The sequence below is a fragment of the Triticum aestivum genome, chromosome 6B (assembly GCF_018294505.1).
Source record: "Triticum aestivum cultivar Chinese Spring chromosome 6B, IWGSC CS RefSeq v2.1, whole genome shotgun sequence".
Lineage (NCBI taxonomy): Eukaryota > Viridiplantae > Streptophyta > Magnoliopsida > Poales > Poaceae > Triticum > Triticum aestivum.
The window spans coordinates 149406758-149478846 of record NC_057810.1 but is presented as its reverse complement, the minus strand read 5'-3'; the positions used below and the strand labels follow the sequence as shown (position 1 = coordinate 149478846).

General features: G+C 45.0%; 4 protein-coding genes across 7 annotated transcripts; 2 read left to right on the top strand and 2 right to left on the bottom strand.

The window, feature by feature from the left end:
• The first annotated feature begins 35667 nt into the window (after positions 1-35667).
• On the top strand, positions 35668-37815 carry LOC123136267 (uncharacterized). Its single transcript, XM_044555612.1, has 3 exons — positions 35668-35873; positions 36057-37007; positions 37150-37815. Exons 1-3 carry the CDS (start codon positions 35838-35840, stop codon positions 37660-37662), a joined length of 1500 nt encoding a protein of 499 aa, XP_044411547.1. The 5' UTR covers positions 35668-35837; the 3' UTR covers positions 37663-37815.
• A 2937-nt stretch (positions 37816-40752) lies between these two features.
• LOC123136266 (glycine-rich cell wall structural protein 1) lies at positions 40753-41789 on the top strand. Its single transcript, XM_044555610.1, has one exon. It carries the CDS (start codon positions 40790-40792, stop codon positions 41435-41437), a length of 648 nt encoding a protein of 215 aa, XP_044411545.1. The 5' UTR covers positions 40753-40789; the 3' UTR covers positions 41438-41789.
• Positions 41790-43232: 1443 nt separating this feature from the next.
• Positions 43233-47683, bottom strand: LOC123136265 (dolichol kinase EVAN). The gene is made up of 14 exons (XM_044555609.1): positions 47309-47683; positions 46508-46620; positions 46161-46349; positions 45939-46043; positions 45554-45624; positions 45398-45472; positions 45100-45326; positions 44755-44944; positions 44608-44673; positions 44319-44407; positions 44121-44235; positions 43930-43981; positions 43746-43846; positions 43233-43639 (listed from the first exon to the last, which is right to left on the bottom strand). The coding sequence occupies exons 1-14, from the start codon at positions 47500-47502 to the stop codon at positions 43526-43528; spliced, it is 1701 nt and encodes a 566-aa protein (XP_044411544.1). The 5' UTR covers positions 47503-47683; the 3' UTR covers positions 43233-43525.
• A 12799-nt stretch (positions 47684-60482) lies between these two features.
• On the bottom strand, positions 60483-66302 carry LOC123136263 (splicing factor 3B subunit 1). 4 transcript variants are annotated; one of them, XM_044555607.1, is made up of 4 exons: positions 62360-66302; positions 61571-61626; positions 61073-61145; positions 60483-60982 (listed from the first exon to the last, which is right to left on the bottom strand). In XM_044555607.1, exon 1 carries the CDS (start codon positions 66211-66213, stop codon positions 62365-62367), a length of 3849 nt encoding a protein of 1282 aa, XP_044411542.1. In that variant the 5' UTR covers positions 66214-66302; the 3' UTR covers positions 60483-60982; positions 61073-61145; positions 61571-61626; positions 62360-62364. The 4 variants fall into 4 exon arrangements, with proteins under 4 accessions (XP_044411542.1, XP_044411543.1, XP_044411541.1 ...); XM_044555608.1 differs by having other exon boundaries at positions 61076-61145; XM_044555606.1 differs by having other exon boundaries at positions 60483-61145.
• Between the last annotated feature and the right edge of the window lie 5787 nt (positions 66303-72089).

Sequence of the window (72089 nt, the reverse complement as noted above, 5' to 3'; positions counted from 1 at the left end):
CACGTCAAGGTATGTGCTCATTTGAAAGTATTATTAAGCATTTTGATCTATCTTATAGATCTTGACGCTTATTGTTCAAGTAGCCTAATCTAGGTTTTCCATTGAAAAACACTTTTCAAATAACCCTATATGCTCTCTAGAAATTCTACATCATTTCTGATCAACAATATGTTTACAACATATACTTATCAGAAACTCTATAGTGCTCCCACTCACTTCTTTGGAAATACAAGTTTCTCATAAACTTTGTATAAACCCAAAATCTTTGATCATCCTATCAAAGTGTATATTCCAACTCCGAGATGCTTACTCCAGTCCATGGAAGGATCGCTGGAGCTAGCATACCTTTTAGCATCCTTAGGATCGACAGAACCTTTCTGATTATATCACATACAACCTTTCCTTACGAAAACTGGTAAGGAAACTCGTTTTGACAGCCATCTGCCAGATTTTATAAATGCAGCTAATGCTAACATGATTCCGATGGACTTAAGCATCGCTACGGATGAGAAAATCTCATCGTAGTCAACTCCTTGAACTTGTGAAAAACTCTTTGCCACAAGTCGAGCTTCATAGACGGTGACATTACCGTCCACGTCTGTCTTCTTCTTAAAGATCCATTTATCTCAATGGCTTGCCGATCATCGGGCAAGTCCACCAAAATCCATGCTTTGTTCTGATACATGGATCCTATCTCGGATTTCATGGCTTCTAACCATTTGTCGGAATATGGGCCCACCATCGCTTCTCCATAGCTCATAGGTTCATTATTGTCTAGCAACATGACCTTCAAGACAGGATAAATGTACCACTCTGAAGTAGTACGCATCCTTGCCACCCTACGAGGTACGGTAGTGACTTGATCCAAAACTTCATGATCACTATCATAAGTTTCTACTTCAATTGGTGTAGGCGCCACATGAACAACTTCCTGTGCCCTGCTACACACTAGTTGAAGTGATGGTTCAATAACCTCATCAAGTCTCCACCATCCTCCCACTCAATTTTCGAGACAAACTTTTCCTCGAGAAAGGACCCGATTCAAGAAACAATCCTTATTGCTTTCGGATCTGAATTAGGAGGTATACCCAACTGTTTTGGGTGTCCTATGAAGATGCATTTTATCCGCTTTGGGTTCGAGCTTATCAACCTGAAACTTTTTCACATAAGCGTCGCAGCCCCAAACTTTTAAGAAACGACAACTTAGGTTTCTCCAAACGGTGTCGTCTCAACGGAATTACGTGGTACCCTATTAAAGTGAGTGCGGTTGTCTCTAATGCCTAACCCATGAACGATAGTGGTAATTCGATAAGAGACATCATGATACGCACCTTATCCAATAGGGTGCAACTATGATGTTCGGACACACCATCACACTATGGTGTTCCAGGCGGTATTAATTGTGAAACAATTTCCACAATGTCTTAATTGCGCGCCAAAGCTCGTAACTCATATACTCATCTCTATGATCATATCATAGACATTTTATCCTCTTGTCACGATGATCTTCAACTTCACTCTGAAATTACTTGAACCATTCAATAATTCAGACTTGTGTTTCATCAAGTAAATATACTTAGTATCTACTCAAATCATCCGTGAAGTAAGAACATAACGATATCCACTGCGTGCCTGAGCACTCATTGACTGCACACATGAAAATGTATTACTTCCAACAAGTTGCTTTCTTGTTCCATCTTACTGAAAACGAGGCTTTTTCAGTCATCTTGCCCATGTGGTATAATTTGCATATCTCAAGTGATTCAAAATCAAAGTGAGTCCAAACGATCCATCTACATGGAGTTTCTTCATGCGTATACACCAATAGACATGGTTCGCATGTCTCAAACCTTTCAAAAACGAGTGAGTCCAAAGATCCATCAACATGGAGCTTCTTCATGCGTTTTATACCAATATGACTTACATGGCAATGCCACAAGTAAGTGGTACTATCATTACTATCTTACATTTTTGGCATGAAAATGTGTATCACTACGATTGAGATTCAATAAACCATTCTTTTAGGTGCAAGACCATTGAAGGTATTATTCAAATAAATAGAGTAACCATTATTCTCCTTAAATGAATAACCGTATTGCGATAGACATAATCCAATCATGTCTATGCTCAACGCAAACACCAAATGACAATTATTCAGGTTTAATACTAATCTTGATGGTAGAGGGAGCGTGCGATGTTTGATCACATCAAACTTGGAAACACTTCCAACACATATCGTCAGCTCACCTTTAGCTAGTCTCCGTTTATTCTGTAGCTCTTTTATTTTGAGTTACTAACACTTAGCAACCGAACCGGTATCTTAATACCTTGGTGCTACTAGGAGTACTAGTAAAGTACACATTAACATAATGTATATCCAATATACTTCTATCGACCTTGTCAGCCTTCTCATCTACCAAGTATCTAGGGTGATTCTACTCCAGTGGTTGTTCCCCTTATTACAGAAGCACTTAGTCTCGGGTTTGGGTTAAACCTTGAGTTTCTTCACTAGAGCAGCAGCTGATTTGCCGTTTCATGAAGTATCCCTTCTTGCCCTTGCCCTTTTTTGAAAACTAGTGGTTTTACTAAGCATCAACAATTGATGCTCCTACTTGACTTCTACTTTCGCAGTGTCAAACATCGCGAATACTTCAAGGATCATCATATCTATCCCTGATATGTTATAGTTCATCACGAAGCTCTAGCAGCTTGGTGGCAATGACTTTGGAGAAACATCACTATCTCATCTGGAAGATCAACTCCCACTCGATTAAAGTGATTGTTGTACTCAGACAATCTGAGCACAAGCTCAACGATTGAGCTTTTCTCCCTTAGTTTGCAGGCTAAGAAAATCGTCGGAGGTCTTATACCTCTAAACGTGGGCACGAGCCTGAAATCCCAATTTCAGCCCTCGAAATATCTCATATGTTCCGCGACGTTTCAAAAACGTCTTTGGTGCCTCAACTCTAAACCGTTTAACTGAACTATCACGTAGTTATCAAAACGTGCATATCCGATGTTCGCAACATCCATAGATGACGTTTGGGGTTCAGCACACTGAGCGGTGCATTAAGGACATAAGCTTTCTACTATCCGCATAATCGCTACTATCAACTTTCAATTATATTTTCTCTAGGAACATATCTAAAATAGTAGAACTAAAGCGCGAGCTATGACATAATTTGCAAAGGGTTTTTGACTATGTTCAGGATAATTAAGTTCATCTTATGAACTCCCACTCAGATAGACATCCCTCTAATCATCTAAGTGATTATATGATCCGAGTCAACTAGGCCGTGTCCGATCATCACGTGAGACGGACTAGTCATCATCGGTGAACATCTTCATGTTGATCGTATCCACCATACGACTCATGCTCGACCTTTCGGTCTCTTGTGTTCCGAGGCCATGTTTGTACATGCTAGGCTCGTCAAGTCAACCTAAGTGTTTCACGTGTGTAAATCTGGCTTACACCCGTTGTATGTGAACATTAGAATCTATCACACCCGATCATCACGTGGTGCTTCGAAACGACGAACTTTCGCAACGGTGCACAGTTAGGGGGAACACTTTCTTGAAATTTTAATGAGGGATCATCTTATTTACTACCGTCGTTCTAAGAAAATAAGATGCATAAACATGATAAACATCACATGCAATCAAATAGTGACATGATATGGCCAATATCATTTTGCTCCTTTTGATCTCCATCTTCGGGGCTCCATGATCATCATCGTCACCGGCATGCCACCATGATCTCCATCATCGTGTCTCCATGAAGTTGTCTCGCCAACTTATTACTTCTATTACTATGGCTACCGGTTAGCAATAAAGTAAAGTAATTACATGGCGTTGTTCATTGACATGCAGGTCATACAATAAATAAAGACAACTCCTATGGCTCCTGCCGGTTGTCATACTCATCGACATGCAAGTCGTGATTCCTATTACAAGAACATGATCAATCTCATACATCACATATCATTCATCACATTCTTCTTGGCCATATCACATCACATAGCATACCCTGCAAAAACAAGTTAGACGTCCTCTAATTGTTGTTTGCATGTTTTACGTGGCTGCTATGGGTTTCTAGCAAGAACGTTTCTTACCTACGCAAAAGCCACAACGTGATATGCCAATTGCTATTTACCCTTCATAAGGACCCTTTTCATCGAATCCGATCCGACTAAAGTGGGAGAGACTGGCACCCGCTAGCCACCTTATGCAACAAGTGCATGTCAGTCGGTGGAATCTGTCTCACGTAAGTGTACGTGTAAGGTCGGTCCGGGCCGCTTCATCCCACAATGCCGCCGAATCAAGATTGGACTAGTAACGGTAAGCATATTGAACAAAATCAACGCCCACAACTACTTTGTGTTCTACTCGTGCATAGAATCTACACAATAGACCTAGCTCATGATGCCACTGTTGGGGAACGTAGCAGAAATTCAAAATTTTCCTACGAGTCACCAAGATCTATCTATGGAGAGACTAGCAACGAGGGGAAGGAGAGTGCATCTACATACCCTTGTAGATCACTAAGCGGAAGCGTTCAAGAGAACGGGGTTGAAGGAGTCATACTCGTCGTGATCCAAATCATCGGAGATCCTAGTGCCAAACGGACAACACCTCCGCGTTCAACACACGTACAGCCCGGTGACATCTCCCATGCCTTGATCCAGCAAGGAGAGAGGGAGAGGTTGAGGAAGACCCCATCTTGCAGCAGCACAACGGCGTGGTGGTGATGGAGGAGCGTGGTAATCCAGCAAGGCTTCGCCAAGCACCGCGAGATATGAGGAGAAAGAGATGTAGGGCTGCGCCAACAGGAGAAGAACTTCATGTGTTGGGCTGCTCCTTTGCCTCCACTATATATAGGGGGAGAGGGGGCTGCGCCCCTACCTAGTTTTCCACCCCTAGGGGCAGCGGCCAGCCCTAGATCCCATTTAGGGGGGCGGCCAAGGGGGGGAGAGGGGGAAACTTGCCCCCCAAGCAAGGTGGGGCCCCCTCCCCAAACCCTAGGCGCCTTGGGCCCTTGTGGGGGGCGCACCAGCCCACCTGGGGCTGGTCCCCTCCCACACTTGGCCCATGCAGCCCTCTGGGGCCGGTGGCCCCACTTGGTGGACCCCCGGGACCCTCCCGGTGGTCCCGGTACATTACCAATAAAACCCAAAACTTTTCCGGTGACCAAAACATGACTTCCCATATATAAATCTTTACCTCCAGACCATTCCGGAACTCCTCATGACGTCCGGGATCTCATCCGGGACTCCGAACAACATTCAGTAACCACATACAAACTTCCTTTATAACCCTAGCGTCATCGAACCTTAAGTGTGTAGATCCTACGGGTTCGGGAACCATGCAGACATGACCGAGATGTTCTCCGACCAATAACCAACAGTTGGATCTAGATACCCATGTTGGCTCCCACATGTTCCACGATGATCTCATCGGATGAACCACGATGTCAAGGACTCAATCGATCCCGTATTCAATTCCCTTTGTCTAGCGGTATTGTACTTGCCCGAGATTCGATCGTCGGTATCCCGATACCTTGTTCAATCTCGTTACCGGCAAGTCTCTTTACTCGTTCCATAACTCATCATCCCGTGATCAACCCCTTGGTCACATTTGTGCACATTATGATGATGTCCTACCGAGTGGGCCCAGAGATACCTCTCCGTCACACGGAGTGACAAATCCCAGTCTCGATTCGTGCCAACCCAACAGACACTTTCGGAGATACCCGTAGTGTACCTTTATAGCCACCCAGTTACGTTGTGACGTTTGGTACACCCAAAGCATTCCTACGGTATACGGGAGTTGCACAATATCATGGTCTAAGGAAAAGATACTTGACATTAGAAAAGCTTTAGCATACGAACTACATGATCTTTGTGCTAGGCTTAGGATTGGGTCTTGTCCATCACATCATTCTCCTAATGATGTGATCCCGTTACAACGACATCCAATGTCCATGGTCAGGAAACCGTAACCATCTATTGATCAATGAGCTAGTCAACTAGAGGCTTACTAGGGACATGGTGTTGTCTATGTACCCACACATGTATCTGAGTTTCCTATCAATACAATTATAGCATGGATAATAAATGATTATCATGAACAAGGAAATATAATAATAACTAATTTATTATTGCCTCTAGGGCATATTTCCAACAGCTGTCTCTAGAGCGTATCCCCAAAATGATAGCGGTAAATCGGTAAGAGACATCATAGATCGCACCATATCCAATAGAGTGCGATTACGATGTTCGGACACACCGTTACGCTGAGGTGTTCCAGGCGGCGTGAGTTGTGAAACGATTCCACATTTCCTTAAGTGCGTAACAAATTCGTGACTTAAATATTCTCCTCCACGATCTGATCGTAAGAACTTTATCTTTCAGTCACGTTGATTCTCTACCTCATTCTGAAATTCCTTGAACTTTTCAAAGGTCTCAGACTTGTGTTTCATCAAGTAGACATACCCATATCTACTTAAGTCATCAGTGAGAGTGAGAACATAACGATATCCTCCGCGAGCCTCAACGCTCATTGGACCACACACATTAGTATGTATGATCTCCAATAAGTTGGTTGTGAAGGAAATATGCCCTAGAGGCAATAATAAAGTTATTATTTATTTCCTTATAATCATGATAAATGTTTATTATTCATGCTAGAATTGTATTTACCGGAAACATAATACATGTGTGAATACATAGACAAACAAAGTGTCACTAGTATGCCTCTACTTGACTAGCTCGTTAATCAAAGATGGTTATGTTTCCTAACCATGAACAATGAGTTGTTATTTGATTAACGAGGTCACATCATTAGTAGAATGATCTGATTGACATGACCCATTCCATTAGCTTAGCACCCGATTGTTTAGTATGTTGCTATTGCTTTCTTCATGACTTATACATGTTCCTATGACTATGAGATTATGCAACTCCCGTTTACCGGAGGAACACTTTGGGTACTACCAAACGTCACAACGTAACCGGGTGATTATAAAGGAGTACTACAGGTGTCTCCAATGGTCGATGTTGAGTTGGCGTATTTCGAGATTAGGATTTGTCACTCCGATTGTCGGAGAGGTATCTCTGGGCCCTCTCGGTAATACACATCACATAAGCCTTGCAAGCATTACAACTAATATGTTAGTTGTGAGATGATGTATTACGGAACGAGTAAAGAGACTTGCCGGTAACGAGATTGAACTAGGTATTGGATACTGACGATCGAATATCAGGCAAGTAACATACCGATGACAAAGGGAACAACGTATATTGTTATGCGGTCTGACCGATAAAGATCTTCGTAGAATATGTAGGAGCCAATATGGGCATCCAGGTCCCGCTATTGGTTATTGACCAGAGACGTGTCTCGGTCATGTCTACATTGTTCTCGAACCCGTAGGGTCCGCACGCTTAAGGTTACGATGACAGTTATATTATGAGTTTATGCATTTTGATGTACCGAAGGTTGTTCGGAGTCCCGGATGTGATCACGGACATGACGAGGAGTCTCGAAATGGTCGACACGTAAAGATTGATATATTGGAAGCCTATGTTTGGACATCGGAAGTGTTCCGGGTGAAATCGGGATTTTACCGGGTTACCGGGAGGTTACCGGAACCCTCCGGGAGCCATATGGGCCTTCATGGGCCTTAGTGGAAAGGAGAAAGGGGCAGCCCAAGGGGGCTGCGCGCCTCCCCCCTTCCCCTAGTCCTATTAGGACTAGGAGAGGTGGCCGGCCACCCCTCTCCCTCTTTCCCCCTTGGGAATCCTAGTTGGAATAGGATTGGGGGGGGGGGAGTCCTACTCCCGGTAGGAGTAGGACTCCTCCTGCGCCCTCCTCCTTGGCCAGCGCCCCTCTCCCCCCTTGGCTCCTTTATATACTGAGGTAGAGGCACCCAAAGACACACAAGTTGACACAAGTTGATCCGCGTGATCTATTCCTTAGCCGTGTGCGGTGCCCCCTGCCACCATATTCCTCGATAATACTGTAGCGGAGTTTAGGCGAAGCCCTGCTGCTGTAGTTCATCAAGATCGTCACCACGCCGTCGTGCTGACGGAACTCTTCCCCGACACTTTGCTGGATCGGAGTCCGGGGATCGTCATCGAGCTGAACGTGTGCTCGAACTCGGAGGTGCCGTAGTTTCGGTGCTTGATCGGCTGGATCGAGAAGACGTACGACTACTTCCTCTACGTCGTGTCATCGCTTCCGCAGTCGGTCTGTGTTGGGTACGTAGACAATACTCTCCCCTCGTTGCTATGCATCACATGATCTTGCGTGTGCGTAGGAATTTTTTTGAAATTACTACGAAACCCAATAGTGGTATCAGAGCCAGGTTATTTATGTTGATGTTATATGCACGAGTAGAACACAAGTGAGTTGTGGACGATACAAGTCATACTGCCTACCAGCATGTCATACTTTGGTTCGGCGGTATTGTTGGACGAGACGACCCGGACCAACCTTACGCGTACGCTTACGCGAGACCGGTTCCCTCGACGTGCTTTGCACAGAGATGGCTTGCGGGCGACTGTCTCTCCAACTTTAGTTGAACCAAGTATGGCTACGCCCGGTCCTTGCGAAGGTTAAAACGGAGTCTATTTGACAAACTATCGTTGTGGTTTTGATGCGTAGGTGAGATTGGTTCTTACTTAAGCCCGTAGCAGCCACGTAAAACTTGCAACAACAAAGTAGAGGACGTCTAACTTGTTTTTGCAGGGCATGTTGTGATGTGATATGGTCAAGGCATGATGCTGAATTTTATTGTATGAGATGATCAATTTTTGTAACCAAGTTATCGGCAACTGGCAGGAGCCATATGGTTGTCGCTTTATTGTATGCAATGCAATCGCGATGTAATGCTTTACTTTATTACTAAACGGTAGTGATAGTCGTGGAAGCATAAGATTGGCGAGACGACAACGATGCTACGATGGAGATCAAGGTGTCGCGCCGGTGACGATGGTGATCATGACGGTGCTTCGGAGATGGAGATCACAAGCACAAGATGATGATGGCCATATCATATCACTTATATTGATTGCATGTGATGTTTATCTTTTTATGCATCTTATCTTGCTTTGATTGACGGTAGCATTATAAGATGATCTCTCACTAAATTATCAAGAAGTGTTCTCCCTGAGTATGCACCGTTGCGAAAGTTCTTCGTGCTGAGACACCACGTGATGATCGGGTGTGATAGGCTCTACGTTCAAATACAACGGGTGCAAAACAGTTGCGCACGCAGAATACTCAGGTTAAACTTGACGAGCCTAGCATATGCAGATATGGCCTCGGAACACGGAGACCGAAAGGTCGAGCGTGAATCATATAGTAGATATGATCAACATAATGATGTTCACCATTGAAACTACTCCATCTCACGTGATGATCGAACATGGTTTAGTTGATTTGGATCACATGATCACTTAGAGGATTAGAGGGATGTCTGTCTAAGTGGGAGTTCTTAAGTAATATGATTAATTGAACTTAAATTTATCATGAACTTAGTCCTGGTAGTATTTTGCAAATTATTAGATCAATAGCTCGCGTTGTTGCTTCCCTATGTTTATTTTGATATGTTCCTAGAGAAAATTGTGTTGAAAGATGTTAGTAGCAATGATGCGGATTGGATCCGTGATCTGAGGTTTATCCTCATTGCTGCACAGAAGAATTATGTCCTTGATGCACCGCTAGGTGACAGACCTATTGCAGGAGCAGATGCAAACGTTATGAACATTTAGCTAGCTCAATATGATGACTACTTGATAGTTTAAGTGCACCATGCTTAACGGCTTAGAATCGGGACTTCAAAGACGTTTTGAACGTCATGGACCATATGAGATGTTCCAGGAGTTGAAGTTAATATTTCAAGCAAATACCCGAGTTGTGAGATATGAAGTCTCCAACAAGTTCTATAGCTAAAAGATGGAGGAGAATCGCTCAACTAGTGAGCATGTGCTCAGATTGTCTGGGTACTACAATCGCTTGAATCAAGTGGGAGTTAATCTTCCAGATAAGATAGTGATTGACAGAATTCTCTAGTCACCATCACCAAGTTAGTAAAACTTCGTGATGAACTATATTATGCAAGGGATAACGGAAACAACTCCCAAGCTCTTCGTGATGATGAAATCAATAAAGGTAGAAATCAAGAAAAACATCAAGTGTTGATGGTTGATAAGACCACTAGTTTCAAGAAAAGGGCAAAGGGAAGAAGGGGAACTTCAAGAAGAACGGCAAGCAAGTTGCTGCTCAAGTGAAGAAGCCCAAGTCTGGTCCTAAGCCTGAGACTAAGTGCTTCTACTGCAAAGGGACTGGTCACCGGAAACGGAACCACCCCAAGTGATTGGCGGATAAGAAGGATGGCAAAGTGAACATAAGTATATTTGATATACATGTTATTGATGTGTACTTTACTAGTGTTTATAGCAAACCCTAAGTATTTGATACTAGTTCAGTTGCTAAGATTAGTAACTCGAAACGGGAGTTGCAGAATAAACAGAGACTAGTTAAGGGTGAAGTGACGATGTGTGTTGGAAGTGGTTCCAAGATTGATATGATCATCATCGCACACTCCCTATAATTTCGGGATTAGTGTTGAAACTAAATAAGTGTTATTTGGTGTTTGCGTTGAGCATGAATATGATTTGATCATGTTTATTGTAATACGGTTATTCATTTAAGTAAAAGAATAAATTGTTGTTCTGTTTACATGAATAAAACTTTATATGGTTACACACCCAATGAAAATAGTTCATTGGATCTCGATCTTAGTGATACACATATTCATAATATTGAAACCAAAAGATGTAAAGTTAATAATGATAGTGCAACTTATTTATGGCACTGCCGTTTAGGTCATATTGGTGTAAAGCGCATGAAGAAACTCCATGCTGATGGGATTTTGGAATCACTTGATTATGAATCACTTGATGCTTGCGAACCATGCCTTATGGGCAAGATGACTAAAACGCCGTTCTCTGGAACAATGAAGCAAGCAACAGATTTGTTGGAAATCATATATACCGATGTATGTGGTCCGATGAATATTAAGGCTTACAGCAGGTATCATTATTTTCTGACCTTCACAAGATGATTTGAGCAGATATGGGGATATCTACTTGATGAAACATAAGTCTGAAATAATTGAAAGGTTCAAAGAATTTCAGAGTGAAGTGGAAAAATCATCGTAACAAGAAAAATAAAGTTTCTGCGATCTGATCACGGAGACGAATATTTGAGTTACGAGTTTGGTCTGCAATTAAAACAATGTGGAATAGTTTCATAGCTCACGCCACCTGGAACACCACAATGTTATGGTGTGTCCGAACATCATAACCGCGCTTTATTGGATATGGTGCGATCTATGATGTCTCTTATTGATTTACCATTGTCGTTTTGGGGTTATGCATTAGAGACAGCTGCATTCACGTTAAAAGGGCACCATCTAAATCCGTTGAGACGACACTATATGAATTGTGGTTTAGCAAGAAACCCAAGTTGTCGTTTCTTAAAGTTTGGGGCTGCGATGCTTATGTGGAAAAGTTTCATCCTGATAAGCTCGAACCCAAATCGGAGAAGTGCGTCTTCATAGAATACCCAAAGGAAATTGTTGGGTACACCTTCTATCACAGATCCGGAGGCAAGATATTCGTTGCTAAAAATGGATCCTTTCTGGAGAAGGAGTTTCTCTCGAAAGAAGTGAGTGGGAGGAAAGTAGAACTTGATGAGGTAACTGTACCTGCTCCCTTATTGGAAAGTAGTTCATCACAGAAATCAGTTCCTGTGACAAATACACCAATTAGTGAGGAAGCTAATGATATTGATCATAAAACTTCAGATCAAGTTACTACAGAACCTCGTAGGTCTTCCAGAGTAAGATCTGCACCAGAGTGGTGTAGTAATCATGTTCTGGAAGTCATGTTACTAGACCATGATGAACCTACGAACTATGAGGAGGCGATGATGAGCCCAGATTCCGCGAGATGGCTTGAGGCCATAAAATCTGAGATATGATCCATGTATGACAACAAAGTATGGACTTTGATTGACTTGCTCGATGATCAGCAAAGCCATGTTCAATAAATGGATCTTCAAGAGGAAGACGGACACTGATAGTAGTGTTACTATCTACCAAGCTCGACTTGTCGCAAAAGGTTTTCGGCAAGTTCAAGGGATTGACTACGATGAGACCTTCTCACCCGTAGCGATGCTTAAGTCCGTCCGAATCATGTTAGCGATTGCCGCATTTTATGATTATGAAATTTGGCAGATGGATGTCAAAACTGCATTCCTGAATGGATTTCTGGAAGAAGAGTTGTATATGATGCAACCGGAAGGTTTTGTCGATCCAAAGGGAGCTAACAAAGTGTGCAAGCTCCAGCGATCCATTTATGGACTGGTGCAAGCCTCTCGGAGTTGGAATATACGCTTTGATAAGTTGATCAAAGCATATAGTTTTATATGGACTTACGATGAAGCATGTATTTACAATAAAGTGAGTGGGAGCACTACAGCCTTTCCGATTAGTATATGTGAGTGACATATTGTTGATCAGAAATGATGTAGAATTTTTCTGCAAAGCATAAAGGAGTGTTTTAAAGGAGTTCTTTAAAAAGAAAAAAGACCTCAGTAAAAGCTACTTATATATTGAGCATCAAGATCTATTGAGATAGATCAAGATGCTTGATAAGATTTTCAATGAGTACATACCTTGGCAAGATTTTGAAATAGTTCAAAATGGAACAGTTAAAGAAAGAGTTCTTGCCTGTGTTGCAAAGGTATGAAATTGAGTAAGACTCAAATCCCGACCACAGCAGAAAATAGAAAGAGAATGAAAAGTCATTCCCTATGCCTCAGTCATAGGTTCTATAAAGTATGCTATGCTTTGTACCAGACCTATTGTATACCTTGCTCTGTATTTGGCAAGGGAGTAAAATAGTGATCTAGGAGTAGATCACTGGACATTGGTCAAGAATATCCTTAGTAAGGACTAAGGAGATGTTTCTCGATTATGGAAGTGATAAAAGAGTTTGTTGTAAAAGTTACATCAGTGCAAACTTTTACACTGATCCAGATGACTCTAAGTCTCAATCTGGATACATATTGAAAGTGGGAGCAATTAGCTAGAGTAGCTCCGTATAGAGCATTGTAGACATAGAATATTTGCAAAATACATACGGCTCTGAATGTGACAGACCCGTTGACTAAGCTTCTCTCACGAGCAAAACATGATCACACCTTAGTACTCTTTGGATGTTAATCACATAGCGATGTGAACTAGATTATTGACTCTAGTAAACCCTTTGGGTGTTGGTCACATGATGATGTGAACTATGGGTGTTAATCATATACAGATATGAATATTGGTGTTAAATCACATGACGATGTGAACTAGATTATTGACTCTAGTGCAAGTGGGAGACTGAAGGAAATATGCCCTAGAGGCAATAATAAAGTTATTATTTATTTCCTTATAATCATGATAAATGTTTATTATTCATGCTAGAATTGTATTTACCGGAAACATAATACATGTGTGAATACATAGACAAACAAAGTGTCACTAGTATGCCTCTACTTGACTAGCTCGTTAATCAAAGATGGTTATGTTTCCTAACCATGAACAATGAGTTGTTATTTGATTAACGAGGTCACATCATTAGTAGAATGATCTGATTGACATGACCCATTCCATTAGCTTAGCACCCGATCGTTTAGTATGTTGCTATTGCTTTCTTCATGACTTATACATGTTCCTATGACTATGAGATTATGCAACTCCCGTTTACCGGAGGAACACTTTGGGTACTACCAAACGTCACAACGTAACTGGGTGATTATAAAGGAGTACTACAGGTGTCTCCAATGGTCGATGTTGAGTTGGCGTATTTCGAGATTAGGATTTGTCACTCCGATTGTCGGAGAGGTATCTCTGGGCCCTCTCGGTAATACACATCACATAAGCCTTGCAAGCATTACAACTAATATGTTAGTTGTGAGATGATGTATTACGGAACGAGTAAAGAGACTTGCCGGTAACGAGATTGAACTAGGTATTGGATACCGATGATCGAATCTCAGGCAAGTAACATACCGATGACAAAGGGAACAACGTATATTGTTATGCGGTCTGACCGATAAAGATCTTCGTAGAATATGTAGGAGCCAATATGGGCATCCAGGTCCCGCTATTGGTTATTGACCAGAGACGTGTCTCGGTCATGTCTACATTGTTCTCGAACCCGTAGGGTCCGCACGCTTAAGGTTACGATGACAGTTATATTATGAGTTTATGCATTTTGATGTACCGAAGGTTGTTCGGAGTCCCGGATGTGATCACGGACATGACGAGGAGTCTCGAAATGGTCGAGACGTAAAGATTGATATATTGGAAGCCTATGTTTGGACATCGGAAGTGTTCCGGGTGAAATCGGGATTTTACCGGGTTACCGGGAGGTTACCGGAACCCCCCGGGAGCCATATGGGCCTTCATGGGCCTTAGTGGAAAGGAGAAAGGGGCAGCCCAAGGGGGCTGCGCGCCTCCCCTCTTCCCCAAGTCCTATTAGGACTAGGAGAGGTGGCCGGCCACCCCTCTCCCTCTTTCCCCCTTGGGAATCCTAGTTGGAATAGGATTGGGGGGGGGGGAGTCCTACTCCCGGTAGGAGTAGGACTCCTCCTGCGCCCTCCTCCTTGGCCGGCGCCCCTCTCCCCCCTTGGCTCCTTTATATACTGAGGTAGAGGCACCCAAAGACACACAAGTTGACACAAGTTGATCCACGTGATCTATTCCTTAGCCGTGTGCGGTGCCCCCTGCCACCATATTCCTCGATAATACTGTAGCGGAGTTTAGGCGAAGCCCTGCTGCTGTAGTTCATCAAGATCGTCACCACGCCGTCGTGCTAACGGAACTCTTCCCCGACACTTTGCTGGATCGGAGTCCGGGGATCGTCATCGAGCTGAACGTGTGCTCGAACTCGGAGGTGCCGTAGTTTCGGTGCTTGATCGGTTGGATCGAGAAGACATACGACTACGAAACCCAACAGGTTGCTCGCTCCATTGTTCCGGAGAACGGAGTCTTGGTCATTTTTCCCATGAGGCATGGTTCGCATGTGTCAAATGATTCATAATCGAGAGACTCTAAAAGTCCATCAGCATGGAGCTTCTTCATGCGCTTGACACCAATGTGACCAAGGCGGCAGTGCCACAAGTATGTGGGACTATCGTTATCAACTTTACATCTTTTGGTATTCACACTATGAATATGTGTAACATTACGTTCAAGATTCATTAAGAATAAACCATTGACCATCGGGGCATGACCATAAAACATATCTCTCATATAAATAGAACAACCATTATTCTCGGATTTAAATGAGTAGCCATCTCGTATTAAACGAGATCCAGATACAATGTTCATGCTCAAACTTGGCACTAAATAACAATTATTGAGGTTTAAAACTAATCCCGTGGGTAAATGTAGAGGCAGAGTGCCGACGGCGATCACATGGACCTTGGAACCATTCCTGACGCGCATCGTCACCTCGTCCTTCGCCAGTCTCCGCTTATTCCGCAGCTCCTGCTGTGAGTTACAAATATGAGCAACGGCACCGGTATCAAATACCCAGGAGTTACTACGAGTACTGGTAAGGTACACATCAATTACATGTATATCACATATACCTTTAGTGTTGCCGGCCTTCCTGTCCGCTAAGTATTTGGGGCAGTTCCGCTTCCAGTGACCCTTTCCTTTGCAATAAAAGCACTCAGTCTGAGGCTTGGGTCCATTCTTTGACTTCTTCCCGGCAACTGGCTTACCGGGTGCGGCAGCATCCTTGCCGTCCTTCTTGAAGTTCTTCTTACCCTTGCCCTTCTTGAACTTAGTGGTTTTATTGACCATCAACACTTGATGTTCCTTCTTGATTTCTACCTCTGCTGACTTCAGCATTGAAAATACTTCAGGAATAGTTTTCACCATCCCCTGCATATTGTAGTTCATCACAAAGCTTTTTTAGCTCGGTGGGAGCGACTGAAGAATTCTGTCAATGGACCGGCCTTCGTCCAGGAGGTTATGTCCAGCTGGGATAGGCGGTTGTGCAACCCAAACATTTTGGAGTATGTGCTCACTGGACAGAACTATTTTCCTCCATCTTACAACTATAGAACTTGTCGGAGACTTCACATCTCTTCGACCCCGGTCATCGAGCTTGGAAAACCATTTTCAGCTCCTCGACATCTCATATGCTCCATTGCTCAAAATGCTTTTGGAGCCCCGGTTGTAAGCTGTAAAGCATGCCGCACTGCACGAGGGAGTAATCATCAGCACATGACTGCCAAGCGTTCATAACGTCTTGGTGTTGGGTTTCGTAGTAATTTCAAAAAATTTCCTACGCGCACACAGGATCATGTGATGCATAGCAACGAGAGGAGAGTGTTGTCTACGTACCCAACGCAGACCGACTGCGGAAGCGATGACACGACGTAGAGGAAGTAGTCGTACGTCTTCACGATCCAACCGATCAAGCACCAAAACTACGGCACCTCCGAATTCGAGCACACGTTTAGCTCGATGACGATCCCCGGACTCCGATCCAGCAAAGTGTCGGGGAAGAGTTTCGTCAGCACGACGGCGTGGTGACGATCTTGATGAACTACAGCAGCAGGGCTTCGCCTAAACTCCGCTACAGTATTATCGAGGAATATGGTGGCAGGGGGCACCGCACACGGCTAAGGAATCGATCACGTGGATCAACTTGTGTCAACTTGTGTCAACTTGTGTCAACTTGTGTCAACTTGTGTCAACTTGTGTGTCTAGGGTGCCCCCCTGCCCCCGTATATAAAGGAGGGAGGGAGGAGGAGGCCGGCCTAGGGAGGAGGCACGCCATAGGGGAGTCCTACTCCCACTGGGAGTAGGATTCCCCCTTTCCTAGTCCAACTAGGAATCCTTCCATGTAGTAGGAGTAGGAGACTAGGAAGGGGAAGAGAGAAGGGAAGGAAGGAGGGGGTGCGGCCCCTCCCCTTAGTCCAATTCGGACTAGGCCTTGGGGGGGCGCACGGCCTGCTCTAGGCAGCCCCTCTCTCTTTCCCGCAGGGCCCAATAAGGCCCAATACTTCTCCCCGGCGAATTCCCGTAACTCTCCGGTACTCCGATAAATACCCGAATGACTCGGAACCTTTCCGAACTCCGAATATAGTCGTCCAATATATCGATCTTTACGTCTCGACCATTTCGAGACTCCTCGTCATGTCCCCGATCTCATCCGGGACTCCGAACTCCTTCGGTACATCAAAACTCATAAACTCATAATATAACTGTCATCGAAACCTTAAGCGTGCGGACCCTACGGGTTCGAGAACAATGTAGACATGACCAAGACACGTCTCCGGTCAATAACCAATAGCGGGACCTGGATGCCCATATTGGCTCCTACATATTCTACGAAGATCTTTATCGGTCAGACCGCATAACAACATACGTTGTTCCCTTTGTCATCGGTATGTTACTTGCCCGAGATTCGATCGTCGGTATCCAATACCTAGTTCAATCTCGTTACCGGAAAGTCTCTTTACTCGTTCCGTAATACATCATCTCACAACTAACATATTAGTTTTAATGCTTGCAAGGCTTATGTGATGTGCATTACCGAGAGGGCCCAGAGATACCTCTCCGACAATCGGAGTGACAAATCCTAATCTCGAAATACGCCAACCCAACATCGACCATTGGAGACACCTGTAGTACTCCTTTATAATCACCCAGTTACGTTGTGACGTTTGGTAGTACCCAAAGTGTTCCTCCGGTAAACGGGAGTTGCATAATCTCATAGTCATAGGAACATGTATAAGTCATGAAGAAAGCAATAGCAACATACTAAACGATCGGGTGCTAAGCTAATGGAATGGGTCATGTCAATCAGATCATTCTACTAATGATGTGACCTCGTTAATCAAATAACAACTCTTTGTTCATGGTTAGGAAACATAACCATCTTTGATTAACGAGCTAGTCAAGTAGAGGCATACTAGTGACACTTTGTTTGTCTATGTATTCACACATGTATTATGTTTCCGGTTAATACAATTCTAGCATGAATAATAAACATTTATCATGAAATAAGGAAATAAATAATAACTTTATTATTGCCTCTAGGGCATATTTCCTTCAGTCTCCCACTTGCACTAGAGTCAATAATCTAGATCACATCACCATGTGATTAACATCGATAGTTCACATCATCATGTGATTAACACCCATAGTTCACATCGCTATGTGACCAACACCCAAAGGGTTTACTAGATTCAGTAATCTAGTTCACATCGCTATGTAATTAACACCCAAGGAGTACTAAGGTGTGATCATGTTTTGCTTGTGAGAGAATCTTAGTCAACGGTTCTGTCACATTCAGATCCGTAAGTATTTTGCAAATATTTATGTCAACAATGCTCTGCACGGAGCTACTCTAGCTAATTGCTCCTACTTTCAATATGTATCCAAGTTGAGACTTAGTGTAACTTTTACAACAAACTCTTTTATCACCTCCATAATCGAGAAACATCTCCTTAGTCCTTACTAAAGATATTCTTGACCAATGTCCAGTGATCTACTCCTAGATCACTATTGTACTCTCTTGCCAAATTCAGAGTAAGGTATACAATAGGTCTGGTACATAGCATAGCATACTTTATAGAACCTATGACTGAGGCACAGGGAATGACTTTTCATTTTTCTATTTTCTGCTGTGGTCGGGATTTGAGTCTTACTCAATTTCATACCTTTGCAACACAGGCAAGAACTCTTTCTTTGACTGTTCCATTTTGAACTATTTCAAAATCTTGCCAAGGTATGTACTCATTGAAAATCTTATCAAGCGTCTTGATCTATCTCAATAGATCTTGATGCTTAATATGTAAGTAGCTTTTACTGAGGTTTTTTTCCTTTTAAAGAACTCCTTTAAAACACTCCTTTATGCTTTGCAGAAAAATTCTACATCATTTCTGATCAACAATATGTCACTCACATATACTAATCAGAAAGGCTGTAGTGCTCCCACTCACTTTATTGTAAATACAGGCTTCTCAAAAAGTCTATATAAAACCATATGCTTTGATCAACTCATCAAAGCGTATATTCCAACTCCGAGAGGCTTGCACCAGTCCATAGATGGATCGCTGGAGCTTGCACATTTTGTTAGTACCTTTAGGACTGACAAAACCTTCTGGTTGCATCATATACAACTCTTCTTTAATAAATCCATTTAAGGAATGCAGTTTTGTTTATCCATTTGCCAGATTTCATAAAATGCGGCAATTGCTAACATGATTCGGACAGACTAAAGCATAGATACGAGTGAGAAAATCTCATCGTAGTCAACACCTTGAACTTGTCGAAAACCTTTTTGCGACAATTCTAGCTTTGTAGATAGTAACACTACTATCAGCGTCCGTCTTCCTCTTGAAGATCCATTTATTCTCAATTGCTTGCTGATCATCGGGCAAGTCAACCAAAGTCCATACTTTGTTCTCATACATGGATCCCATCTCAGATTTCATGGCTTCAAGCCACTTTACGGAATCTGGGCTCACCATCGCTTCTTCATAGTTCGTAGGTCCATCATGATCTAGTAGCATGACCTCCAGAACAGGATTACCATACCACTCTGGTGCGGATCTTACTCTGGTTGATCTACGCGGTTCAGTAGTATCTTGATCTGAAGTTTCATGATCATTATCATTGGCTTCCTCACTAACTGGTGTAGGTGTCACTGAAACAGTTTTCTGTGATGAACTACTTTCCAGTAAGGGAGCAGGTACAGTTACCTCGTCAAGTTCTACTTTCCTCCCACTCACTTCTTTCGAGAGAAACTCCTTCTCTGGAAAGGATCCATTTTAGCAACGAATGTCTTGCCTTCGGATCTGTGATAGAAGGTGTACCCAACAATTTCCTTTGGGTATGAAGACGCACTTCTCCGATTTGGGTTCGAGCTTATCAGGATGAAACCTTTTTCACATAAGCATCGCAGCCCCAAACTTTAAGAAACAACAGGTTAGGTTTACTGCTAAACCATAGTTCATACAGTGTCGTCTCAACGGATTTAGATGGTGCCCTATTTTAAAACGTGAATGCAGCTGTCTCTAATGCATAACCCCAAAACGATAGTGGTAAAGAGATATCATAGATCGCACCATATCAAATAAAGTGCGGTTACGACGTTCGGACACACCATAACGATGTGGTGTTCCAGGTGGCGTGAGCTGTTGAAACTATTCCATATTTTTTAATTGAAGACCAAACTCGTAACTCAAATATTTGTCTCCGCGATCAGATCGCAGAAACTTTATTTTCTTGTTACGATGATTTTTCCACTTCACTCTGAAATTCTTTGAACCTTTCAACTATTTCAGACTTATGTTTCATCAAGTAGATATACCCATATCTGCTCAAATCATCTTGTGAAGGTCAGAAAACAACGATGCTTGCCACGAGCAACAACACTCATTGGATCGCATACATCGGTATGTATTATTTCCAACAAGTCAGTAACTCGTTTCATTGTTCCGAAGAACGGAGTTTTAGTCATCTTGCCCAAAAGGCACGGTTCGCAAGCATCAAATGATTCATAACCAAGTGATTCCGAAAATCCATCTTTATGGAGTTTCTTCATGCGCTTTACACCGATATGACCCAAACGGCAGTGCCACAAATAAGTTGCACTATCATTATTAACTTTGCATCTTTTGGCATCAATATTATGAATATGTGTATCACTACGATCGAGATCCAATGAACCATTTTCATTGGGTGTGTAACCATATAAGGTTTTATTCATGTAAATAGAACAACAGTTTATTCTCTTACTTAAATGAATAACCGTATTGCAATAAACATGATCAAATCATATTCATGCTCAACGCAAACACCAAATAACATTTATTTAGGTTCAACACTAATCCCGAAAGAATAGGGAGTGTGCGATGATGATCATATCAATCTTGAAACTACTTTCAACACACATCATCACTTCACCCTTAACTAGTTTCTGTTTATTCTGCAACTCCCGTTTCGAGTTACTACTCTTAGCAACTGAACCAGTACCAAATACCGAGGGGTTGCTATAAACACTAGTAAAGCACACATCAAACACCTGTATATCAAATATACCCTTTTTCACTTTGCCATCCTTCTTATCCACCAAATATTTAGGGTAGTTCCGCTTCCAGTGACCATTTCCTTTGCAGTGTAAGCACTCAGTTTCAGGCTTTGGTTCAGCTTTGGGCTTCTTCGTGGGAGTGACAACTTGCTTGTCAATCTACTTGAAGTTCCCCTTTCTTTCCCTTTGCCCTTTTCTTGAAACTAGTGATCTTGTCAAACATCAACACTTGATGCTCTTTCTTGATTTCTACCTTCGTTGATCACGAAGAGCTCGGGAATCATTTTCATCATCCCTTGCATACTATAGTTCATCACGAAGTTCTACTAACTTGGTGATGGTGACTAGAGAATTCTGTCAATCACTATCTTATCTGGAAGATTAACTCCCACTTGATTCAAGCGATTGAAGTACCCAGACAATCTGAGCACATGCTCACTAGTTGAGCGATTCTCCTCCATCTTTTAGCTATAGAACTTGTTGGAGACTTCATATCTCTCAACTCGGGTATTTGCTTGAAATATTAACTTCAATTCCTGGAACATCTCATATGGTCCATGACATTCAAAACGTCTTTGAAGTCCCGATTCTAAGCCGTTAAGCATGGTGCACTAAACTATCAAGTAGTCATCATATTGAGCTAGCCAGACGTTCATAACTTCTGCATCTGCTCCTGCAATAGGTCTGTCACCTAGCGGTGCATTAAGGACATAATTCTTCTGTGCAGCAATGAGGATTTAACCTCAGATCACGGATCAAATCCGCAACATTGCTACTAACATTTTTCAACACAATTTTCTCTAGGAACATATCAAAATAAACACAGGGAAGCAACAACGCGAGCTATTGATCTACAACATGATTTGCAAAATACTACCAGGACTAAGTTCATGATAAATTTAAGTTCAATTTAATCATATTACTTAAGAACTCCCACTTAGATAGACATCCCTCTAATCCTCTAAGTGATTACGTGATCCAAATCAACTAAACCATATCCGATCATCACGTGAGATGGAGTAGTTTCATCGGTGAACATCATTATGTTGATCATATCTACTATATGATTCACGCTCGACCTTTCGGTCTCCGTGTTCCGAGGCCATATCTGCATATGCTAGGCTCGTCAAGTTTAACCTGAGTATTCTGCGTGCGCAACTGTTTTGCACCCGTTGTATTTGAACGTAGAGCCTATCACACCCGATCATCACGTGGTGTCTCAGCACGAAGAACTTTCGCAACGGTGCATACTCAGGGAGAACACTTCTTGATAATTTAGTGAGAGATCATCTTATAATGCTACCGTCAATCAAAGCAAGATAAGATGCATAAAAAGATAAACATCACATGCAATCAATATAAGTGATATGATATGGCCATCATCATCTTGTGCTTGTGATCTCCATCTCCGAAGCACCGTCATGATCACCATCGTCACCGGCGCGACACCTTGATCTCCATCGTAGCATCATTGTCGTCTCGCCAATCTTATGCTTCCACGACTATCACTACCGTTTAGTAATAAAGTAAAGCATTACATCGCGATTGCATTGCATACAATAAAGCGACAACCATATGGCTCCAGCCAGTTGCCGATAACTCGGTTACAAAACATGATCATCTCATACAATAAAATTTAGCATCATGCCTTGACCATATCACATCACAACATGCCCTGCAAAAACAAGTTAGACGTCCTCTACTTTGTTGTTGCATGTTTTACGTGGCTGCTACGGGCTTAAGTAAGAACCAATCTCACCTACGCATCAAAACCACAACGATAGTTTGTCAAATAGACTCCGTTTTAACCTTCGCAAGGACCGGGCGTAGCCATACTTGGTTCAACTAAAGTTGGAGAGGCAGTCGCCCGCAAGCCATCTCTGTGCAAAGCACGTTGAGGGAACCGGTCTCGCGTAAGCGTACGCGTAAGGTTGGTCCGGGTCGTCTCGTCCAACAATACCGCCGAACCAAAGTATGACATGCTGGTAGGCAGTATGACTTGTATCGTCCACAACTCACTTGTGTTCTACTCGTGCATATAACATCAACATCAATAACCAGGCTCGGATACCACTGTTGGGTTTCGTAGTAATTTCAAAAATTTTCCTACGCGCACACAGGATCATGTGATGCATAGCAACGAGAGGAGAGTGTTGTCTACGTACCCAACGCAGACCGACTGCGGAAGCGATGACACGACGTAGAGGAAGTAGTCGTACGTCTTCACGATCCAACCGATCAAGCACCGAAACTACGGCACCTCCGAGTTCGAGCACACGTTCAGCTCGATGACGATCCCCGGACTCCGATCCAGCAAAGTGTCGGGGAAGAGTTTCGTCAGCACGACGGCGTGGTGACGATCTTGATGAACTACAGCAGCAGGGCTTCGCCTAAACTCCGCTACAGTATTATCGAGGAATATGGTGGCAGGGGGCACCGCACACGGCTAAGGAATCGATCACGTGGATCAACTTGTGTCAACTTGTGTCAACTTGTGTCAACTTGTGTCAACTTGTGTCAACTTGTGTGTCTAGGGTGCCCCCCTGCCCCCGTATATAAAGGAGGGAGGGAGGAGGAGGCCGGCCTAGGGAGGAGGCGCGCCATAGGGGAGTCCTACTCCCACTGGGAGTAGGATTCCCCCTTTCCTAGTCCAACTAGGAATCCTTCCATGTAGTAGGAGTAGGAGACTAGGAAGGGGAAGAGAGAAGGGAAGGAAGGAGGGGGTGCGGCCCCTCCCCTTAGTCCAATTCGGACTAGGCCTTGGGGGGGCGCACGGCCTGCTCTAGGCAGCCCCTCTCTCTTTCCCGCAGGGCCCAATAAGGCCCAATACTTCTCCCCGGCGAATTCCCGTAACTCTTCGGTACTCCGATAAATACCCGAATGACTCGGAACCTTTCCGAACTCCGAATATAGTCGTCCAATATATCGATCTTTACGTCTCGACCATTTCGAGACTCCTCGTCATGTCCCCGATCTCATCCGGGACTCCGAACTCCTTCGGTACATCAAAACTCATAAACTCATAATATAACTGTCATCGAAACCTTAAGCGTGCGGACCCTACGGGTTCGAGAACAATGTAGACATGACCGAGACACGTCTCCGGTCAATAACCAATAGCGGGACCTGGATGCCCATATTGGCTCCTACATATTCTACGAAGATCTTTATCGGTCAGACCGCATAACAACATACGTTGTTCCCTTTGTCATCGGTATGTTACTTGCCCGAGATTCGATCGTCGGTATCCAATACCTAGTTCAATCTCGTTACCGGCAAGTCTCTTTACTCGTTCCGTAATACATCATCTCACAACTAACATATTAGTTGTAATGCTTGCAAGGCTTATGTGATGTGTATTACCGAGAGGGCCCAGAGATACCTCTCCGACAATCGGAGTGACAAATCCTAATATCGAAATACGCCAACCCAACATCGACCATTGGAGACACCTGTAGTACTCCTTTATAATCACCCAGTTACGTTGTGACGTTTGGTAGTACCCAAAGTGTTCCTCCGGTAAACGGGAGTTGCATAATCTCATAGTCATAGGAACATGTATAAGTCATGAAGAAAGCAATAGCAACATACTAAACGATCGGGTGCTTAGCTAATGGAATGGGTCATGTCAATCAGATCATTCTACTAATGATGTGACCTCGTTAATCAAATAACAACTCTTTGTTCATGGTTAGGAAACATAACCATCTTTGATTAACGAGCTAGTCAAGTAGAGGCATACTAGTGACACTTTGTTTGTCTATGTATTCACACATGTATTATGTTTCCGGTTAATACAATTCTAGCATGAATAATAAACATTTATCATGAAATAAGGAAATAAATAATAACTTTATTATTGCCTCTAGGGCATATTTCCTTCACTTGGTTCTCTGGGATGGGTGCTTCACCTAGCGGTCCTTCTAGGACATATGCTTTCTTGGCAGCTATGAGGATGATCCTGAGGTTCCGGACCCAGTCCGTATAGTTGCTGCCATCATCTTTCAGCTTGGTTTTCTCTAGGAACGCATTTAGGTTCATGTTGACATGAGCGTTGGCCATTTGATCTACAAGACATTTTTTTGCAAAGATTTTAGACTAAGTTCATGATAATTTAAGTTCATCTAATCAAATTATTTAATGAACTCCCACTCAGATTTGACATCCCTCTAGTCATCTAAGTGTTACATGATCCGAGTCGACTAGGCCGTGTCCGATCATCACGTGAGACGGACTAGTCATCATCGGTGAACATCTCCATGTTGATTGTATCTTCCATACGACTCATGTTCGACCTTTCGGTCTCTGTGTTCCGAGGCCATGTCTGTACATGCTAGGCTCGTTAAGTTAACCTAAGTGTTTTGCATGTGTAAAATTGTCTTACAGCCGTTGTATGTGAACGTAGGAATCAATCACACCCGATCATCACGTGGTGCTTCGAAACGACGAACTTTAGCAACGGCGCACAGTTAGGGGGAACACTTTCTTGAATTTTTTTATGAGGGATCATCTTATTTACTACCGTCGTTCTAAGTAAACAAGATGCATAAACATAATAAACATCACATGCAATTAAATAGTAGTGACATGATATGGCCAATATCATATAGCTCCTTTGATCTCCATCTTTGGGGCTCCATGATCATCTTCGTCACCGGCATGACACCATGATCTCCATCATCATGATCTCCATCATCGTGTCTCCATGAAGTTGCTCGCCAACTATTACTTCTACTACTATAGCTAACGATTTAGAAATAAAGTAAAGTAATTACATGGCGTTAAATCATTGACACGCAGGTCATACAATAATTAAGACAACTCCTATGGCTCCTGCCGGTTGTCATACTCATCGACATGCAAGTCGTGATTTCTATTACAAGAACATGATTTCATACATCACAATATATCATTCATCATTCATCACAACCTTTGGCCATATCACATCACACAGCAATTGATGCAAAAACAAGTTAGACGTCCTCTAATTGTTGTTGCATCTTTTACGTGGCTGCAATAGGGTTCTAGCAAGAACGTTTTCTTACCTACGAACAACCACAACGTGATTTGTCAACTTCTATTTACCCTTCATAAGGACCCTTTTCATCGAATCCGCTCCAACTAAAGTGGGAGAGACAGACACCCGCCAGCCACCTTATGCAACTAGTGCATGTCAGTCGGTGGAACCTGTCTCACGTAAGCGTACGTGTAAGGTCGGTCCGGGCCGCTTCATCCCACAATACCGCTGAAGCAAAATAAGACTAGTAGTGGCAAGAAAGTTGACAACGTCTACGCCCGCAACAGATTTGTGTTCTACTCGTGCAATAGAGAACTACGCATAGACCTAGCTCATGATGCCACTGTTGGGGAACGTTGCATAAAATAAAAAATTTCCTACGTTCACCAAGATCAATCTATGAGTTCATCTAGCAACGAGAGAGGGGAGTGCATCTACATACCCTTGTGGACCACGAGCGGAAGCGTTCAAGAGAACGGGGTTGAGGGAGTCGTACTTGTCGTGATCCAAATCACCGGAGATCCTAGCGCCGAACGGACGGCACCTCCGCGTTCAACACACGTACGATCAGTGTGACGTCTCCTCCTTCTTGATCCAGCAAGGGGGAAGGAGAGGTTGATGAAGATCCAGCAGCACGACGACGTGGTGGTGGATGCAGCAGGGTTCCGGCAGGGCTTCACCAAGCATTTACGGGAGGAGGAGGTGTAGCAAGGGGGGAGGGAGGCGCCAGGTGTCAGGGTGCGGCTGCCCTCCCACCCCTCCTCTTTATATAGGGACCCCAGGGGGGGCTCCGGCCCTAGGAGATGGGATCTCCTAGGGGGGCGGCGGCCAAGGGGGGAAACTTACCCCCCAAGGCAAGTGGAGGCGCCCCCTCCCCTAGGGTTCCCAACCCTAGGCGCAGAGGGGGGCCCAGGGGGGGTGCACCAGCCCACCAGGGGCTGGTTCCCCTCCCACTTCAGCCCATGGGGCCCTCCGGGATGGGTGGCCCCACCCGATGGACCCCCGGGACCCTTTCGGTGGTCCCGGTACAATACCGGTGACCCCCGAAACTTTCCCAATGGCCGAAACTCGACTTCCCATATATGATTCTTTACCTCCGGACCATTCCGGAACTCCTCATGACGTCCGGGATCTCATCCGGGACTCCGAACAACTTTTGGTTTGCTGCATACTAATATCTCTACAACCCTAGCGTCACCGAACCTTAAGTGTGTAGACCCTACGGGTTCGGGAGACACGTAGACATGACCGAGACGGCTCTCCGGTCAATAACCAACAGCGGGATCTGGATACCCATGTTGGCTCCCACATGCTCCTCGATGATCTCATCGGATGAACCACGATGTTGAGGATTCAAGCAACCCCGTATACAATTCCCTTTGTCAATCGGTATGTTACTTGCCCGAGATTCGATCGTCGGTATCCCAATACCTCGTTCAATCTCGTTACCGGCAAGTCACTTTACTCGTACCGTAATGCATGATCCCGTGACCAGACACTTGGTCACTTTGAGCTCATTATGATGATGCATTACCGAGTGGGCCCAGAGATACCTCTCCGTCATACGGAGTGACAAATCCCAGTCTCGATCCGTGTCAATCCAACAGACACTTTCATAGATGCCCGCAGTATACCTTTATAGTCACCCAGTTACGTTGTGACGTTTGATACACCCAAAGCACTCCTACGGTATCCGGGAGATACACGATCTCATGGTCTAAGGAAAAGATACTTGACATTGGAAAAGCTCTAGCAAACGAACTACACGATCTTGTGCTATGCTTAGGATTGGGTCTTGTCCATCACATCATTCTCCTAATGATGTGATCCCGTTATCAATGACATCTAATGTCCATAGTCAGGAAACCATGACTATCTGTTGATCAACGAGCTAGTCAACTAGAGGCTCACTAGGGACATGATGCGGTCTATGTATTCACACGTGTATTACGATTTTCGGATAATACAATTATAGCATGAATAAAGGAGAATTATCATGAACAAGGAAATATAATAATAATCCTTTTATTATTGCCTCTAGGGCATATTTCCAACACGAGCGGCATCACAGAGAGAGCCGAGGAGGTGGTGGTTGGGGGAGCGGTGGCAACGGGGGCAACAAGGCCGGGAGCACCGAGCACGGGAGACGCCGAGGCTGCAGGAGCAGTGGCGGCGAGGCCGGGAGAGGGAGGGATGGGGTTTGTGTCGTCATGTGAGGAGGAGGAACCGCCGGTCTCCATGGAAGGCAGGAAAGAGGCTCTGATAACCAAGATGGAAGGAATCAATCACTGTATATTCATTCCATGTACAGTTTACACATATATAGATACAGATTACAACAGAGGGAGCGCTAGATGAGGGAGTCGTGCGTAACAGACGCACGCCCTGCGAGCGACGTGGGCGCGTGGACGTTGGTGGCGCAGGACCCGGTCAGGCTGGTGTGGCAGGCGTCTTCCAACACTCGGCATGGATGAGGACGGCGCAGGGCCGCGGATCCAGTGGCGCGAGCCTCGTAGAGGCCGGCGGCCGCGTCGATTTGGGGCGGCCATGGCCGGTTCATGTAAAACGGGGGGAAGAAACGAAAAAGGAGAGAAGGCGCGAGAGGTGGTGCTCCGGCGAGGTTGCTGCCGGCGGTGGGGGATGCAGAAGGGGTGCAGCGGGCAGAGGCGGCATGTCCCCAGGGGTGTGAGCCCCTGAGGGAGGGGATGGGATAATTGTTTCTTAATTATTTGGGCTATTGATTTCCTCTAGCTATCAATCGACGCTAGCGCTAGCGTCCACGCAAGTTGAGCGGTTGGATCCTTCATGAACCAGGTACAATATATTTTATTTCTTGGATACAGAATCCACATATGTACAAGTTCGAAACGTGTATTCTCTCAAAAAAAATCTCTACATGCATGCTGCAGAATTAGTGGTTCGTATTTTTTCCCCTGAAATCTGCTTATATAATTTATAAAGTGTATGCATGCTTTAAAAAATGTTGTGCAATTTAAAATGCGTTCATGTTTTTTTAAATACGCGATTTTAAAAAGTGCACTTGCACTTTAAAATGTTTGTATCGTTTTTCAAAAAATAGTTTATGTATTGAAATATTGTGCACATTTAAAAAACCACACTTTTAAAAATGTGTTCATGTAATTCTAAAAGTGTTTGCATGTTAAAAAATGTTTAAAATTTAAAAAAGGTTATGTGATTCATAACTGGAGTTGTCGAATAACCTGTGTTAATTCGTTTCTCGATCCATCCCGTGTGAGATTAATGATTAGAGTGTCTTTTCATGTTTTTTCCTCTTGACATCAAATGTGATATGGATATGTTGGTCTATGGTATTTGCTCACATACCAAACACCTATAATAATTAGAATCCATCCAATGAAAGGGGATTTCAAATCATGCATTTGAATATATATACTGACCGCTGCAAGTCTATGTCACGCTTGTGAGAAATTTTTCAATTGCTTACACCAAAATACTAATCTGGATGCCGTTAACAATCTAGACATTGTCTCTCATCCGATTGTTTTGTTGACCACAAACCAAGATTTGTACCATATGTGGACATGAACCACATGTTGCCAACTCTGGCATCACCTTGATGAGGTTATCGAAATGTTGTTTCTAAGTAAAAGTTTTGTATCATTTTGTTAGCATCGTCGTTTAGAGCAATGAGCCTCGGAAGCTTCATCTTCCACCCTTTCTCTCACCCGTCGTTTCATACAAACCGTATTGCAGCATTACATTTTATTTTTTCTATACTCCCGTTGCAACGCACGGGCATTTGTGCTATAAACCTAGTTATGTCTCGTATGGTCCTTTTATTCTGTTATTGATTATTGAAAAATATTTAATATTTGATCTTCGTGGCAACTGGCACATACGTAGTTTAAATATAAAAAAAATAATCAATGTATCATTGTAGTTTATGTATTGTTGCGAAAAATATCTCGAGTTGTTAAAGAAGTTCATCAGAAGTAAAAGGCACCTCAAACATAATAAAATTACATCAAGGCCGCAAAAAAACATAATAAAATTACATCAAGGCCTCACAGTGTGCGTACATACATCTTTGGTAAACTGAATTGTTTGTCACTATCCTTCTCAACAAATAGAGTTAGTCATCATCAACATGTAACACCCCACCTATGGGCTGCCACTGTATGTTTGTAACCTGGGCCTGGGCTTAGAGATGGGCTGATCATTTGAGGCTAGATCCCACACAACATGGGCTACATAAGCAACCGAGTGAGCACAGGAGGAGGCAGCGATTGAATTAGTCTGATCTTCATCTTCCCGTCTCTGTTCTGTTCCTCACCTCCTGCTACTGCTCTCCCCTGCTTCTTTGCTGATTTCTCACCTCAAACCTTTTTGTATTCCTCAAATTGTATCTTGTTATTGGTACTAATCCAGTTGTTCGTCCCATCCTGAGTTTGGGTCGTGACAATTTGGTATTCGAGCCAAGAAAAAAATCACCACCCACTTCCTGCCTATCAGGTGCTCGACCAAATGTCGAACCACCAAAAGTTGGTAAACGGCGGCGTTCTTCGCATCACCGTGCACCATGTGTACTATCCGGTCACTGAGGAGACACTACAACAAGTGTTTACAGTGTATGGCGTGGTGAAGATCTCCGTGTTCCAAAGAATCAACTATGTGGCGGCAGTAGTTCAACTTCGATCAAGACACGCTGCAGCGCGGGCTCTAGCCATGCATGGTCGGTGGATCTATGAGCGTGCCTGCCTCCTAGACATCCAGGACGTGTCGTCGGAGTACAACCTCCAGTTGTGCTCACTGCTCGAGCAGAAGCAGACCGCAACCGTGGCCGCGTACACGGATGCATTCTGGGAATGCGTACATCGTGTGTTGGATCTCAACCCCAACCTGAGCATCAAGACCTTCGTCCACCATTACATCGAGGGCTTGCAGGAAGATATCCAAGATGTTGTGCGGTCACGATCACCGTTGAGCATCACTGGTGCTTCGTCCCTTGCCCGGATAAGGGAGGATGAAATTGTGCAGGAGGCAGCGATGGTTGCCGAGAAACTTGATGATGGCCATGGAGTTCACATCCTCATGCCTACGGTGATCATCAGAGACGTCTTCCTCGACCCCACTGCCCAACTAGAGTGTGATGCAGACCACAACACCATCACCATTGACAAAAATAACCTTGCTGCACCGACGCCCATCACATGTTCGACAGAGTGCCTGAGTCACGCCGCCGCCGTCGACATCTGCTCTGAGCCTGCAACCTCTGCTCTATGTGAGGAGACCCTCGACATCGAAGCCATCAGTGTTGCTACACCAACCTCTGTTGTGTGCTCTATTGTTGGTCTGACTGATGCCGATCTGAACAGTTATGTGGCGGTGCCCCTCATCGTGTGGAGTGTGAATCCATTCTCTGCAACTCCTCCAAAGGTCCTGTCAACTTTAGCGCATTGGCCGTTTTCCATCCCCAAACTGAACGCCATGGCATCAACAAGGTGTTGGCGCCTCTGCTTCGACCACATTGGCGCATTGACCCCCATGTACATGCTGGATGAGAATGTGAACATGAAGGAACAAGCACACATGCTATGACCAATGCCATGGCCATCATTTAAATGCTATTCGGAAGCAACCAGTCCTCAAGGTCCACGTTCAGCAACTCAACAATGGCGTTCTTCTCATCAAGCAAGTCAGTCGAAGTGCATGAAGGCTGGCGATGCTATATCGAACACGGAATTGAAAGCCCAAGTTTTATTCACTGGCATTCTAGTGGATTTTGTGAGTACGCAAACTGGTAGAGTTTGTGATTTCTTGAGAACCTTTGCCCAAGAGGAGAAGCTTAACTCTATTTCTGAAGCGAGCGCACAAGCTCTGAGGCTGTTTTATGTTGAACTGATACCTTGGGCTTATTCTTCATTACATTTCATCAAGCCTTGCAGTTCTGGGCCAGGGATGCAGAGGTGTGGTGCAACTGGAAGGCTGTCACCTGAAGTGCCATGTTCTACTATCAACATAATGTTTCTTCCATGAGATACAACTCAGTTGCGATCTTGGCCACCACCTCGGGTTGCTACAAAATATAGGGGTACCCTCCTATACAAAACTACAAGAATGCTATGGTTTCCATCCCTCATAAACCAAGTCCACTGGCTTTGGAAGTCACCATGGCCACCTCCCGGACAAGAGCAGACAAGTGAGAGTGTAGAGGTGAACCATGGCAGCAAGAACTTTGTCGACTGCGTCGGCCATGGAGTTCAGGGCCTCACGCCTAAGGAGACCCTCACCGGCGTATCCTCCGAGCTCGCTTCCCCTATGATGCGTGGTGCAGACAACGGAGTTGTCATTATCGACACCAGCAGCCTTGCCGCTCCGGCGCTAACCACATGCTTGAAGGAGCGCCCGAGTCGTGACGCCACCGTCAACATCTTCCCCGAGCTTGCTGCCTCTGATGTATGCTACGAGGCCATCAACACCGACATCGTCAGTATCATGGCACCACCGCCCGCCACCTGTTCTAAGGGTCTGATCCATGACGGCATCAATGATCCCGTGGCGGTGCAGATGCTCAGGCCATCGCCATGGCCTTCGTTCGTCACTGAGCACACAAGTACTGCTTGTAGCAGCAGCATTGAGCCACCACTGAGTGCCGCCACTGCGTCGTGCAGGAAAATGTTTCCAAACTATGGGGAAATCACTCTTGATACAATGGAATCAAGGGTCTTGCGAGTAATGGATTTCCTACAGCATTGCAATCATTTGAACTATGAATATGGCCTACACTGTTTATTGGGTGGAATTCTCATGGAGGCTGCAAATAATTTCAAGGACGGAGTTGTCTGGTTGCCTCTCGATTCTGATCAAGAGGGCAGCTCCTTGCTACTGGTACCATTGTTGTTCAGCCTATGAGGTTGTGTTCGGTTGAAACTGAGAGCTTAGGTTCCTCATGAAGTACTCCGCATGGCACACACAAACAATTGGCAAGGACTTTATTGGTTGGATCTGTTTGCGAGCTCAGTCCAACAGATCTCAATACAACTCCAGGAGGCATACAAGTTACAGGGGACCATCACATGTGCAGAGAGAGTGGACATTGCAGGACAAGTGAATTATCTAGGGGTGTTTCCAGGGCGAATTTAATGAGCTGGCTGCTTCTTATGGGGAACACCTGGAGCTATCTGAGGCTACTGCACCTTCTTGGATTTGAACATCTACAAGAGCAAGACAAGGGAAATTCCGATTTGATTGAGGGGGCTGCAGTGCTTGGCAGTTTTGGTGCTCTCACATACAAGTATACAAGGGCATATTTTTCTGGAAGGCCATGGGACCCTAGTATTCTGCATTTTGGAACTTCAGTATCAATTATTGGCACCATATTACACACACTCGTAGAGTTCACTGCAATTTATTGTGGGCTGGATCGTGTGCAACTGGCGTCATCATCAGCACCAAAGTTGTTTGGAAAGGGTCCAGTTGTGCACTTCTACCTTCAGCTCCTTGCATTTCTTCAATCCAGCAGGTCTGAGATTTATTCTCGGATCCAATGCTCACATATTCTCTGGTTTTATCTGATACATGATCCAGTAATGCGTCAACACCTCGTTTCACAATATCCTCGTATCATATATAAGCATGTGCAGATGTTGATAATAGGGCTGAATTATGAGATGGATCATAAACCTCAAGGCACCTTAGTAACTACAGTCATGTTGCTGCAACATCTCCAACCTATTTACCAGCAGCTTGATTCTTTCTGGTCATGGGCGCAAGCAAAAGAAAGGACGAAGGAAAAGTTGCAGCTCTGCATATGCCAGCATGTTCCTCTTGGTGGTGCAATGGTAAATATTCAGAAAATTGGCATTGAGTTGGGAGGACTGGACACTACCGAGCACATACTACTACCATATGATCCAGGTGGATTAGCTCTTCGGCGTGCCAAGTGTGGCGGCATTCTTGATCCAAGAATGTTCATCGTCGGCTTGAGGGCAAGCCGAGTTTCAAGGGAGGGAGAGTGTAACACCCCACCTATGGGCTGCCACTGTATGTTTGTAACCTGGGCCTGGGCTTAGAGATGGGCTGATCATTTGAGGCTAGATCCCACACAGCATGGGCTACATAAGCAACCGAGTGAGCACAGGAGGAGGCAGCGATTGAATTAGTCTGATCTTCATCTTCCCGTCTCTGTTCTGTTCCTCACCTCCTGCTACTTCTCTCCCCTGCTTCTTTGCTGATTTCTCACCTCAAACCTTTTTGTATCCCTCAAATTGTATCTTGTTATTGGTACTAATCCAGTTGTTCGTCCCATCCTGAGTTTGGGTCGTGACACAACGTTAATCTCTTCCAAATAAGTAAGATATCGACTTATTTTGTATATTAATCTCATTTGCACAAAGGTAACATTACATGTCACATAAGAATTCACCAACGCAATCAACTTGCAAACATTATATATGTGCAAACATATCGTCACATTATGATTTCAAAACAGTTCTAAGTGGTGGTGGAAGCTGATGGCCGTGCAACCCCTTTGGTGGCGCGTCGTCCCCGAGCCGAAGGTAAAACGCCAACATGGTGTACAAGAAGCACGCTGTAGATACGAGGCGTGCCCGCCTTGCAAGGCACCATGCACGGATGGCCGGGAGGCGGAGTCGCATGCCGTCGGGCCCGACCGCCTGGCCACGTACATCATCGATCACATATCGCCCGACGACGTTGAGGCCATGGGCTCTGACGAGGGAGAGTAGGGCATGAGAGATGACAGTGCATCGATTCCCGTGAGCCGATCAGTGTATGGACATGGCCGGAATAACAAGGATGGGCGCCAACGAAAATTTAGATAGTTTTACGTTGCATGTCATTGTACGAATTTGATGATTGAAAAATGAGATATCCGGTTGTGAATCAAACTTTTGCGTGTTGACTAGTCACTGTACGCAGATGCGTCCGAACATGCGTGTGGATGTTTGAGAGCGGATTTTGCAAGTTGTGGTTGTAGATGCTGTAAGACAGAACGTTAGGAAACTGGCCTTCGATAGGAATGAAAACACGGGAGCCCACAACAAGAATTTTTTTTTGAAAATATGAGACGTTGCTTCAGTGACTTAACTACAGGTGCATTTGGGACTGCGACACATGGGCCCATATGTCTGGGACCCAAATGTACTGCGGATGCATTATGTGACATGTGAGCCAGCCACCTGTTAGGCCACGTGTTTGAAAAATGTACGCGCAGTTACCTTGACAATACCCGTGGATGGCTTCATTCTTTTCGAGAACTCCCCAAAGCACGCCCGCCCTTTGCAGTAGATGAAGGAAGGAATCGCAAGTTCGTTCTGTGCTCGGATCGGAACAAGCAAGGAACAGGTGTCAATCTCGTTCTGTAATCGGATTGGAAGCCAGAAAGAGATCAATTTCGGATTGTATTAGAAAAAGGTGCTGCCTTTATATGCCCGCCTCTCGTCAAACAGCAGTAACAATCCGTGGATTTACAAATTGTACAGCAGCCTGAATCGGATCCGGATGAGGCTATAATAAGCGCTCAGCCCGGTTGTCCACGATTGTCGCACACCGAAGGAGCGTCATTTCAGGAATATTTTTTGTTCACGTTTTGTTTGTCGTTGTAAGTTGTCTACTTAGTTCTTTTTTGAGATCGGATCGCCATGAAGCTCAATAGAGGTCGCCGCCGCAGCCGTGATGTAAGTCTTTTTTTTTGCTTTATTATTATTGTTACCCCCTCCGTTTGGAATTCACTGAAATTAGTGTATCTAGATGCGTTTCAGTGTGTAGATACACTCATTTCAGCCCTAGTTAATTCCGAACGGAGGTATTACAATTTATTGATCTACACCTATGACTAATCTGCCACCCCCTAAATGCAGTCGAATAAAGCAGCTGATACTGGGGAGGACAGGCTAAGCGAGCTGCCCAGCGATGTGCTTCTCAAAGGCCTTGAGACGGTCGAAACACAGTCAAAGACAGCAGCTGGTAACGGGGAGGACAGGCTAAGCGAGCTGCCCAATGATTTGCTGGTCAACATCCTTGAGAGGGTGGGTACGCTTGATGCTGTAAGAACCTGCATCCTTTCGAAGCAAATGCAGAAGCTGCCGACTATGCTCTCGCAGATCATAATTGATCTCAGCAATCGTGATTTGATTCAAATGGATGGTGTTGTGGCTGATATGACGGAGAAGATCCTCAGCACGAGGTCTCCACAGATCACCGTCCGCAAGCTGAAGCTCAAGTTCTTCCTGGTTCCCTCCCGCTGCCTCGCCATCGGTAGATCCGTCGGCCTCGCCATGGCGACCCAGAAACTGGAGGCGGCCGAGTTCGAAATCATGACACTGAGGGACACCGACCATTGCACCGACGCCCATCGCCTGCTCTTCGCCAAGCAGTTCAACGATTTTGTCCGCGATTGTCCGGACGCATTTGCTGGTCTCACGCAGCTGCATCTGCGGAACATGAGGTTCGGTGAATCGGACATACCCAGCATCCTCCGCCATTGCAGGCGGCTAGAGTCCCTGTCTTTCCGCGAGTGCGACGCGGGGTTCCGCTCGGTGCTCCGTGTGGAGCACGCTCGGCTCGTCGAGTTTGCTATCACCTACGGGGAATTTAAAACGGTGGTGCTTGACTGTCTGCCAAAGCTCCAGCGGATGAGCTACAGGAATTGGCCCTGTGATGAGAACCCCTTGGTTCTTGGTTTTGTGCCTCAGCTTTCGAAGCTTAGCCTTGCTAATGCAAACATTTCGGGCAAGACCATCAACCTAAGCCAGCTGCTTGCGAATGCCCCCACTGTAAGCGATTTGTACCTGGAGTTTCGTAGTGAAAAGGTACTCGCTCTAATCATCTCTGTCCCATTCCCATTTAACTGTATGATGTTTTTATCTCAGGGTAGTAGTAATTAACTTATGCATCACTTGATGATGCAATTTATGCACGCGTTATTTACTTAATTTGTTTTATCTATCACAGATTTGGCTTCGACCAGAATGCACAAGAGTGCTTCCTCCCGTGCTTGCCAAACTTCGGTTTGTGAATCTGGATCATCTTCCTGAAGAATGTGATATCTCCTGGACAATGTTCCTTCTTGAAGCCGCACCATACTTAGAGGAGCTTTGCATCACGGTATGGGATCATAAGTGTCGGTCGGAGTCGCAAAAGAGTTTCTCCAAGAAAATGGATGTGAAGTGGGGGCCATCCGATCCTCATTTTAGGCACAAGAATCTGGGGAGGCTAATTATCCACGGTTTCCAGTCCGATGGCAATTTCACAGGATACGTCAGGCGTGTCATTCAAGCTGCGGCGAACATCAGGGAGGTATTCCTGCACGACAGGAAGGTGTGTCAATGGTGTATCGAAAAGTTTCCTCATCTGGGGTTTCGTCCTTCTAGTTATCCACGGACCAGAGAGGATGCTGATTTGTTGAGGAAGAAGATGATAGCAGAGACGGCGACCGCTACTCCCGATATTCACTTCCGCTCTTAAGGTCGAGTTGAAGATGAATCTTGATGTGGTTGGAAGGACTCGTCTTTCTCGAAGACCCAATTGGTTGCTACTACGTCAGTGCTATTGCTTTTCCGCAAAAATGTGTCTGGGCTACCAATTTGTTGGAACAGCTCATTTAGTTATTTTCGACAATGAGACGGATAAAGTAAGCAGGACTGCTGTGGTCGTGCAGCAGCTGCTTATATGTTTAAAACAGTTGATATTCAGTATGAATGATGCTCTGTTATTTTTTATCTTGTACTTCCAAAGTAGTGATCTAAAAGATCTTATATTTTTTTACAGAGGGAGTATTTTTTTAGAACCAAGGCACGCGCTGTTTTTCATGACACGCAAACCTTTAAACTGGCATTCCCTGCTTAGCACAATAGCACTGCCATTCAGGCAGAACATACTCGTAGGCGGCGACACCTGCAAAGAAACTTGAACGGAGAAGCAAATCTAGTAACAGGAAAACAAGCCGCAAAGGTCATGTGAAACTACGCAATCGCGAGTTGTCAAAGTACGTGTGAACGGTTGTGTCCATGTTTTCTAAAGACCAGAGCAACATATTCCTTGCCAGAACATGACGGGTAATGAAATCGTTCGGTACACACGCGCAACTTTGATCATTTTTGTACTGATTTACAAATCAAGTTTTTGTGTATACATATTTAGCACGGGTGCCACTTGTCTGGTCACATTTTGATAATTTGTGCGACATTTCAATTTTTATCTTCATTATTGTAAATCGTTTTGTCTGGTGTTGATGTCTTTCATGTCACTCAAACAAATATGAGGGGCATTCACATCTACACACCCAAAGACCCGAGTGGTATGTTTTATATACTCTCTCCCTTCCACAATGTCCCTCTCTCCTTTGTAACATGGTATCTATCGCAAGTCGATTCTAAACCCTAGCCACAGCCGCTTCCGCAAGGTAATCACTTTGTACTCTTCGTCTGAATAAACAAGGGCAACAGCCCCCCGCGTCTGCCCCCCGCTCGGGCGACTCGGGGGCTCCCCAATCCTAGCCGCCGGGCCTAGCCCATCTTCCTCTCCTCCTTCGCACCGCCGGAGGACGCCGCCGGCTTGCGCCCGGAGGCCGACGGCGGTGGCGGGGGCTCTTCCTTCCTCCCGCATCTCAGGGGTGACGGGGCCCCACATGCATGGAGGTGCGGCCGATCTAGATGCGACGGCGTTGGCTTCGACGCCGGCGGCGGTCCGCCCTGCCTCGGGCCACGGGCGGCGGCTGGCCTGGATCGGGCGGCGGTGCGATACGGTCTTCGGCGGCATGTCATCCGGCTTTAGATCGGCGACGGCGTCGAGGGCCTGGTGGACTGCTTGGCGGCACCCATGGCAGATCTGTTCTGGCCGGTGTAGCCAGTGGTGGTGGTCATCTTCTTCGTCGGTGGTGGCCAGCCAGAAGCTTGGTGATCGGATCTCGAGATCCATCATCTAGTCCCGGCTGCGAGTTGGGGAGACATGATTGCCGGTGAAAACCGAGCTGATGGCAGGCGATGGCGACGTTCTACGTCGTTACCTTGATGAAGGCATCATCGTGTAACTACTGTCGACCCACTCGTGCTGCTCCGGGGGAAACCCTAGGATCTGGTGTTCCAGATCGGACGATGGCGACACTGCGGTGTCGTTTCTCTCTTGGGAGCATCGTGTGTGGAGCAGCGTTGGAAGTCAGAGGCAGGAGGTGGAGCGGCTTCATCTTGCACGGAGCTTCGGTGGAGATGTCAAGTCATGCCTGACCGATAGGTGCTACGCTTGGTCATGCCTGGTCGGCAGGTGCTACGCACGACAGATCTTCCAAGGACTTCAAGTTGTGTCGGCTGGTGGTACTTGGCAGCATGGCGCTGAGGTATATCAGTGGCGACCGCGACGTGCTCAGTTGTTTGCGCGCAGGGAGGAGGTGTCGTTGGGCGCCGTGGTGGCGTCGACGATAGTTAGACCGAGCAAGGTTGATGCATCAGTACAGTTCTGAAGATGGAGCGATGGCAGTTGGCGGCGGCGGCCTCTGAGAGCACGTCGGACCAGTGTGTGCCCCAGACCCGGCAAGTGGCTAGGTTGGGGTCTCAGGTCTTAGATGTTAGGTTTGGCTGCGATGTCTGTTTGGTATTAGGCCCAGGCTATCTGCGCCCCTTCCATCAACTGAATAGGTGTAGCGACATTTGTTGCTTAGACGGCGGCTTTAGTCTTACTGTTGTCTGACTTGTAAGGTCTTATGAGAATAATTAATAAAGTGGCCGTATGCATCGCCTAGATGCAGAGGCTGGGGGTCATCCTCCTTTTCTAAGAGAAAACAATGTAGTGCACATATATATTTTTGAGAAGTCAAACTTCATAAACTTTGGTCATGTTTATTTTTAAGTTTGAATTGCTTACCACATGAGTGGTGCGCATATATATTTTTGAGAAGTCAAACTTCATAAACTTTGACCATGCTTTTTTTTAAGTTTGAATTGCTTACCACATGTGCCATGTGGTAATTTTGACCATGTTTATAGGTGCTTGCATCTACAAATACTAAAGATATATCATTAGATACATCATGAGACATACTTCTGTAATATTAGATATTTGTAGATGTAGATATTTTTTTATTTATAAACTTGGTCAAAGTTTACGAATCTTGATTTTCAGAAAAATCTATGTGAATGGAGGGAGCAAAAATCTTACCTTATGACAACAACTAGTTGCATATATTTCCCCTTCTTTCCAGCCAAAAAATATCTCAAACCTTAGCTATATATTCCCTCCATCCCAAAATAAGTGTCTCAAGCTTAATACAATTTTGTACTAAAGTTAATACAAAGTTAAGACATTTATTTTGGGAGGGAGTATTTAGCTGGAGATCAAGGTTCTAATCCCACAGATGATCATGTGGCTTGAGCTTGTTTTTGTTTTCTGGTACCACAAGCATGTACACGTGAAAATTCTCTTGGCCAATTGGCAATTGCTATACAGCTCACTAGGATCAGATCACCTTTACTTTGTGGCTACTTATTCCAGTATGGAGACATCGGCTTTATTTGTTCTATAAAAATCCACGCGTTGCGCACAACAGGGTCATCAGCACACCTACACAAGCAACTGCGCCGATCATCCTTGCAGTTCCTCCATGGCCGCTCCCACCTCCTGCCGCCGTCTGGCCATCTCAGCTCTACTTCTGCTGTGCGTTTCACTTCTCCAGCTTGCCCAAGCAAGGCTCCTACCAGAGGACAAAAACGCACTGGATGACAGCAAGTCGTTCTCCATCAAAGGTGGCAGCGGGGAGGGTGGCGGCCGGGGCTTCGGGGTGAGCATAGGACATGGCGGGCACGACGCGTCCATCGCTGTCGGCGGTGGGCTTGGAGGCGGGGCTGGCACTACCCGTGGTGGCGGTGCGAGTGCGGGCGGTGGCGCGGGTGCGGGCGTTGGCATTGACGTGGGGCGTGGTGGTGTGGATGTGGGGATCGGCGGAGGTGGGGGTGGGGCCGATGGCGCCGGCGGTGTGCATGCAGGGGGTGGGGCTGGAGGTGGTGTCGATGTTCACATCGGGTGTGGTGGGGTGAGTGTGAGCAACAGTGGAGGCGGTGGTGTTGGAGGTGGAAATGGGGGCAGTAGCTCGGGTGGTGGTAGTGGTGTTGGTCGTGCTGGTAATGCAGTGGGCGATGGCGGAGGATCTGGTAGCTCAAATGGTTCTACCGGAAGCGGAGGGGGCGGTGGTGTTGGGTCGACCAGTGGAGGTGTCGCCGGGGGCTCCGGCAGTGGTAGTGGCCAAGGTTGATCGAGTTTGTTCACTTTAAGACCGAGAAATGGATATGGCACGGGTTAAGTGGAATTGGACACTCCCAATGCTTGTGGGCTTCATAGGCAAAATCCTGAAGTGGAATAGTATAACTAAAAAAGAGAGTGGTGAGTTGTATGCTAGTGGAGATACAACTCTTAGCTTGGTTCCCTAGGCAGTGTGATCAATACTCTGATCCGATGTGGCCAAGGTCGATCTAGTTTGTTCACTTTAAGACGGAGCAATGGATACAGCATGGAAATTGTTGATGAACTAATATCTCAAAGAGAGATATTGTATATGTAAGGTACTATAAGATGCAAGTAATTTGTGATGTTACTATTGTGCTTAATCTGTTGTCAAGATGAAGATACTGCCCATAAGCTCGTCGCACGTGGTCTGGTTGAGTCAGAAATGTGTGTGATATGGCTATTGCATAGGAAGGTACACGTTGGGCCAGAAGTGTCATGTGACATGTGAGCACATGGCTCACAGTTACAGTTGTAACGCTTGTTTGCTATGTGAGATCCCACATCACACACCATCGCACACGATTTTCAGTAACTACAATATTTGATGTGTCTGGACATTATATAAGCTCGGCTCACACTAGAAAGCATAATAAACCTCTTACTCCAACACATCCCTCTCAACGAGACAATGCCTTTCTCTTTCTCTATCTAAAAATGATGGTGTGATGTGAGTGGAACCAACGCCCCTTCATCTGGCTTGCCAGATCTGGCCGCAAGGAAAATGTCGAGTGACACGTCAGAGAGTAGGAGGGTGTGGCGCAACGTGAGGCCCCCAGCACAAGAGGACACAAGGAGGTCGGACGATCGGGCGGCTCGTGTAAGAGGACACGAGGAGGACATGGGACTGTGAGGAGAGAACCCGTTGCAGGGCGATTCGTGGGCAGCGCAGTGGTCTTGTGCCTGCTATCGGAGCCGGCAGCCAGGCTGAAGGACGAGAATGGTCGCAATGAACCTGACCCTGCCCCTGAGCCACCCCCTGAAATTTGCCGAGATACTGCCTGTGCGTTGTACGGACCTTCATGTCAATGATCTTGCTTGTGAACAGACCATCAAGCCATTGATTGCCATATTAAGTTTTGTTATATCTTTAGTACTCCCTTCATTCACTTTTGTAAGACCTTTTAGACATTTAAGATAGCACCTAAAACAGTTCAATTTCAGCTCTCTTAAACGACTTACAAAAGTGAATTCACCTACTGCTAATGTTGATTTTTGCCATGGTCAGTGGTTAATTCATCTAATGTCATTTAAAAATGATTTTATACAATCATTTTTGCTAAGTAAGTAATTTTTGCTATCGTTAGCAAACAAATGCAATAATGCCACTGTTAAAATGGCTTTTATATGCTATTGTTCTAATTTATTAAGTAACTTCTATTATATTTGGTCTATGCTAGTAATTACTCCCTCCGTCCGAAAATACTTGTCATCAAAATGGATAAAAAGAGATGTATCTAGAACTAAAATACATCTAGATACATCCCCTTTTATCCAGTTTGAAGACAAATATTTCCGGACAAAGGGAGTAATAATTAAGCTTATGCTATAGTAGTTGCTAAAATAAACTTATAGTGCTGTTTTGCAATTGTTCTACCTTCTTGCTTCGATAAAGAAGGGGGAAATGATGGCTCAACTTCGCTTTCGTTTCTCCGCCCAAGAGATTGTAAAATCAACGGTTTTCACAACAGCATGACCATAATATCCACACTCATCATTACTTCATACAACTCTTATTTGATGCGCCCAACAGAAGATCAAAAGAGTTGATGGAATGGAACCACTTCAAGATAAGCTGTTACAAACTTACAGTTATAGCATAGAGCTTCATCTGTACCGAAGAAAAGATGTCCTCTACTGAAGTACTCCGTATTCACTAATTCTATTTTTATATTCTTATATACCTAAGCCTACACTTTAAATCAGAGGTGGTACAAAGGAGCACCAAGGAGGCAAAGAGGTCAAATGACTAGCTATTGCCTTGCTGTACTATATATATTAGCAGTAACCAAAAAGAGGACCTCAAGGTCAGTTGGATGTACAGCAGGTTGCTCTTCATTTACAGACATAGAAGGCTATAGAACACAAGGGGTATGAAAGCGTTATCCAGCTGTGTCGTATATGCTTCCAGTAATAAGCTCAACGTCACAGCAACCGAAAGTGACAACCAGTGCTGTGCCAACATAAGAAAAACGGTCAGTGGCAGTTTATTCGAGCTGTGTTGCATGTTCTAGCATAAAGCTTTCCTCGATTCGGTGCAAGAAATTAAGGGATCGAACCTGTGAAAGAATGTATCCGCTTGAAGCTAACAGTGTCACCAGAATTGAGCAGGCTGCCAGTACAGAGGTTATGCCTGCTGCCGTGCCTTCAATTGTTTTCTCTAACAATACAGGAAAACACGCATAACAAGTGATCAGCGGACAAGTGCGGAAGGACCAAAGGAATAAAGAAAACCAAACTCACTTCCTGTCTTGCTCCATCTTAGGACACCGTACTTGTACCCTATCATTGATGCCTGGGTTCAAATCAGAAAATACATCAGATATGACACAGTGCAATAGGGATTGTTTTCCTCAGACACACACCTAAGTGCGCGTCATTTTGTATTAGAAGAAGGCATAGAGTAGATGATATTAACAGGCCACTGGACCTACCATTGTATCACCTATCCCTAAGCTGAGAATTCCAGCAAAAGGGGCTAGGGGTCGGTCATTGAATCCAGATGACATCCATTTAGGAAGTGCGCAGCCCAGTAAGAGTGAGAAATGACTGAAAACCCCCAATAAAAGACGTTATATCATACAGTGAAAGATGTAAAATACGGAAAATAAAAAGTACTAAAGCACACTTACCTAATAATTAGAATCTCAGAATCACGGTGGTCAGTGAAAGCGTTCATGAATTGATGTATGGTATGCCCAAGAGGGTATACTTCCCAAACCTGATGACATAGTTGAACATTTGTGGAGAAATGAGCACAACTTGGCATAACAGATACTCCCTCCGTAAAGAAATATAAGAGTGTTTAGATCACTAGTTTAGTAATCTAAATGCTCTTATATTTCTTTACAGAGGGAGTACTGTTGAAAGGGAAAAGGAAAGAGAGTGGGGAAGGACATAGGAGAATCAAAAGATTCTTACACGAATCATCTCCAGTATTAAGAAAAGAGCAAATGCTGCACCAAATGCCAAGTCCAAGAAAGCAGGCTGCAAAGCATAGATCAAATCTATCACAATAACTTTTGAAATATTCTAGTGGGATTAGATTAGAAAAGATGTATACAATACCTGAAATATAACGGCAGGAGAGAAAATCAGGACAGCAACAAGATGATAATACTTGCGCAAAAGAATTCTCTCTGTTTTGCTTTGCTTTGATATACTGTAGAACCTTCTAATTGATACACATATGACAAATATCCAGTATGCACATAAAAGAAGCCGTTCATCTGAATTGGTGAACATGTAGTTAAGAACCCTGTGAAATAATGAGCCATTAAGCAAACAACAAAGTCAGTATCTGTAAATATACAGAAGATTTTCCGAGAAAGAACAGAGTGCACAGTTAAAATATTAATTCCACTAACGTTAAGTGGTATGCTCTTCCCATGAAAGTCAAACGGTGATTCTTACCAAACAAACGGATGGACTTCAAGACCTTGAACAAGCCGCGTCCATGACGGCACCAAGAACAATAACACCACTAACAACGAGATATAAAATACAGCAGAACCTGCTCTTTTTTCTGCTCGTTTCTCAATTGCTTGTGTTCGTTGCTTGCCCAATGTTCGACAGTAAACCCAAACTTGAAGAGAACTTTTGTACAGCAAGGGAAGTAGAAAAAGACCAAGCAAAACCCCCTGCCAAAAGAAGTTCGAGATGTAAATGCTATATAGCTCAAGCCAGACCATCGAAATAACAAAAACTCTACCTGAATGACGGTGGCTATCTCGCTTTGAGTTCCAGGTGTGTGTATGAATGCTCCTGATGATGCAGACACCTCCATCTGCCAGTGCAATTAAAATGATACAAAACGTCAGATTTGCTCTTTCTTTATGGCAAACATATAGTTAGGAACAATTCACACCTTTGAAAGAGTACGAGCCAGAATATCACCAAAGTAAACAACGAGACCACTTGATACCAGAAGTCCTTCCCCTGGAATTTACAGAAGAGTGTAAATAAGAAAAAGGTTGTACTTCCAAGTCAAAGTGAAGAGGAGATAGATATACTAATAAATTGCACTACTAAACAAGAACCATACAAAATAGTTGGCCTTACATGCAAAAGATACTAAACAAAGTGGGGGCAATTGCAACCGTTCTTATGTGTGTGTATATTTCTGCATGGGATTTATCTTAATCCATAAGGTATCTAGGAAAATGTATAAATGCCTATTAGGATATGCAATCAGATATAAACAGAAGAATAGAAATAAAGATCTAATTACATCTTAGACTTCAGGTACAAACCAAAAGATGAACATGAAGGGAACTTCTCTAGAATGTGCTTGATCAAGATCACAGCAGCCACACCATGGCAGAGTAGATACCCATTTTTGGTCATCGCTAACAGACCTACAATAAATTCAACACAAATATTTTGTCAAATCCTTGTCATCTTTGGACTTGAATTAGATCCCAAAAAAACACAATGCAATCATCGTTGAATGCAGTTGAAGTCTTGCATGTTACCTCCATCAGTCTTCAGTAGGAAGAACAGCAAGAATGTCACGAGGTATAAAACTACCATCAATGAACCATATTTCAAAGCTTTAGAAATCTCATTGTTGGCAGACTGACGTAGATGCCAAAGGAAGAAAGCCAGCACACTGGCGCAGCTGATGGATACTGCCCAATACTGCATTTCGAGGTATGCAAATTCTGGCCACATAAACAAAAATATATGTATTTAGTAAAAGGTAAAATGTATGCATCACAAAAAGAAAGGTTCAATGGCACATAAAACAGAGGATAAATGCACTTCACAAGTCCTCTGACTTGTTCAATTGTTGATGAAGATGATAAAATTAGGAGTATACCTTGTGCTCCATTGGGATCTGTTGGTAAAATCCTCGAAAGCTGGATTAACCGTGCAAGCATGACACATGGCAAAGTAGTTGCGCCAAGAAGAATGCCTGATGAAGCACCTGGCCTGGAGGATATATAACTATATACATCAGACACCAAGCACTAGGTTCAATTTTATATTTTGTAGCTTGCCACAAAAGACGCGATATAAAACTAAGTAGACACACAACTCAAATAGGATATACAGTAGAGGTATGCAATTGGGGTTGCGCATCACAGGACCTAAAATGAATCTCAACAGACCCTCTGAACCTGTACATTCTGCTCGGGGATAGTAGCTAGAATGCAATTGGGGTTGCGCATCATAGGACCTAAAATGAATCTCGACAGGCCCCCAGAACTTGTACATTCTACTTGACGGTAGTCCCTACACCATGAACAAGACGCATTTCTACTGTGTATGTTAAATAACAATTCGAACAAGGATTAAGCGGTAATTTCCATCAGAGCCCAGGATTAAGCTCCTGTTTGCATCCCCCGCTCATCTGCTATTGCCTTAACAACACCGCCAATAGTCCCCAATTTTGTTGGCAACCCAATGAAATGAGGCGGTCTTGACCATTTCGTGCTAGAGATTTTTGCGAGAGAGCCTCGCTTCCGTGGTGCTCATCTAAACGCACGCATTTCTCTGGTGGGGAACCGAACGAGACCAAATTTACACTCTGGAAAATCCGCGTGGGTGGCCGAATCGCGAGGATTTTGTTTAATCCCGTGGGATGGGGTGGGGACGAGGCGAGGGAGTGCGGCCGCACCTTGTCCTGAACCGGCGGAGCGGGGAGGAAGGGGCCGCGGCGGAGCGGTCCACGGCGAGCTCGACGGCGAGGGCGGCCCCCGCGAGGAGCGCGAGCGGCGCCGCGAGGCCGGCCGGGGCGGCGAGCGCGACGCGCGCGGCGAAGAGGAAGACGACGAGGCGCTCCCCCGTGAGCAGGGCCGAGGAGGACGCCATGGGCGGTGCCGGCGAGCCCGATCCGGGTGGAGGAGGGAGGGAGGGAGGGAAGTGGCGTCGGAGACACGGCGCGAACCGGCCGGACGTGAGGTGGGCCGGCAGTCGGTTCAGGGTTGCGCTCCCGCGCCGCGTGCGCGTGGTTTCTCGGTAGTTTGGTCTGGCTGGGACGCTTGGTTTTGGGTGGTGCGGTGGGTGACTGACCACACGACTCGGTTCGGTTTGGTCTCGGTCAGAAATGGCGGTCGGCGAGACCGGGCCACCGCGGCCGCTCGCTTCTTCCTACCACAACGACATGCAGCTCAAGCTTACATTTTTTTTAGACAAACTTGCAAAGCTTTATTAAATCGTCATAATGTTTACAGGGACGGATGGAAGATCTCCCGGGTGCCCTAACCAGACATGGCGGCCACCACCAAGAGAGAGTGCATGCTTTGCAAGGTTGTGAGCTTCAAAGTTTGAGCTCCTAAACTCGTGACTGAAATTACAAATATCAAAAGATGCTGAATGAACTAGTATTTCACGTATGATTGCTCCATAGCTGGGAGTATTCTTCTTCTGAATATCTTCGATGACACCTTTGCAGTCCGAGGCCACGTGAATCCGCCTTATGTAAAGATCATCAGAAAGGGCAAGTGCCTCACGCACCGCCAATGTTTCAAGCACTTGCGGATCAGCTAGATGTCGAAAGGCTAGCACTGATGCTTCCAAAAAACTGCCCGTTGCATCGCGACTGATGGCTGCCACTACCCCATATCCTCCATGACGAGAAACCGCCGCGTCTACATTTACTTTTGCGCAGTTGGTCACCGGCGGCTGCCACTGAGAGGGTCTGGGAGTCCTTGCGGTAGTCATCTGTATCTTCGGTGTATGTACCGCTTGTAGTTCTGAAATCAGCCTTGTGATAAAACCTTTAACTGTCACTGGTGATTGGAAGATGGCCTCGTGAATCGCCTTGCGCCGCGCGCTCCATATTGCCCACACCGTAACAATAGCCCTCACAAAGTCCTCCTTGTTCATTATCTCATGTAAATGGAACAGCCAGTCCTTAGAGCATTCATGGGAACATTCCTCCTGTGCCAGGGTTTCGACTAGGTGTTCTGGAGCCAGCGCCCAGACACTGCTTGACATCGGGCAAGTAAGGAGAGCATGCCTCCATGTATCTCTTGCCCCACATAGGATGCAGCTGACTTCTGATGACATGTTGCGGTGGTTCAATAGCTCGCCAGTTGGCATGGACTGTCTTGCTAATCTCTACACGAACATTCTGACTTTGGATGGGACTTGTATATGCCAAATGCTGCTCCACTGCTTACTCTCCTGCTGGACATGCGATGAGCCTTCTGATTCGTTTAGCCAAGCTTCCCGATGGATTTTTGTCCTTAATATCATACGGTATGCACTCCTGACGTTGAACTTCCCATGGTTTTCTTCATGCCAACCCCAAAAATCATCAACTCGACGCGTGCATAGCGGAATCTTCAAAATTTCCTGGGCATCAAACGGGGTAAAAACAGCGCTGATCAGCTCCTCATTCCAGGTAGCGGTAGTGGCATCAATAAGGTGTTTCACCAACGTAGGTGGATTCGGGACGAGGGAGGTGATAGGGCGCTTAAAGCTATCCCTTGGAATCCAGTTGTGATCCCAGATAGATGTTGTTTCGCCATCTCCTATCCGTCGAACTAAACCTTGCACCAAAACATCCCGGCCATCAAGTATAGCTCTCCAGATCTGTGACGGGTGAGCTCCCACCTCTGCCTCAAGTAATGAGGAATCAGGGAAATAAGCTGCTTTGAGGATCTTCGCAGCTAGTGATGTATCATCGGTTAAGGTTCTCCAAGCCTGACGTGCAAGTAAGGCGAGGTTAAAAATCTCCAGGTCACGAAAACCTAGGCCTCCCATGTGTTTCGGCATTGTCATGGTGTCCCATGCCACCCAGCTTGGCTTCCTTTTTCCACGCTTGCTTCCCCACCAAAATTGTCTGATGATAGATGTGATGCTGTCACATAGACCCCGTGGTAATCTGAAACAAGACATAGAAAAGACCGGGATGGCTTGTGCTACAGACTTAATCAACACCTCCTTTCCCACAGCAGACAATAGTTTCTCCATCCACCCTTTGATCTCTTCCCACACCCTGTCCCGCAAGTATTTGAATGTCCCGTTCTTTGACTGACCCACATCAGTTGGCATCCCCAAATACCTCTCTGACAAAGATTCATTCTGGAGCTGTAGCTGATTTTTCACCTCTTCTCTGACCGGGACCGGGCAACCCTTGCTAAAAAATATGGATGATTTGTCATTGTTGACCCTTTGTCCTGAAGCTCTACAATATGTATTTAGTAGGTTTGACACTTCAACCGAACCCTCTATGCTGGCCTTGAAAAGCAACAGGCTGTCATCTGCAAATAACAAGTGGTTAATCAATGGCGCCGAGGGGGCCACCTTAATACCTGACAAAGATGATGACTGAGAACTGGATTTCAGGAGGCACGATAGGCCCTCTGCTGCGATCAAGAATAAGTAGGGGGAGATTGGGTCTCCCTGTCGAATCCCTCTGGACGGTTTAAAAGATTCAAGTCTCTCTCCATTCAGCATAACCGAAAAAGAAACTGAAGATATCATGGCCATAACAGTATTGATCCACTGCTCTGCAAAACCAAGTTTAGTCATGATTGCTCTCAGGTAGTTCCATTCCAATCTATCATAGGCTTTCATCATATCCAACTTCAAAGCACAAAAGCTGTTAGATTTTGATCGTGAACGCTTCATGAAGTGCAGACACTCATAGGCACATATGATATTATCAGTGATTTGCCTCCCTGGCACGAACGCAGACTGTTCCTCAGATATAATATCTGGCAGTATAACTTTGAGTCTGTTTGCAACTACCTTTGATGCTATCTTGTAGAGAACATTGCAAAGACTTATAGGTCTAAATTGAGCCAAAACAGTGGGGTTTGTTACCTTAGGGATGAGAACTAGAACTGTGTCATTGATGCACTCTGGACTCTCTTCTCCTCTGACTATCCTCAGAACGATATTGGTGACCTCTTCACCACATATATCCCAATGTCGCTGGTAAAAATGAGCGGGAAAACCATCAGGCCCCGGGGCTTTCGTTGGAAACATCTGAAATAATGATGTTCTGACCTCATCACTGGTGTATGGAGCACAAAGGGAGGCGTTCATCTCTTCTGTTACTTTCCGCGGGACATGCTCCAAAACTGCTTCCACCTGATGGGCCCCTTCCGTTTCATAGAGTGTTTTATAAAAGGAGTTGACCATCTCCCTTAACTCAGCCGGGTCAGAGACAATTACCCCAAGTGAGTTTTGTAGCGCATTGACCATGTTTTTCTTCCTTCGTATGCTAGCTCTGAGATGGAAGAATTTCGTGTTTCTGTCACCCTCCGACAGCCACTAAATTCGTGCGCGCTGACGCCACATAATTTCTTCCCTATGGTACATCTCAACCAACCGCTTGTTGATTTTGAGTTCAACATGGGATGGTGCAATCCTCAGCGGGTCTCCTCGCATCTCCTCTAGCACTTTCTTCAGCTGTTTTATCTCCTTTCTAACACTTCCAAAATTGTCTTTGCTCCATCTGACGAGGCCTTGCGGAAGAGTAAGTAGTTTCTGCTTTAGTTGCTCGGCCGAAGCAGAAGGTGCTTCGGCTAACCATCCTTCCGCAACAAATTGTTTTAGGCCCTCATGTTGCTCCTGAAGGAAATATGCCCTAGAGGCAATAATAAAGTTATTATTTATTTCCTTATATCATGATAAATGTTTATTATTCATGCTAGAATTGTATTAACCGGAAACATAATACATGTGTGAATACATAGACAAACAGAGTGTCACTAGTATGCCTCTACTTGACTAGCTCGTTAATCAAAGATGGTTATGTTTCCTGACCATGAACAATGAGTTGTTATTTGATTAACGAGGTCACATCATTAGTTGAATGATCTGATTGACATGACCCATTCCATTAGCTTAGCACCTGATCGTTTAGTATGTTGCTATTGCTTTCTTCATGACTTATACATGTTCCTATGACTATGAGATTATGCAACTCCCGTTTGCCGGAGGAACACTTTGGGTGCTACCAAACGTCACAACGTAACTGGGTGATTATAAAGGAGCATTACAGGTGTCTCCAAAGGTAGATGTTGGGTTGGCGTATTTCGAGATTAGGATTTGTCACTCCGATTGTCGGAGAGGTATCTCTGGGCCCTCTCGGTAATGCACATCACATAAGCCTTGCAAGCACTGCAACTAATATGTTAGTTGTGAGATGATGTATTACGGAACGAGTAAAGAGACTTGCCGGTAACGAGATTGAACTAGGTATTGGATACCGACGATCGAATCTCGGGCAAGTAACATACCGATGACAAAGGGAACAACGTATGTTGTTATGCGGTCTGACCGATAAAGATCTTCGTAGAATATGTAGGAGCCAATATGGGCATCCAGGTCCCGCTATTGGTTATTGACCAGAGACGTGTCTCGGTCATGTCTACATTGTTCTCGAACCCGTAGGGTCCGCACGCTTAAGGTTACGATGACAGTTATATTATGAGTTTATGCATTTTGATGTACCGAAGGTTGTTCGGAGTCCCGGATGTGATCACGGACATGACGAGGAGTCTCGAAATGGTCGAGACGTAAAGATTGATATATTGGAAGCCTATGTTTGGACATCGGAAGTGTTCCGGGTGAAATCGGGATTTTACCGGGTTACCGGGAGGTTACCGGAACCCCCCGGGAGCCATATGGGCCATCATGGGCCTTAGTGGAAAGGAGAAAGGGGCAGCCCAAGGGGGCTGCGCGCCTCCCCCCTTCCCCTAGTCCTATTAGGACTAGGAGAGGTGGCCGGCCACCCCTCTCCCTCTTTCCCCCTTGGGAATCCTAGTTGGAATAGGATTGGGGGGGAGTCCTACTCCCGGTAGGAGTAGGACTCCTCCTGCGCCTCTCCCTCTTGGCCGGCGCACCCTCCCCCCTTGGCTCCTTTATATACGGAGGCAGGGGCACCTCTAAACACACAAGTTGACACAAGTTGATCCACGTGATCGATTCCTTAGCCGTGTGCGGTGCCCCCTGCCACCATATTCCTCGATAATACTGTAGCGGAGTTTAGGCGAAGCCCTGCTGCTGTAGTTCATCAAGATCGTCACCACGCCGTCGTGCTGACGAAACTCTTCCCCGACACTTTGCTGGATCGGAGTCCGGGGATCGTCATCGAGCTGAACGTGTGCTCGAACTCGGAGGTGCCGTAGTTTCGGTGCTTGATCGGTTGGATCGTGAAGACGTACGACTACTTCCTCTACGTCGTGTCATCGCTTCCGCAGTCGGTCTGCGTAGGGTACGTAGACAATACTCTTCCCCTCGTTGCTATGCATCACATGATCCTGTGTGCGCGTAGGAAATTTTTGAAATTACTACGAAACCCAACAGTGGTATCAGAGCCTAGGTTATTATGTTGATGTTATATGCACGAGTAGAACACAAGTGAGTTGTGGACGATACAAGTCATACTGCCTACCAGCATGTCATATTTTGGTTCGGCGGTATTGTTGGACGAGACGACCCGGACCAACCTTACGCGTACGCTTACGCGAGACCGGTTCCCTCGACGTGCTTTGCACAGAGATGGCTTGCGGGCGACTGTCTCTCCAACTTTAGTTGAACCAAGTATGGCTACGCCCGGTCCTTGCGAAGGTTAAAACGGAGTCTATTTGACAAACTATCGTTGTGGTTTTGATGCGTAGGTGAGATTGGTTCTTACTTAAGCCCGTAGCAGCCACGTAAAACATGCAACAACAAAGTAGAGGACGTCTAACTTGTTTTTGCAGGGCATGTTGTGATGTGATATGGTCAAGGCATGATGCTGAATTTTATTGTATGAGATGATCATGTTTTGTAACCGAGTTATCGGCAACTGGCAGGAGCCATATGGTTGTCGCTTTATTGTATGCAATGCAATCGCGATGTAATGCTTTACTTTATTACTAAACGGTAGTGATAGTCGTGGAAGCATAAGATTGGCGAGACGACAACGATGCTACGATGGAGATCAAGGTGTCGCGCCGGTGACGATGGTGATCATGACGGTGCTTCGGAGATGGAGATCACAAGCACAAGATGATGATGGCCATATCATATCACTTATATTGATTGCATGTGATGTTTATCTTTTATGCATCTTATCTTGCTTTGATTGACGGTAGCATTATAAGATGATCTCTCACTAAATTATCAAGAAGTGTTCTCCCTGAGTATGCACCGTTGCCAAAGTTCGTCGTGCCCAGACACCACGTGATGATCGGGTGTGATAAGCTCTACGTCCATCTACAACGGGTGCAAGCCAGTTTTTGCACACGCAGAATACTCAGGTTAAACTTGACGAGCCTAGCATATGCAGATATGGCCTCGGAACACGGAGACCGAAAGGTCGAGCGTGAATCATATAGTAGATATGATCAACATAATGATGTTCACCGATGAAACTACTCCATCTCACGTGATGATCGGACATGGTTTAGTTGATTTGGATCACGTGATCACTTAGAGGATTAGAGGGATGTCTATCTAAGTGGGAGTTCTTAAGTAATATGATTAAATTGAACTTAAATTTATCATGAACTTAGTCCTGGTAGTATTTTGCAAATCATGTTGTAGATCAATAGCTCGCGTTGTTGCTTCCCTGTGTTTATTTTGATATGTTCCTAGAGAAAATTGTGTTGAAAAATGTTAGTAGCAATGTTGCGGATTTGATCCGTGATCTGAGGTTAAATCCTCATTGCTGCACAGAAGAATTATGTCCTTAATGCACCGCTAGGTGACAGACCTATTGCAGGAGCAGATGCAGAAGTTATGAACGTCTGGCTAGCTCAATATGATGACTACTTGATAGTTTAGTGCACCATGCTTAACGGCTTAGAATCGGGACTTCAAAGACGTTTTGAACGTCATGGACCATATGAGATGTTCCAGGAATTGAAGTTAATATTTCAAGCAAATACCCGAGTTGAGAGATATGAAGTCTCCAACAAGTTCTATAGCTAAAAGATGGAGGAGAATCGCTCAACTAGTGAGCATGTGCTCAGATTGTCTGGGTACTTCAATCGCTTGAATCAAGTGGGAGTTAATCTTCCAGATAAGATAGTGATTGACAGAATTCTCTAGTCACCATCACCAAGTTAGTAGAACTTCGTGATGAACTATAGTATGCAAGGGATGATGAAAATGATTCCCGAGCTCTTCGTGATGTTGAAATCAACGAAGGTAGAAATCAAGAAAGAGCATCAAGTGTTGATGGTTGACAAGATCACTAGTTTCAAGAAAAGGGCAAAGGGAAAGAAAGGGGAACTTCAAGTAGATTGACAAGCAAGTTGTCACTCCCACGAAGAAGCCCAAAGCTGAACCAAAGCCTGAAACTGAGTGCTTACACTGCAAAGGAAATGGTCACTGGAAGCGGAACTACCCTAAATATTTGGTGGATAAGAAGGATGGCAAAGTGAAAAAGGGTATATTTGATATACAGGTGTTTGATGTGTGCTTTACTAGTGTTTATAGCAACCCCTCGGTATTTGGTACTGGTTCAGTTGCTAAGAGTAGTAACTCGAAACGGGAGTTGCAGAATAAACAGAAACTAGTTAAGGGTGAAGTGATGATGTGTGTTGAAAGTAGTTTCAAGATTGATATGATCATCATCGCACACTCCCTATTCTTTCGGGATTAGTGTTGAACCTAAATAAATGTTATTTGGTGTTTGCGTTGAGCATGAATATGATTTGATCATGTTTATTGCAATACGGTTATTCATTTAAGTAAGAGAATAAACTGTTGTTCTATTTACATGAATAAAACCTTATATGGTTACACACCCAATGAAAATGGTTCATTGGATCTCGATCGTAGTGATACACATATTCATAATATTGATGCCAAAAGATGCAAAGTTAATAATGATAGTGCAACTTATTTGTGGCACTGCCGTTTGGGTCATATCGGTGTAAAGCGCATGAAGAAACTCCATAAAGATGGATTTTCGGAATCACTTGGTTATGAATCATTTGATGCTTGCGAACCGTGCCTTTTGGGCAAGATGACTAAAACTCCGTTCTTCGGAACAATGGAACGAGTTACTGACTTGTTGGAAATAATACATACCGATGTATGCGATCCAATGAGTGCTGTTGCTCGTGGCAAGCATCGTTGTTTTCTGACCTTCACAAGATGATTTGAGCAGATATGGGTATATCTACTTGATGAAACATAAGTCTGAAATAGTTGAAAGGTTCAAAGAATTTCAGAGTGAAGTGGAAAAATCATCGTAACAAGAAAATAAAGTTTCTGCGATCTGATCGCGGAGACAAATATTTGAGTTACGAGTTTGGTCTTCAATTAAAACAATGTGGAATAGTTTCACAGCTCACGCCACCTGGAACACCACATCGTTATGGTGTGTCCGAACGTCGTAACCGCACTTTATTTGATATGGTGCGATCTATGATATCTCTTTACCACTATCGTTTTGGGGTTATGCATTAGAGACAGCTGCATTCACGTTTTAAAATAGGGCACCATCTAAATCCGTTGAGACGACACTGTATGAACTATGGTTTAGCAGTAAACCTAACCTGTTGTTTCTTAAAGTTTGGGGCTGCGATGCTTATGTGAAAAAGGTTTCATCCTGATAAGCTCGAACCCAAATCGGAGAAGTGCGTCTTCATACCCAAAGGAAATTGTTGGGTACACCTTCTATCACAGATCCGAAGACAAGACATTCGTTGCTAAAATGGATCCTTTCCAGAGAAGGAGTTTCTCTCGAAAGAAGTGAGTGGGAGGAAAGTAGAACTTGACGAGGTAACTGTACCTGCTCCCTTACTGGAAAGTAGTTCATCACAGAAAACTGTTTCAGTGACACCTACACCAGTTAGTGAGGAAGCCAATGATAATGATCATGAAACTTCAGATCAAGATACTACTGAACCTCGTAGGTCTTCCAGAGTAAGATCCGCACCAGAGTGGTATGGTAATCATGTTCTGGAAGTCATGTTACTAGACCATGATGAACCTACGAACTATGAGGAAGCAATGATGAGCCCAGATTCCACGAAATAGCTTGAGGCCATGAAATCTGAGATATGATCCATGTATGAGAACAAAGTGTAGACTTTGATTGACTTGCCCGATGATCGGTGAGTCATTAAGAATAAATGGATCTTCAAGAGGAAGACGGACGTTGATAGTAGTGTTACTATCTACAAAGCTAGACTTGTCGAAAAAGGTTTTTGACAAAGTTCAAGGTGTTGAATACGATGAGATTTTCTTACTCGTATCGATGCTTAAAAGTCTGTCCGAATCATGTTAGCAATTGCCGCATTTTATGATTATGAAATTTGGCAGATGGATGTCAAAACTGCATTCCTGAATGGATTTCTGGAAGAAGAGTTGTATATGATGCAACCGGAAGGTTTTGTCGATCCAAAGGGAGCTAACAAAGTGTGCAAGCTCCAGCGATCCATTTATGGACTGGTGCAAGAATCTCGGAGTTGGAATATACGCTTTGATAAGTTGATCAAAGCATATAGTTATTGTACAGACTTACAGTGAAGCCTGTATTTACAAGAAAGTGAGTGGGAGCACTACAACATTTCTGATAAGTATATGTGAATGACATATTGTTGATCGGAAATAATGTAGAATTATTCTGCAAAGCATGAAAGGATACTTGAATAAAAGTTTTTCAAAGAAAGACCTTGGTGAAGCTGCTTACACATTGAGCATCAAGATCTATATAGATAGATGAAGACGCTTGATAAGATTTTTTCAATGAATACATACCTTGATAAATTTTTGAAATAGTTCAAAATGGAACAGTCAAAGAAGGAGTTCTTGCCTGTGTTGCAAGGTGTTAAGTTGAGTAAGACTCAAAGCCCGACCACGGCAGAAAATAGAAAGAGAATGAAAGTCATTCCCTATGCCTCAGTCATAGGTTCTATAAAGTATGCCATGCTGTATACCAGATCTATTGTATGCCATACCACTGAGTTTGGCAAGGGAGTACAATAGTGATCTAGGAGTAGATCACTGGAGAGCGGTCAAAATTGTCCTTAGTGGAATAAGGATATGTTTCTCGATTATGGAAAAAGGTTCGTCGTAAAAGGTTACGCCGATGCAAGTTTGAAACTAATCTAGATGACTCTAAGTCTTGATCTAGATACATATTGAAAGTGGGAGCAATTAGCTAGAGTAGCTCCGTGCAGAGCATTGTAGACATAGAATTCGCAAAATACTTACGGATCTGTATATGACATACCCGTTGACTAAGATTCTCTCACAAGCAAAACATGATCACACCTTAGTACTCCTTGGGTGTTAATCACATAGCGATGTGAACTAGATTACTGAATCTAGTAAACCCTTTGGGTGTTGGTCACATAGCGATGTGAACTATGGGTGTTAATCACATGGTGATGTGAACTATTGCTGTTAAATCACATGGCGATGTGAACTAGATTATTGACTCTAGTGCAAGTGGGAGACTGAAGGAAATATGCCCTAGAGGCAATAATAAAGTTATTATTTATTTCCTTATATCATGATAAATGTTTATTATTCATGCTAGAATTGTATTAACCGGAAACATAATACATGTGTGAATACATAGACAAACAGAGTGTCACTAGTATGCCTCTACTTGACTAGCTCGTTAATCAAAGATGGTTATGTTTCCTGACCATGAACAATGAGTTGTTATTTGATTAACGAGGTCACATCATTAGTTGAATGATCTGATTGACATGACCCATTCCATTAGCTTAGCACCTGATCGTTTAGTATGTTGCTATTGCTTTCTTCATGACTTATACATGTTCCTATGACTATGAGATTATGCAACTCCCGTTTGCCGGAGGAACACTTTGGGTGCTACCAAACGTCACAACGTAACTGGGTGATTATAAAGGAGCATTACAGGTGTCTCCAAAGGTAGATGTTGGGTTGGCGTATTTCGAGATTAGGATTTGTCACTCCGATTGTCGGAGAGGTATCTCTGGGCCCTCTCGGTAATGCACATCACATAAGCCTTGCAAGCACTGCAACTAATATGTTAGTTGTGAGATGATGTATTACGGAACGAGTAAAGAGACTTGCCGGTAACGAGATTGAACTAGGTATTGGATACCGACGATCGAATCTCGGGCAAGTAACATACCGATGACAAAGGGAACAACGTATGTTGTTATGCGGTCTGACCGATAAAGATCTTCGTAGAATATGTAGGAGCCAATATGGGCATCCAGGTCCCGCTATTGGTTATTGACCAGAGACGTGTCTCGGTCATGTCTACATTGTTCTCGAACCCGTAGGGTCCGCACGCTTAAGGTTACGATGACAGTTATATTATGAGTTTATGCATTTTGATGTACCGAAGGTTGTTCGGAGTCCCGGATGTGATCACGGACATGACGAGGAGTCTCGAAATGGTCGAGACGTAAAGATTGATATATTGGAAGCCTATGTTTGGACATCGGAAGTGTTCCGGGTGAAATCGGGATTTTACCGGGTTACCGGGAGGTTACCGGAACCCCCCGGGAGCCATATGGGCCATCATGGGCCTTAGTGGAAAGGAGAAAGGGGCAGCCCAAGGGGGCTGCGCGCCTCCCCCCTTCCCCTAGTCCTATTAGGACTAGGAGAGGTGGCCGGCCACCCCTCTCCCTCTTTCCCCCTTGGGAATCCTAGTTGGAATAGGATTGGGGGGGGAGTCCTACTCCCGGTAGGAGTAGGACTCCTCCTGCGCCTCTCCCTCTTGGCCGGCGCACCCTCCCCCCTTGGCTCCTTTATATACGGAGGCAGGGGCACCTCTAAACACACAAGTTGACACAAGTTGATCCACGTGATCGATTCCTTAGCCGTGTGCGGTGCCCCCTGCCACCATATTCCTCGATAATACTGTAGCGGAGTTTAGGCGAAGCCCTGCTGCTGTAGTTCATCAAGATCGTCACCACGCCGTCGTGCTGACGAAACTCTTCCCCGACACTTTGCTGGATCGGAGTCCGGGGATCGTCATCGAGCTGAACGTGTGCTCGAACTCGGAGGTGCCGTAGTTTCGGTGCTTGATCGGTTGGATCGTGAAGACGTACGACTACTTCCTCTACGTCGTGTCATCGCTTCCGCAGTCGGTCTGCGTAGGGTACGTAGACAATACTCTTCCCCTCGTTGCTATGCATCACATGATCCTGTGTGCGCGTAGGAAAAATTTTAAAATTACTACGAAACCCAACAGCTCCCACATAATTTCATACTTGAAAGTCCTCGCTGTATGAGGTACATTTGTCTCCCCACGTTCCAGGAGCAGGGGTGAGTGGTCGGAAGTGCTCCCGGTGAGATGCGTTATCGAGGCCGAGGGAAACCTTGCCATCCATTCAGCGTTTGCCATTGCTCGATCCAGCCTGCAACGTGTGTATGTGCCTCCAGTAACCTTCTTTTCGGAAGTCCAAAAATTTCCTTTAAACCCCAAATCTAGCAACATGCAAATATCAGTAGCGTCTCTAAAAGCCTGGATTTGAGCGTTGCTCCGTTGTCCTACCCCCTCGTGTTCATCTGGACGTACTTCATTGAAATCACCCTCAAGCTTACATGGGCTACACACACATTACGGGCCTCCCGAAGCAGGCAGAGCTGCAGTTGAAAATCGCAGAGCATCGCAGATCCTGGAATTTCCGTGAGTTGCTGGATTGCCACACCGCAGATCCTTGAATTTCTGTGAGTTGGATTGCCGAACAGGGTCTACATATCCTTGTCCGAAAATACGCGTCTTTGAAATGGATGTATGGATAAAATGGATGTATCTATAACTAAAATAAGTCTAGATACATCCATTTCTAGGACAAGTATTACCAGACGGAGGGAGTACCATAACTAAACTACTGCTTGAGAAACTGTTAGAAGAGTGATGATACATTTTGCTATGGATCAATCAAACTGAAGAACATCAGTCCACGTTTAACACGAAAAGGTGCAAAACAACGCAAGCTATGCAAGCATTCTAGACATAGTCATGCCACAGCACACATAGTACAGAGCTTGATGGTTTACAGCGTTACAAAACATCGCTAAAACAGAGTTTCGACAGCAGAGGCTGGCCATCATAACCAAATATACATGATAAATAAGATGACATTGATGCTACTATGATCTTATTGTCTTCACTACTAACGACTTGATTTCACATACTATCATCTGCGACGAAATTAACATGATGTTCTGCCCTTACGTCGCCTGGTCGCAGATCCAGATAAGAAGACTCGTCACTCCTCAGCGTAAAACTTGGGAGAGAAATACCCTGAAAACACAACAGTTCTGAAACTGTTAGTCCATAGGACTCCAGCAGTAGGTTAAAGCAGTACAGTCAACCAGGACAAAAAAATGTATTTCTTAAAGATTGCACCCCCTTCAGGAAGCAACAAGCCTGCAAATACAAAAATGCAGCTTCATAAAAACAGACTTTGCAAGAACAAACAACACCATTTCAAATAAATGTGAGCACTAATTCAAATACCACCCCAGTTCAAGCTTCACATGCATCTGCATTGATGCATGTGGATGACGATACATGGACATGCACATCCTGCCTGTCAATGCGTTTGTATATCAGATTCTTGCTTTTGTATTACTTGTAGAGAGCAAAAAAAATACAGCATACAGCAAAATGCAAAAGGAAACATGACGATACAGATTAAACACCACTTGCTACTGCTCGCATGCTAAAATGACATGTACAGCTGATTCTACTTAAACTGAGCAGCTATTTACTACGAACACAACTAGCTACTCCCTCCGTTCGGAATTACTTGTCTTGGAAATGGATGTATCTAGAACTAAAATACGTCTAGATACATCCATTTTCGCGACAAGTAATTCCGAACGGAGGGAGTAGAAAATAATATTCTTGGCAGAATTTATACATTTTAGCACAAAACATGCATATGCCATACAAAAATACATGTCCATGATCAATTGCAAGCAGAATGTATAGCATCATATACAGATTCGTTACCTGGACATAAGATACTCCTCAAAATGTGAAGTCTCCACAAAGCAGGATATGTAAATCTACAGGACAACACAACAAAATGACACCAATCTTAGATATTTGTTAGGAGTTCGGGACTAATGTAAAACTGAAAGTAACACAATAGAAGACTGTAATATTTTAAGAATCTACGCAAATAGATGAATGAGCATGAAACAAAGAATCTTGATAACAGTTGAATACAAAGGCAAGAAAGTAGATGTGAAAAAACAGGAAAAGAAACAACTACCCACTAACGGAATTTTGTTTACTACCTGCATCCACCTTTTGTTAAACTGGACAACATACATGTTTGGAGTTTAAAGATTTTCATGCTCAAGTCTTGACAATGTAAAATCGATCTGATTGTGTTCCTGTTCTAGATTTTGCACTTTAAACAATAGTTGCAAATTCTGATGGAGCTGAATGAAATTAAATAATAACCTATTATCAGAGTTCCGATTCGTTACTGGCTGAGTTTTTTCTCTCGAGATAGTAGGGAGAGACCTACTGAGCATAGTGTTCAATAACTGCAGGTTAAAAGTTGTTGTCCGTATTTGAGTAAACATTACTCCAACAGCTTAAGAATAGACAACTCCTACAAGTACAGTCTGGATCAAAAGGAATTGCTGAATTAAGCACCCAAAACTAGTAAACATAAAATGTATCAACCAATATTACAAACTTATTTCATATCTTGACAGAATTTTTCAGTAGCTACTCAAACATTACAGATATTACAGTGAGAAATACAAAATAAGAAATAAGACTCACATTGATCACACGAACATGGCTAGCTCTGGACGGCTGAAGATATTGTCTCCATCATCGCCCAGTGCAGGATAAGAAGCAACAAGTGCATCTTGTGCACCAATATACAGAGAGTTATAGATCTTCCAATATACTTCACGTACTTTCCTTGCTGGATGGAAAAGGCCTTGGAGGCAATAATTCAGAACCACAGCTGCACCTAGAGCAACTCGCATCCCCTCAATAGCCTCCATGACGGCATTTATAACATGGGGAGATGTCTCGAATATGTTGGGCCAGATATAGTTAAGCAAATGGACAAGAGCATCCTCACAACCCAAGCCAGCAACTCCCAGAGCCATATGCTTAACAGCAGATGCAGCAGTCTGCCTGTGAACCAGATCCCTGTCCATTAGGGCATCTTCGAGCAAGGGAGTGACAGCATATATGTAATCTTTGCCCATCTCACCAATATACTCAAATAGAAAAGAGAGAGACTTCAAAACACCATTCTGAACATTTAGCTCCGGAACTCGGTACTCATTCATGAGGGCGGGCAAAACTGTGAAAGGCGAGCAAGTTTCAGCAACAATAGCAATTGCTACAGTGGTGCAGACACGGTTCTGTCGCTCCTGCACCTTCAAGTTGTTCAACAGAGTGGCCAACACATCCTGTGGCCCAATTGCCTTGGCAATATAACCAAATGTGTTCACAGTGGCTCTTCTGATACCCTTCTTGTGAGCCTTCAACATTTCCAGCAACTCAAAACAAATCCTCATCCACTCCCTAGCTGGAACAAATTCTGCTCCACGATCAGCAATCCTACCAACTAGATCAATGCAGTTCTCTTGGACCTTCTCATGCCTATTCTTCAAGATGGGAGTCAGACGAGGAAGGAGATCCTTGATCGGAGGCGTCATCTTAGTCATACCAATAACATTCACGATAGCCTTCAATGCTCCGAGAATTGAACCCAGCACCTCAGGATACTCCTCTCCCAAGTACTCATATAGCACAACACCCAGGTGACCCATAAGCTGCTCCTCCTGGCACTGCTTCATAACAATAGCTATCCTTGAGATCAGATCAGCAGCTTGCTGCCTAACTTTCGCACTCTTATTGTTCAACCGCCACTTAATGGTACCACATATCTGAGGAAGGTAAGGCTTGACCCTCTGGCCGAGCGCATTCACAACAGCTCCAAAACCATTAAGCATGACATTTGCATCATCACTTGTCTGCTCTTGGAAAGCATACAGGATGCCATCAATAAGCAGCTCCTCCAAACGAGGATCGATATCCGAGGCACCCAAGTTGGCCACCACCTTTTCAATTGTTTCCATCACCATTCTCCTGTAAGGCTCACTTTCATCTTTCAGATCCTCAACAATCTTCCCAACAATACCAGTAACTCCCACCTTGTTTGCCATCTCTACTGTTGTTTCCACAAGTTGCTTATAGTTCCTACGATCTAGGGCCATTCTCCTAACCCAGAAGTGTTTGAAGAAGTCTGGAAGGATGTCACTCCGGATATAATCAGCCTCCACACCCTCTGTACTGACACACTGCTTAACAACCTTCAGGACAATCTTCTTCATCTCTTCATCTGGGGACTGGAACTCTCTAATCAGGACTTGCATGACCTCCTTCGTGTAGTAACTGGCATACAGAGCATCCATAAGAGGGATGATGAAACCAATAGCCTTCAAGAAGGCAGCAAGGACCTTTCCACGGTGAGATCTGATACCCTTCCAGAGAGGCTTCAAGACACTATCAAAACTTTCTATACCGTAGGGCGCAGCAGCTTCAGCAAGTGCAGCAAGAGAGAGGGCAGTGATCGTCCGCACTTTCTGGTTCTCATCGCTTAGACCATGCTCAATGATCTCAACTAGGTTCTTAAGGTGAGGCAGAACAGCGCAGCCCATGAGAATAGCAATCTGCTGAACAATCTTGATACCAGTGTGCCGAGCTTGCCAGGACTTCTTACTCTGACAAACAGCCTTTAAAAATGGGAGGAGGGCCGGGATACCCAAAGCAGAAGCCACCACACTGAATGCCCTGGCAGTCGTATTCCTCACGTACTCGTCGATGTTATCAATATCAGGTCTCATGGCAGCAATCATAGTAGCAAGACCAGCAGCTTTGCTAAGATTTGAGATAATCTCCCTGCCCTCAACACGAGCATAGTAATCCTCATCAATCAAAAGTGGCTCGATAACAACAAGAATCTTGTGCACAAATGGCCGGACCAGCTCATCCAGCTTATACAGCACCCTGTCAATGACCTTCACCAGGAGATGACGTTCCTGGTCCTCAAGTGTTGGCTGCATGAGCAATGGCAGGATTTTGTTGAACAATGGGCCAGCACCAAACTCACGTGCTTTGTCCGTGAGCTGCCGGAGTGCTGTCTTCCGCTGTGGGGGTGTGCCATTCTTTACCTTGAGCAGGAGCTTCATGATTTTTCTTTCCTTCTGCTCCTCTGGCGTTAGCTGCTCCTCCTCGTCCTCATTCAGCAACGTCCCAAAGTACTGGTAGTCCTCTGGCTTCATGAGTGGCAAACCAGGACCCAGGTCCTTGGGCACATCAAAGTGCTGTCCACGGTTCTCCTCTGGAATAGCATACATTGGTGTGCCCAGAGGTGTTGGCGTAGCGAGCAGCTTCCTTGCTGGGGTACGTATGGGCTGGTATGAAGCTGGAGGCTCAAGAATCTTGTATCCCTCCTGCGGAAACATGGAGTCAAGCTCCTCGTCAGTGAGAGGCCTGTTCCGCTCCTCAATGTCCCGCTCCCATCGCAAGAGCTGGTACTGCTCAGGAGTCATCGGGCCACGGGCAGCAAGGTGGCCAGGTGTTGGTGTGGCAAGGTTCTCTGCTCCGAATGGTGTTTGTCCAGGAGTGTTGAACCCTGCAGGTGTCGCTGCTGTACCACCAGGTGTTGCGCTCCCCATACTCGCTGGTGTCTCGTCCCACCTCGACCTCTGCTTCTTGGGTGTTGGTGTGACAAGCCCACCAGGCAGCTTAGGAGTAGCATCCCATGCCCCAGAAGGGGTGGCTCCTGGAGTAATGCCACCGGCTGCAGGAGTTGCATCTGCGTCAGCCATCCTCCCTGGAGTTGGAGTCTCATCCCACCTATTCCTCCTCACAGAGGGCGTTGCATCTCCAACACGGCCTGGAGTGGCGTCCCAGCGCCCAATACCAGGAGTTGCATCAGGGGCATCCCAGTCTGAGGTCTTGGACTTCTTGGCCCCAGCAGCAGCATCGCCGTCCTGCGACTGATCCCACCTATTGCGCCGTTTGGTCGCGGCTGGCTGCGGCTGAGGCGCAGCCTTCTTCTCCTTGGCCTTCTCCTCCTCCTCCTTCTTCTTCTTAGCGATTTCACGCAGCACGTGCTCCTTCTCCTGCTGCACCTTGCTCTCGCGCATGGCATCGGCGTAGGTTCGGACGGAGGGGTCCGGGGTGGCCTCCCCGGACGCGAAGGCGTCGTGGCGCTCGGGCGAGATGATGCGGTCGAGGCGGCGGCGGCGGTAGTCGTCCTCGCGGTCAATGATGCGCTGGGATCTCTTGGCGGGCATCCCGTCGTCGTCCTCCGAGCGGGGGATGTCGGCGGCGGCGACGGCGTGGCCCGTGTAGGACGCGAGCCGGCGCACCGCGGGGTTGGCGGCGGAGGGCTCGGCGCTGTCGTCCTCGGGCGCGTCGTCCTCGGAGGCCGGGATGGAGGTGTCGTAGCCGGCGAACCGGTCGGAGCCGGAGCCGCCCCCGCCGTAGAGGTCCTTGTCGAAGGTGACGGAGGAGACGGCCATGAGCGCGCCGGCCGCCAGGGCCTCCTCCAACTTCCGGCGCTCGTCCTGCGCGCGCGCGAGCTCCGCGTCGATCCCGTCCATGGCGGCGGCGCGTGGCTAGGGTTTCGCGAGAGAGGGATGGGGGGGAGGCGAGGCGAGATTGAGTGGAAGGAATGGTTTGGACTTGGGAAGTTGGGATCTGGCAAAGTACGAGTAGATCGCAGAGAACTCTGGCCTCTGGGCCGTTGATTGATCTGGGGAAAAAAAGGAACCGCCTTCTTTTCTGGGGCACGGAATATGACCGGCTTTTTTTTTAGGACGGAGTGAACCGACTTAAAATAAATGAAAAAATCAAGAAATAAATTATTACTCCCTCTAAATGCTCTATTAGTTTACGGAGGGAGTATTATTTTGCGGGTGAATTCAAGAAATAAATCAGGAGTAACATATTTTTGGGATAAAGTATCCAGTGAAAATAGGTATTCAGTGAAAATCTGAAAATTCCATCATGGTCCATGAAACGTGGCGGCGTATAAGATTGAGACGTGAACCTATCGTAGGGACACTCACGAAAGATTTTTCCTCCTTGATGGTGAACGAGATCAGGGGGTATTCTGCTAATTGTGTTTAAGTGGATCATTAGTGATCCCACCTTTTGATCAGTGTTGTTCTTTATAGATCTAATAGACCATGCGAAAATTTTCAGATTTTCGCTAAGTACCTATTTTCACCTGATACTTCGCCTTATTCCATTGCACTACATCTCGCCATCGAGGTTATGTTCATGAAGCAAAAAGATCTCTTTTTTTTTCATACATCACCGGAGTCAATGATATCAACTCCCATAGTCATGTTGTGCTGCTCTCTTCTCTCGAACACCCCGCCCCCTCCTTCATCTTCCCCACTCTACCGATGAGTTGGGGCATAAAAGCATCTCTAGCAGATTCGTTAATAGCTCGTCGACGTGTAAAATTCCATCTGTTATGCGGGTTTTGGCTTTTTTCGGCCCGAACAAATCTATTAAAAGTTGACGGCCCATAAAAATTTATGAGGCGACCCGCATATGCACCCCTCCGCTGCTATATGTATGGGTCAGGGGGCTTTTGGGGTTAGCAAATCGGATCCCCTCCGTTGTGAAATGTCTCCTCTGCCACTAGGTTTAAAGCACTCTGCCGAGCAATTAGCTGCGCCTCTCTTTTTTCCGCTGTCGATGGTAGATCCATGGCAGGCGGATCCAGACGCGTCCGTGGCGGCCACGCCGATGCTAATGGAGGGCGAGGCGGTGATGGATGGGTAAATGGATGTCAGTTGAAACCGACTCTAGGGAGTCGGCGATGGGTAAGGAGTGTCGTCAAAACAAGGCTCGAGGTTGAAAACATTGCCAGGGCTAAAAGAAGAAAGCATAACCTGACGAACACGTGAGGAAATACCATAACAGAAGCACAAACTAATACGGTACGACGTGACACACGACTATAGAACACACGCGATTCAAAAGAAAAAAAAGCCAATCTTGTCACTCGCAGATCTACTTATCACATCAGACCCACCAAAAAGGACATGGACACTAATAACAGCCTACAGAGCCTAATGTACACAAAAGTAAAGCTAATCAACACCACCACTACTGAACGACCAGTCCATCATCACAGCCAAAATCATGTAATCAATCAAACCTGTAGTAACAGCCGAAACAACCCTATTGTACGTGAGAAGACGATCAAAAAAATTTAAGCCAGCAGCAAGTAAAGATACTCACGGACGGCTCAGGTGATCGACTCCAACACGCTTTCACAGTGGGGTGAAAAATTGAATTGAACGCAAGAAAACATAAAGATCGATGCAATGAACAACAATAAAATGCACATGAAAATTGAACCGGACAAATTACAAACACAACGAGGATACAAAAGAAAAGGATCAAAGCCCAAAACAATCGAAAGGCAAGAACGATGAAGAACAAAAAATGCAGGGTCGTCGAATAAAAAAAAGAGCATACACATCCACAAAAAACAAATAACCCATAAATGAAAAAAGAAACAACAGAGAAACACGTAAGAAACATACGCACGAGGAATCACCAAACAATTAAAAATCAAATTCACGGGAAAAAACAATGCATGTATCCACGAAAGTCACACACATCGCAAAAAGAGGCGTACCTTAAACGCCAATGATTAACAACATATAAAAAACATGAAAAACAAACAGAATCAAAAAACCAAAACACGGAAACAACGAGGCATATGAATATTAAAAATATAAAACACACATAATAAACCCACTAAAACCCCCGGGGATAATAAAGCCATAGAAAAACATGAAACATTAAAATTCACAAATAAAGGGAAAGATTGTAGACACAGAAAAACACGCCTGAACACCAAGATCGTAGATCTGTACAAAAATATCGACATGAATAAAAAATCAAAAAACAAAACAAACAAAACTCTAAATAAAAACGAGGAAAATAGTAAACGATTAACCATACGAAATACATAACACCAAAACTCACCGGAAGCACACCTGCCCAAACAGAACACGTCGAATAACGCGTGCCCAACCAAGAGAGTTCAAGCAAGATCACGACCTGCACAGATAAAAATAGAGAATAACATTAGAAACCCTTTTAAAGCAAAACTCGGAAAACGATTGAAAACTAGGAACGAAGTAAAAGAACGACACGTAAATAGAAAAGGAACACAAAAAACAACATGAGAGTAAGCACATGGATAACAAAAACCATTAAAAACCAAAAGAAAAATCAAACAATAGCATGCTGAAAACAGAAACAAAAACAACAAACAAACAAATCGAACAGAACAGCAGCAAACCGAAAAGCACAGGGAAGAACAAACAAAAGAACCCAAACACAACCCAACCTGGAGCTAACCGGCTGACAGAGCAAGAACACCGAGGAAGAAATAACAGGGGGCAGAGCTCGAGAAAACACGGTGGAGCAAGAACAAAGAGGGAGAAGAAAAGAGAGGAAATGAGAGCTGCAATAACCATCTGATCGAGAACACCCCGTTCCCTAGCACAGTGTACACGACAACCCCATTAAGCCGGTAACCACTCGGAACCAATGGCAAGCCGCCAGCAACACCGAAATCGGGCCCAAATTCGTTCTGACTACTAGCATAGTGCAACGTACCGCTACCGTCTTAATGAACCAATGGTGAGCCGCCAGCAACAACGAAGTCGTGCCTTCTGACGATCGGCACATTGCAACGTACCTGCCGACGAATGGAGAGAGGCCAGCTCGAACGGAGAAATCGGTCCCAAATTCTCCCTGACATCACGAAAAGTGCAACGTATTCGACGATCGTGCGAAATACCCAGCTTACCCTGACATACTGTAGAAAATACGTAGCAGCAACGCGTCGAAGGGAGACATCGGCGATGCACCGTCCTGAGCAACTGACATGCGAGCCACGTTAAGGGACGGGGCCCAAGTCAACAAGAGAGACAGGGGGAAGAAAGGACATATGAAGAAAGGTCTCCTGGAGGGGCACGCAACGCATTCCATAATACCGACTATGGTAAATGAACAAAATCGACCAATGGGAGGAACGTATTGTGAATCTGGATAGTCTGCCACACTGATTAAACATGAACCGTGAGGCTGACGGGCGGGCCCTCGGGCTACAAGGACGATCCACGTAGGATGTCAGCGAGAGTGGGTGCAATAAGGCTGGTACGGTTAGCGACTTTGCGAATCCCTGTTCATTCCGACTCCAGGAGCCGGCAGCGATCGGATGGAGCGGGGAGAATCGGACGGCCAGAAATACCAAATCATTGAGGAGCCTCCAAGGGGTCTCACCGTTTATATCTTTAGATTTTCGTGCATGTATAGAATCGGATTTTTCTTTGTTGTGCCCATTGGTGAAGTTCGCCCCAGGGCCTTGGAAATCCTAGACCCGTCCCTACAAGGACGCTGGCGTGAAACGTTGTCGTCCCCCAGGTTGCATAGGCGGAAGGAGTAGGTTGTTTCCAATACCAGTTAACAATGCACGTGCAACGCACATGTAATCGAATGAATTTCCCCATTCATCAGGTTGCCAACCAGTTAATATAGGATCAAAACAATGGATATCTAGAACCACATTGTATGACAAGCATGTGCTCATTCCTGGTCGAGGTAATCATCTTCCTTTGAGCAAATACACAAGTAATATTCCAACACATAACACATTGATACTTGTGCATTAATTGGCATTACATGACTTAGAAGCATCATAATACATAAACCTTACATCTACACTGTCAGCAACATGTATATATGAAACCTCATGAACTACCCAACGTAGTATGTCCACACCAAAGAATATGTTAAGCCTAGCTAGAAATGAGATCAAGAAAGATGAAAAACATGGAACCCATGGTAGGGCAGAGAATAGAAAAGCAGAGATGAATCAGTGCTGGTAGAAGAGGAGTATGAAGACGGATTGCTGATGATGTAAAGCTTGATTTTATACTCCCTCTGCACCATGCAAAGCAATAGTTCAGTAGTAAGAAGTTCTGCGTGCAAATGCTCTATATCACCCCAAATAGGACATAAGATAAGAGGAACATCTTAAACGTGTAGGTGTGAGGTTAATTTAGAACATATTAGACCAGGAAAAGAGTGTTGCAATTCAACATAACAGAGTGGACAACAGGGTCACATCAGTATTAAAAAAAAATCCTAAGTCAAGACTAACAATGATATGTGCTAAAGGGCTACGCAAATATGTCTGATGTTAAAACATTTTCAGAGACTCAAAATTTGAAAGCACGTCTTGAATTAGTTATATGTTGCTACTGAATATACACACGCTGCTACTGGATGTACACCCACACTGCTACTAGATGTACACCCACGCGCTGCTACCGGATGTACACCCACAATACTATTACAGGTTGTATAAAATATACAGAACCGGATGTAAAAAAAGTTTGTTAAAACCTATCAATATGGAATTTGGTTTTGAAAATCTCGACGCGAGGAGTTCAAAAGTGAAAACAGTTTGTAATTTGGATCAGCGGTTCTTAAGATATTTCGTTTTAAAATTTTGATTTTGAAAAATAAAAGGAAAAACTAGTCTCCCACCTCCCGTATCCCTTTCTCCCATCCTCTCCACGTTTAATACACTTGGCCGACATGCAAGTAACCACAGGGGACCGATCAAGGAGAAGCCAACACTTGTCGCGGCGGGAGTGAGTTTGAGTTTCCCTTTGCAAAGGGAGCCCTTTTTCTAGTGATTACCCAACGAGAGCGCAAAATTCTTCAATCATGGCCCGGTACTCTGGAGAATAGGCCAACTATTTTTCAAATCTGAAAACGAAATTGCTTTACACACTATCTTTGTACATACGATTTGACGTGTCTCTACTAGACTCCATGATGCATTCCTGTTCTTTTCCCGATGGAGCTGGTTGATTGGAGGAAAGCACATGCAACAACAATTGTATGTGTGTTCGGACGTGAAAATGTCATATGTATAGCAGGGCTCATTGGAAAATGTGGGAATACAGCACGCGCGAAGAGGCTTCGACCGTAGTCCGATGTATTCCGCAGGTCCCCCTAAAAAAAGTATTCCGCACGAGAGAGTGGAGCGTGGTGTTTTTTTCCCGGGTAAAATAAGATTATATTCAAGTAGACAGGGTTGACAAGTGCAACTGTTTACAAGGCATACTCATGGTAGACTACATGCCGCCACGTACGCAGACGCACGCCTCGGCCATCGTATGTGTATAGCTCTAGCTGTACGTGTTTAGTTCTTTTGTTGTTGAATGAACTGGGGGCTACCCTAGCCGCCGCCACGCCAGGCGACTAGGGAGGCGATTTTCTTCCTCCGATCTTAGCCGGCCAGGGCGTTGGCCCCCTCTCCCTCCGGCTGCTCCGGCGGCGGGAGGAAGGGGGGACCCCGTTCCTCCGTTCTGTAATTAGGTTTTGGATTTATAGGTCATGGTGCGCTGTTGGGGTGATGGGAGCG

Coding starts and splice junctions, on each gene's coding strand:
- LOC123136267 (XM_044555612.1), top strand. CDS start 35,838: ATGAAGCTCAATAGAGGTCGCCGCCGCAGCCGTGAT. Junction 35,874..36,056: donor GTCGCCGCCGCAGCCGTGAT/GTAAGTCTTTTT, acceptor CCCTAAATGCAG/TCGAATAAAGCAGCTGATAC. Junction 37,008..37,149: donor TGGAGTTTCGTAGTGAAAAG/GTACTCGCTCTA, acceptor TATCTATCACAG/ATTTGGCTTCGACCAGAATG.
- LOC123136266 (XM_044555610.1), top strand. CDS start 40,790: ATGGCCGCTCCCACCTCCTGCCGCCGTCTGGCCATCTCAGCTCTACTT.
- LOC123136265 (XM_044555609.1), bottom strand. CDS start 47,502: ATGGCGTCCTCCTCGGCCCTGCTCACGGGGGAGCGCCTCGTCGTCTTC. Junction 45,473..45,553: donor TGGCTCGTACTCTTTCAAAG/GTGTGAATTGTT, acceptor TTGCACTGGCAG/ATGGAGGTGTCTGCATCATC. Junction 44,674..44,754: donor CTCCTGCCGTTATATTTCAG/GTATTGTATACA, acceptor TATGCTTTGCAG/CCTGCTTTCTTGGACTTGGC.
- LOC123136263 (XM_044555606.1), bottom strand. CDS start 66,213: ATGGACGGGATCGACGCGGAGCTCGCGCGCGCGCAGGACGAGCGCCGG.